This window comes from Rutidosis leptorrhynchoides, chromosome 3 (genome assembly GCF_046630445.1).
Source record: "Rutidosis leptorrhynchoides isolate AG116_Rl617_1_P2 chromosome 3, CSIRO_AGI_Rlap_v1, whole genome shotgun sequence".
NCBI classification, from domain to species: Eukaryota; Viridiplantae; Streptophyta; class Magnoliopsida; order Asterales; family Asteraceae; genus Rutidosis; species Rutidosis leptorrhynchoides.
In genome coordinates this window covers 426,395,747-426,467,835 of record NC_092335.1, presented here as the reverse complement: position 1 = coordinate 426,467,835, position 72,089 = coordinate 426,395,747, and the positions used below count along the sequence as shown (strand labels likewise).

The 72,089-nt window shown below is 32.7% G+C and overlaps 1 protein-coding gene across 1 annotated transcript; it reads left to right on the top strand.

Moving 5' to 3' along the window:
• Positions 1–45,093: 45,093 nt before the first annotated feature.
• On the top strand, positions 45,094–48,906 carry LOC139897845 (beta-glucuronosyltransferase GlcAT14A-like). Its single transcript, XM_071880563.1, has 5 exons — positions 45,094–45,199; positions 45,753–46,435; positions 46,903–46,978; positions 47,418–47,533; positions 48,229–48,906. Exons 2-5 carry the CDS (start codon positions 45,844–45,846, stop codon positions 48,723–48,725), a joined length of 1,281 nt encoding a protein of 426 aa, XP_071736664.1. The 5' UTR covers positions 45,094–45,199; positions 45,753–45,843; the 3' UTR covers positions 48,726–48,906.
• Positions 48,907–72,089: the final 23,183 nt, after the last annotated feature.

Here is a 72,089-nt window from a genome sequence, read left to right as displayed (position 1 = left end):
TGCACAGCTTGCTCAGATAATGCAACAGCGGAAGACTTTCTTAAGGACCTGAGAATAAACATGCGTAAACAGTCAACACAAAGGTTGGTGAGATATATAGGTTTATCATCGATATAAATATAGACCACAAGATTTCATAGTTATAAATATATGTACACTCGCAAGTGTATAAAAGTATTCTATAAGTTGTTGAGCGCTTCGGTAACCATACTTAACCATTAATGTGGCATATTCCCTTTATTATGAAATCTCCCTACACTGTACCAAGTGTAGTAAAAACGATGTACAATGCAACCATTTACGATACAAGAGCGACTTGCCAGGTTGGGGTTGTCAAACTCGATAGATCTATTAATAGGATTCGCGTATACATGTTCTTACAACATGTAAATATTAGTTACCAAGCTATTAGGGAAGATATGCAAAGTGGTACAACTCAACGTAGAATATATTTTAAGTACTTGTGTCTATGGCGTAAAACATAAAATGCTTCTCATCTCAAAATATTTGTAGAGTTTAAAAATGGGATTATATACTCATAGTAGTAAAAGTATATTAATAATAAGTTTTCAACTTATTAAAAATATGATCGTCGTCCTTGGATTCACGAACCTATAACAATAATAACGATTCAGATAATAATACGACATATGAATAAAATAAAGCAAGTTCATAGAATACTTATATAATAATTTTTAACATTTTATGTTAGTAGTCCATTGTTAGTAGTCCTTTATTAGTAGTCCAAAATAGTCTGAAAAGTCCAACAGTCCAATAATCGGTATATATATATATATATATATATATATATATATATATTATCTTAGAATTACCCCACGACGTATTGTATACGTATTGTATTTGCATCAACCCAGAGACGTATTGTGTACGTATTATCTTAGCATTTATCAAAACGTATTGTATACTTATTGTGTTAGGACGTACCAAGAATATTATTATACATATATACAATCACAGAATTAATCAAGATTATAATATTTTGTTATACTACTGATAATATGTCCAAATATATATAGGATATAGGAAAAGTTAACAAGGATATGGTTAATATAGTTTTTATAATATAAATTTCGTTCATACAACGTTAATTTTAGCAGATTTTGTTTTGCTCGCCAAATATTCATTACAACTCCGTTTAAAGTGAATAAAATTGCTATGGATTCATTAAGAAGTAAATTTTACAAAACCAATTCTAAAAGTTCATCCCAAGTAGTAATTTTTAGAGCTTTACCCTCTTTTTGTGTCGGTGAACAGATTTGGAAAAATCCCGGCATCCACCCAATATATGATTTTTGATAAAAATACCTCCACTTTGTCAAAAATCATGAAAAAAATACTGAAAGTCTTATTTATATATATTAACATATTTCCAAAGTCTTAGCCTCGAACTCAAAGTCTAATATAGGTTTTTAATTCCCAACCCAAAACAGCCCGCTTTTTACCGAATGGAGATTAAAGGATATATGTTAAGTTTCAAGGTGTTCTTCATATGTACAAGTTATAAGTTCTTATATTAACTTAATATAACATCATAATACATATAAATAATTGTTATTAGAGTTAAGTTAGAAAGATTAGATTATTTTTTCAAACAAGCTTGGTATTCACTAAAACAAGTTCTAGTTTTTACAAGTTTTATAAGTATAATAAGATAGCAACTATACAAGGAATTGAACAAGGATTTTGAGAAGTATTTTACCTTGATTATGAAGAGAAAAATTTCTGAGATTAAAGTATGATATGAGAGCATTCAAGTGTATGTTTTTAGTTTAAGAAAATGTGTAGTAAAAATGAGTTAAAATGGTCCTTATTTATAAGCTTATAATTTGACTTTTAGTGAAAATATCTAAGATAAGTTAAATTGTATTAAGTCATGCATGACATATTAAATTGATTAGGTCATGGATGATATATTACACAAATAATTGCATATTTCTATTGGTATATACTAATAGTAAATACTTCTAGAAGCTGTATATAATACGGGTAAAAATACCGTATAAATGCGAGTAGAATTCTTTGAGGAAATTGAATGAAAATACGAGTATAGATATCCTTTATATGTATTGGTATATTATAAAGTGTATTCAATACTTGTAAGGATGTATTTACACTCGTAATACATTATATGTAAATACATTTTAACATAAGTTAATTACGTCGTTTAAATAGTAATATATATATATTGTTTGAGAACTTTTTAAATTAGTAGTATGAAAATATATATATAATACTTTGTTAATATACTTAATGAGATATTTAATTATCATATTTTCAAGTTAAATATATATAAATCCATATATATACACAATAATTAAACAATTAAACAATTAAATCAAGTTATGACGTTCGTGAATCGTCGGAATAAAAGGGTGACCAAAAGCTTGTGTAAAACTCTTTTTGGAGGTTCAAGATTTATTAAAATTCATTGCTTATCAAGTCGGAATTATATAAAGATTAAATTTAAATTTGGTTGAAAATTTTCGGGTCGTCACATTACCTACCCGTTAAAGAAATTTCGTCCCGAAATTTGATCGAGGTCATCATGGATAACAATAAGAATGTTATTATGGCGAATATAAGTTGATACATAGGGTTTTATCATGATTGAGAAATATAGATAAAATAATTCAATTACTCAAAACGTATGAGTGAAGCTATCGTAAAAGAGTGAAATGAGAAAATAGGGATTCGTCTTATCTTTTGATGTCATCACGGTTGATCTTCGGATTAAAGAAAATCTTTGTAATCTATATAAGATTTGACTCTTCGGCGATTAAGGAAATTATGATCCTCTTCGATTTAATGCAATAATCTGTCTCGATTTCTCTGTCGGATATTTTACTATAAATCAACCTCCTACGTTTCCTTATTTCCACATCTCCCATCTTTTATACTTTCTTCCTTTTTTCGTACTTCCAAAACATTCATCAATATGCTCCATCCAGTTTTAATTCTTGATATATTCTTGACTATCATATCTGTCATTCTTCTTTTTCATCTTTCATCGGAGGAATCCGTTAATTTCTACTATGCTCTTGGGTTTATAGTGTTCTTAGTTTTCCCGTGTCTTTATATTGCGATACGCATCGATATACACGATTTGTAATTTCTGCGTTGTCTTCGTGCTTATATTTTTCCTTATATTTTGGAGTTTCATGCGTCCGTCTTCTTTTCCCGACTTCAAGTCAAGCGAGTAATGGTTTAGAATTCATAGATATGAAATTCGGAATGAACATAGCTAATTCTCTAAGAGAGAAATTGTAATAGCACAATTTGACTTGTGAAATTACCAGAATCCAAAGGAAAAGATAGAACTGTCAATAGAATATGTTCTTGATATGTTTAGAGATTAGATTGAATGTAAGAGTCATGTAACATGGCACATAATGATGTTATGGTCAGTGAATCATTACGTTCCATTTAGAAACTCAGCTTGACTTACTGTAATATAATCACATTGATCAAGTGTCATTATATTATACTAACTCATGCTTCAGTTCCCAACATTACTTCAAAAACATTCATACTTTACACTCAGAGGTTTCAGATATTTAGAAACTAAAACAGTTTTCTTTATGATGTGATATAGATAACGCGAAGGAATAAATGATTTCAGATAAGAATGGTTATGAAAATATCTTCAGAAATATGAAGGATATTTATAATGGAAGATACGATGATATCTTAGAATATTTAAGAGAAGAGGATGATGAAGAATATTGTCCGCAAGGGTTTTAGAGTAAGGAGCAAGGTATTTGCGAAGGATTTTAGCAGACACCGAATCATTTGGATTCTTTGAAGGTAGATTTCGTCCTTATGATTTGTCCACAGCCTCCTTCAGGGTTTACTCAATCTGTTTTCTAGTTCTAAACCTTCTCTTTTTCTGTGCTTTGCTAACACAATATACTTTATCATCAACTTTTGACTGTTACGGTTGTCTACAGTTTCTGCTACTTCATTCAGCTTTTTCAAAACTTCATAGTACTGATTCGTAGGCTGAAGTGCTATTCTGGATTTCAGAATTATAATTCCAGGAAATAACGTTATATGTATATGCAGAAATGATGTGAGATTCAAGAATAATTATTGATGCTTCCTGGGGTTTAGTATGACAATTATTGTTACAAGATGTAGATGGGTACATGACAAGGTTTTATAGTGATCTTTCAGAGAGATTTAAGACAAAGAGCAATAAAGTTGATGGTAAGCTTACTACTAATGTGGTGGAATATAAAAGGTTCCCCAGTAACGATGGCGAAAATACAACGTATATATCAAGGTTATAATAAGGCTACTCCGGATGAAAAGTCGAAGTTGTCTTTTTGGAGCTGTGATAAAATTCGCTATTTTGAAAAGGGATTGTAAAGTTATTTTGGGTAATAATAATGCTAAAGGATCTGACACGGATACGTGTTGAACCTTTGCTTAGGTTCAAGTGTCCTCCGAATGCATATCTATATGCATATATTCTTCGTATGTATCGTGTGATTGGTTCATTCTCTCGATTGTTCCTTAGTTGAGATGTTTTCAAGAATTTTGAAGGGTTTAGACGCAGGTTGTCATCGTCAATATCCGTATAATGAATTCGTCGTGAATCTTGAATGATACGAATATCTTTATGAGTTCTGTGAATGAAAGTGATGTTCTAGTATAGTTTGAATTTAAAGTATGATTTTGAAGGATGTAGGAATTTAAGATTGATGGCACTTCTTAAATCTTGACTTGGATTTTGATCTGTCAAAATCAGAATATGTAATTGAATTGGTATGGAAAATGGTTGTCGTGAATTTTGTGAAATGATGTATATTGCTATGAAAGGAGAGAGTATAATTAACGATTGTCAAAACATCATTGAAAATGTACAGTATAACATATTAATGTGAACTTAAGTATTTCTCGGGTATTACCTTCCCGTTAAAATAAAATTTCACAAGTAATATTTTGTACAAAAGAATTTTTATTACAGTCTTTATGAAAATATATGTATGTATATTTTCTTCAGATGTAATATGGATTTAATGAGTTAATATTATATTAATCTCATTTGGTTTACGGTTGGAACTAGAAATGAATAATCTCTAAAACTTTAGAGATTACATAATCGTCGCAGAATATTTCTTCAACGTAAATGAAATAATGAATTAATACTTCATCACTCATTATTGTTGGTATCCCTCAGTGCCTGCGATGCGCATGATGTTGATGCTCGTAATGCGGCTTGCGATGTTGAGGCTTGTGATGTTGTTGGTAATGCTGCTGCTGGTGCTGGTAGTGGTTTGATGTGAGTATAGATGATGAGAATTTGTTTTGTTTTGTTTTGTATTGTGAAAGAAGATGTTTAAAGTTTCTTGAATAAAAAGAGAGGTCAAGAGCTTTATAAAGGGAATGAAATGATGTAGGATGCACTTGCTAATGAAGTTTTGCTTTTCATGATAGTAATTTTTTTTTACTAAATAATTCACCATGTAAGATACGGAGTAAAGGTCGGATAACCTCAATAATATTAGTAATATTATACTCGTTGCGGCATATCCTGAAAATGAGAGAGAAAATGGTGTTACGAACGGGTTCGCCGGTAAGTGCCTCATGTTCTTCACCAAGAGGGAAATGTGGTGGATGGAAGGGATCACCTTCTTCTAGTCTCCAATTATTAAGTAGACTACGAACTCATCCCCAATTCATCCAAAATAGATGATGGCTAATTGGTTGATCCATTCCGGTCACACTGCTTTCGGAGCTTGAGTGAAATTCCATATCGGAATTCGAGGGACTTGAACTAGTGGAGAGTTCTATTTCATACGATTGAATAAAGGATTTTTTGATATGAAATGATTTTCGGCTATCGGATGGTATTCTAATCACATAGAATATCTATATATATAGAGCAAAAGATTTCATAGATTACGGAGGAATTTACGGAATATGTTAGGCAAAGTTTACAGTAACAGATACGCTAAGATATGAATTAGCATATACGCTAAAATATGAACTTTGTCTATACACTATTTATGCAATCAATGCAGTAAGATGTGTCTAGACTAAGAATGATAAGCATGTAATTTTTTAAGGGTGATAAGCAGATGATTTCTGACTAGAAATGTTAAGCAAAACTTTTGACATGCAGTTATGGTCGAAGTCCAGACTCACTAATGCATCTTAATAACTATTCGTTAGACACACTAATGCAAGACATGGTTCGCTAAGACTCTGATACCAACTGAAACGACCCGTCCATATTACTATAAACGCAGTACGTTCTCATTGGTCCCATAGCAAGGTATTTGACCTCTATATGATACGTTTTAGAAAATATTGCATTCGTTTCATAAAAAGTGCATCATTATTATACAGAATGCATGTTTTAAACAAGTGGGCGATTATTTAAGAAATAATCCCCAAAATACATCGGTTTCTAAATACTACACACGTGACGTAACAGTCGAATATAATACATGACAAAGGTTTTATTGAATGCAACACTTTATTTAAATAAAAGTATGAGACTCCATGCACAGCTTGCTCAGATAATGCAACAGCGGAAGACTTTCTTAAGGACCTGAGAATAAACATGCGTAAACAGTCAACACAAAGGTTGGTGAGATATATAGGTTTATCATCGATATAAATATTGACCACAAGATTTCATAGTTATAAATATATGTACAATCGCAAGTGTATAAAAGTATTCTATAAGTTGTTGAGCGCTTCGGTAACCATACTTAACCATTAATGTGGCATATTCCCTTTATTATGAAATCTCCCTACATTGTACCAAGTGTAGTAAAAACGAAGTACTATGCAACCGTTTACGATACTAGAACGACTAGCCTGGTTGGGGTTGTCAAACCCGATAGATCTATCAATAGGATTCGCGTATACATGTTCTTACAACATGTAAATATTAGTTACCAAGCTATTAGGGAAGATATGCAAAGTGGTACAACTCATCGTAGAATATATTTTAAGTACTTGTGTCTATGGCGTAAAACATAAAATGCATGTATTCTCATCCCAAAATATTTGTAGAGTTTAAAAATGGGACTATATACTCACAGTAGTAAAAGTATATTAATAATAAGTTTTCAACTTATTAAAAATATGATCGTCGTCCTTGGATTCACGAACCTATAACAATAATAACAATTCAGATAATAATACGACATATGAATAAAATAAAGCAAGTTCATAGAATAATTGTATAATAATTTTTAACATTTTATGTTAGTATTCCATTGTTAGTAGTCCTTTGTTAGTTGTCCAAAATAGTCCGAAAAGTCCAACAGTCCAATAATCGGTATATATATATAATCTTAGAATTACCCCCACGATGTATTGTATACGTATTGTCTTTGCATCAACCCAGAGACGTATTGTATATGTATTATCTTAGAATTAACTAAGACATATTGTGTACGTATTGTCTTAGGATTTATCAAAACGTATTGTATACTTATTGTGTTAGGACATACCAAGAATATTATTATACATATATACAATCACAGAATTAACCAAGATATAATATTTTGTTATACTACTGATAACATGTCCAAATATATATAGGATATAGGAAAAGTTAACAAGGATATGGTTAATATAGTTTTTATAATATAAATTTCGTCCATACAACGTTAATTTTAGCATATTTTGTTTTGCTCGCCAAATATTCACTACAACTCCGTTTAAAGTGAATCAAATTGCTATGGATTCATTAAAAAGTAAAGTTTACAAAACCAGTTTGAAAAGTTCATCCCAAGTAGTAATATTTAGAGCTTTACCCTCTTTTTGTGTCGGTGGACAGATTTGGAAAAATCCCAGCATCCACCCAATATATGATTTTTGATAAAATACCTCCACTTTGTCTAAAATCATGAAAAAAATACTGGAAGTCTTATTTACATATATTAACGTATTTCCAAAGTCTTAGCCTCGAACTCAAAGTCTAAGATAGGTTTTTAATTCCCAACCCAAAACAGCCCGCTTTTTACCGAATGGAGATTAAAGGATATATGTTAAGTTTCAAGGTGTTCTTATGTACAAGTTATAAGTTCTTATATCAAATTAATATAAAATCATAATACATATAAATAAGTGTTATTAGAGTTAAGTTAGAAAGAATAGATTATTTGAAAAAAAGCTTGGTGTTCACCAAAACAAGTTCTAGTTTTTACAAGTTTTATAAGTATAATAAGATAGCAATTATACAAGGAATTGAACAAGGATTTTGAGAAGTATTTTACCTTGATTATGAAGAGGAAAGTTGCTGAGATTATAGTATGATATGAGAGCATTCAAGTATGTATTTTTAGTTTAAGAAAATGTGGAGTAAAAATGAGTAAAAATGGTCCTTATTTATAAGCTTATAATTTGGCTTTTAGTGAAAATATCTAAGATAAGTTAAATTGTATTAAGTCATGCATGACATATTAAATTGATTAGGTCATGGATGACATATTACATAAATAATTGCAGATTTCTATTGGTATATACCAATAGTAAATACTTCTAGAAGCTGTGTATAATACGGGTAAAAATACCGTATGAATGCGAGTAGAATTCTTTGAGGAAATTGAACGGAAATATGAGTATAGCTATCCTTTATATGTATTGGTATATTATAAAGTGTATTCAATACTTGTAAGGATGTATTTACACTCGTAATACATTATATGTAAATATATTTTAACATAAGTTAATTACGTCGTTTAAATAGTTATATATATATTGTTTGAAAACTCTTTAAATTAGTAGTATGAAAATATATATATATATATATATATATAATACTTTGTTAATATACTTAATGAGATATTTAATTATCATATTTTCAAGTTAAATATATATAAATCCATATATATACACAATAATTAAACAATTAAACAATTAAACAATTAAATCAAGTTATGACGTTCGTGAATCGTCGGAATAAAAGGGTGACCAAAAGCTTGTGTAAAACTCTTTTCGGAGGTTCAAGATTTATTAAAATTCATTGCTTATCAAGTCAGAATTATATAAAGATTAAGTTTAAATTTGGTCGGAAATTTCTGGGTCGTCACGTATGCACCATAATTAGTTATGTCGACAACCCTGTAAGGTCCCACCCATCTTGGGCCCAGTTTTCTAGCATCTTACTATTGGCTGACCTCGTTGCTATGTAACACCAAGTTGTTTAACTGAAAGTCCAGTGTCTTGACTTTTTGTCATAGTGGTTTGCAATTTTTTGCTTCTTTTCGGCTTGTCGGATATGTGCTATCGTCTGTCGTTCTTCTAGAGCATCCAAGTTTTCTTGTAATGCTTCATCGTTTTGTTGTTCATCGAATGTTGTTATTTGGTTGGTTGGGACAATCACTTCAGCCGGGATAACCGCTTCGGTGCCGTACACCAAGCTGAAAGGTGTTTCGTTCATACTGTCTTTTGGTGTTGTCTGGTGTGCCCATAGTACATGTTGGAGCTCGTCCACCCATCCTTGTCGGTGTTTACCTAGTCTTGCTTTTATCCCGGCAACGATGTCTCTGTTAGTGACCTCGACTTGTCCGTTAGCCTGTGGGTAGGCCACAGAAGTAAATGATTATTGAATGTCCATGTCTATACACCAGTCCTTAAATGGATTGTGTGCAAACTGTGTGCCATTGTCGCTGACTATCTCCCGTGGTAAACCAAAACGACAGACAATATCCTCCCATACAAAGGTTAATATTTTTCTTCCCGTGATCATGCTTAACGGTTTTGCCTCAACCCATTTTGTAAAGTAGTCGATTGCGACTACTAGGAATTTGACATTTTCGATACCTCTTGGGATTAGGCCGACAAAGTCGATCCCCATTCATAGAACGGCCAAGCGGCGTGTATAGGAATTATGTTACGGCGAGGGGAATCGTTGACGGGAGCGTGTATTTGACATGCCTCATAGTTTACAATCAGGTCATATGTGTCCCGGTACATGTGTGGCCAGAAATAACCCATTCTCTTGATCCTGCTAACTATCGTTCGGTAGCCGGAATGAGTGGAGCAGGCTCCTTCATGCATTTCTTGTGTGATCTCTTTGGCCTGCGTTGGGCCAACGCATCTTAAGTAAGGCTCTGTGAATGATTTCCTATGCAGGATGCCATTTTTAAAGTTGTACATTGGTGCCCGCATTCGTATCCTGCGGGCTTGTAGTTTATCCTCCGGGAGGGTACCATCAGCAAGGTATTTTATGAAAGGTGTCATCCAACACTCTTCCTCTATCGTGATTGTTGCCATGAGAGTATCCTCTTCGGTTGACTTTCTTTCCAGTACTTCAACAATAACCTTTTTGGTGAAGTGGTCGTAGAGCAGAGAGGCAAGCTTGCTCAAAGCATCTGCTTTCTTATTATGGTTACGGGGTATTTGCTTTATTTCAAATACTGCGAAGGTGTTGGTTAGTGCTTTCGTAAGCTCTAGGTATTTTTGCATCGATGTATCTCTTGCTTTAAAGCTGCCGTTTAACTGGCTTGCTACTAGTTGTGAGTCGACATAAGCTGTAAGTTGTCGTACATCAATACTTTTTGCCAAGCGTAATCCGGCTATTAGTGCTTCATACTCGGCCTCGTTGTTTGAGGCAGCGAACTTCAACCAGATAGAGTAGGTTATTTCTTCCCCGTTTGGGGAAACGAGGAGTAGGCCTATGTGTGACGACCCGGAAAATTTCGACTAATTTTAAATCAAACTCTCGATACGATTTAGTATTTTTGACACGATAATAAAAGTCTGCTAGGTTGAGTCTCAAAAATTTTGAACTATTTTCATGTATGCAATTACCCTTCGATTGTTGTCGACGATTCATGAACAACTATTTGTAAATAGATACATATATATTTAAAAATATAAATATATATATTAATTCGAAAAATAATTTGAAATATTATATTATTTAGTTATTAGAATTAATTTTATAAAATAAAATAATATAAGATATAATAAAATATATTATTTAAATGAATCTATATATAGATATAAAAGTTTATTGAATACATTTATTAATCAATTGTAATACTCGGTTGGCATTTCGCTAGTATTCATATAGATTTAATACGAGTTTATGAATATTTAAAATAAAAGTTGAAATGTAAATCGATTAAAAGATTTTAGGTTCGATAAAAATATTTTTAACCTTTTTAGTTTAAATATTAGTACTCCGTACATATTAATTGGAACAGAAAATAAATAATTATCGAATATTATTGATCAGGTTTCAAACAGTTAACGACTGAAATAATTAAATGAATTTAATATAAAAGTTTGGGATTTTTAAGATGACTTTTATCTATAAACTGTTTAGCAAGGAGCACGAGATCCAGTCCGTGAAAACACAAAGTGTAAATAATTAAAATATGTATGTCGACATTTAAATAGTAAATGATGGCTTCACTATACTTGATCTTTTCAAATATATCTGCATGTGATAAAGATTATTATTATTATATTATTAATATTATTATATTTATTATTATATTATGTATCATTATATATCTATATCTATAAATCAATATGCTTATATGTATGTGTTAGAGAGACTGGCTTCTTGTAACGGTGAGCAACAAGCACCAACCTTAGTGAGCAACCATGGCCACCAACGGCTACTACCATCACCACAAAAATCGTCATTACCAAACCCACCTTGTCTAGTTGATAATAATCTTTGAGCCAAGATAAACGACACCACCTTCATCATATAAACCACTATTATTACATCACCATCATCAACTATTTAAACAAACTACCATCTTCAATCACCACCATTATCATGTTGTTACTCGAACCACACCATCATTTATGTTTTCGGTTCCAAGATCGAAACCCATTTAAATCTTCTACTACAACGTTATTTCTATTTAGTTCATTTCAAACTCCACAAAACTCACTCGTAAGTATTACTGTACTCAACTCGTCTTCTTGTTCTTTTTATTTTCTAACACAACCGTCATCTTAAACCCATCAACGTCACAATGTTTCTGTTTTCTTGTCACAATGTTTCTGTTTTCTTGTCCAATGTCACAGACCCATTTAACGACAACACCACACAAACCAGCGTAATTCATCATCAACCGCCAAGAAACAATGATGCTATTGTCGTTTGTGTTTTCTGTTTCTATTTTGAGTCGACACATACCACCATCGCCACCTTACACCATTCCATACAACCACCCTACAACACCACTTACTCAATTACTTTCTGTTTTTATAACAATCGACAACCACCACAAAATCATATGAACTGCTATGTTTGTATTCATGTTTTAAACCGAAAACGCCACCTATTACTCGATCACTTTTGTTACTACAACAGGCTGCTGTAACTGCATCTAATGCATCTGCTTTTGTCGAATATCAAACCAAGTAAACCAACCCAATAAAACTAATATAAACCCTACGAATACTTTTCAATTCCTATTTCTTTTATTTCTGATCGATTCAAACACGATGATATGAAGTTATTATTAAGAATGATAATGAATATGAAATAATAGAAGATGATGAGGAAACAATGAAGATGAATCGAAATTGTTTTCTTTTTGGTCACTGTTACGAACCAAACCTGCAACCCACTTCTGTTGCTACTGCTGTACGATCTCAGACCAACATACAAACCATAGCTATACCGTCGCTACTGTTCTATAATTGTTTCTATTGGAGATTAAAAGCACGAAGAAGCTCACCCTAACCCTACAAATTACCAACATTTTTTATTTATTTATTTTATTTGCTACTGGACTGGACTGGACTGCTTGCTTCATTTCCTCCCTGGGCTTATTGAATCACTTGTTGGGCCGATACCTTGCTTCTCCTCAGTGGGCCGTAAACTGATAGGCTGTTATGATAATTGGGCAGTGTTCTATTTTGTTGGGCTGTTGCACAAGATTTCTGTTTCTTTCCTTTTTCGAAGCCCAATTATGCTTGTGCTTTCAATCGATTAGTTCTAGAAGAAAAAGGAAATGAAAACAGTTTAATATTTCGGGTTAAAAGGAATCAGTCGAAGAATTATAACAGAAAAACAAGACAGCCTAGTTGGTTTGGGTGTGTGGTTGTTAAACGAGAGGTCTCGAGTTCGAGCCCGGTATTGAGCAATTCTTTTTAGAGAAGCTTTTAAATGGTATACTCTTTTATTTTTTATTTCTATTATTAGTATTATTATTATTATTATTGTCATTATTATTATTATTAAGTATTAGTAAGTATTATTATTATTGTTATCATTAATATATGTATTAACATACAACATTTTTATTTATTAGTATTATCATGATTATTAGTATTACAATTATTTTAATTTTTAATAATATTATTATTTCTAATATTATTAATAAGACTATCATTAGGATTATTATTATTACTATCATTCTTATCATTATCAGTATTATTTCATAAAGATATTTTTTTATATAAAAATACAATACAATAATATTAATACTATATCTCACTATATTTGTATTATTAAAAAGATATTAATTAAACTATGTATATATATAAGATATCAATTAATATATAAATATATATTTTATATTATTTATATAACTTTAATATGAATTCTTATTATTAATGAGAAATATTAGTATATGTAAAACATATAAATTAAATATATTAAATTTACCTAAATAACATAAATAGTATTAATAATAATATATAAACGTGCTTCGATTATCATTACATGTATTAATATACATAAATGATATAGGTTCGTGAATCTGAGGCCAACCCTGCATTGTTCAGTATCGTCGTATGAATATTTTTACTACAAAATATCGTATTGTGAGTTTCATTTGCTCCCTTTTTAAATGCTTTTACAATATATATTTTTGGGACTGAGAATACATGCGCTTTTATAAATATTTTACGAAATAGACACAAGTAATCGAAACTACATTATATGGTTGAATGATCGAAGCCGAATATGCCCCTTTTGCTTGGTAACCTAAGAATTAGTAAACCGATCTACTAATTGACGCGAATTCTAAAGATAGATCTATTGGGCCTAACGAACCCTATCCAAAGTACCGGATGCTTTAGTACTTCGAATTCATTTTTTATCATGTCCGAAGGATTTCCCGGAATGATAGGGGATATTCTTATATGCATCTTGTTAATGTCGGTTACCAAATGTTCAATGAATGATTTTTGTCTCTATGCATGGGACGTATATTTATGAGAAATGGAAATGAAATTCTTGTGGTCTATTAAAATGATGAAAATGATCGATTATGATAAACTAATGAACTCACCAACCTTTTGGTTGACACTTTAAAGCATGTTTATTCTCAGGTATTAAAGAAATCTTTCGCTGTGCATTTGCTCATTTTAGAGATATTACTGGGAGTCATTTGATGTTTGAGCAGAGTGGTATAAAATACTATTAATTTTAGCAGGAAAATACTATTAAATACGATACAATTTTACACAAGATATTTATTTATTTAGAGAATGGATATACTTAAACCTTGCTACAACACTTATAGGCAGTGTACCTAATCGTACAGTAGTGTAGTTTTTAGTAAGTCCGGTTCGTTCCACAGGGAAAATCTTTAAATAAAGCTTAACGCTATATTAGTTTACTTTTATAAAAATACAAATATATATATAAGTAATATTATTATTATAAAGGGGGGTTTTTACCGTTTAATGACCGGTTTGTCAATTTTAAAACTTTAGTCGCAGTTAAAACCAAATGTAAAATATTAAAAATAAATACAAGACTTAAATTAAAGCGTAACGTAAATAACGATAATGAAATTGCGAATAATAAAAGTGCGATAAAATAAACTTGCGATAATTAAAAAGTACGATAATTAAAAGTGCAATTAAATACAATAACAATAAAAATGCGATAATTAGAAGTGCAATTAAATATAAAATAAAGGAAATTAAATATGAAATAAAAGAATTATGCTTATTTAAACTTCCGTAATCATGATGTTTGACGTGTTGATTTTTAGTTTATTCCCATGGGTTAATTGTCCTTTGTCCTAGATTATTTAATATGTCCGTCTGGTTTTTGTCCATAACAGTCCATCAGTCATAAATATAAAGTGCGAGTGTCCTCATCAAATTATTCTTATACCCGAAGTTAAATATTCCAACTAATTGGGGACTTAAACTGTAACAAGATTTTAATACTTTGTTTAATAATTACACCAGGATGTCGACTGAGTGTAACCCAAGGTTTTAATATTTTGTTATCAATTATACCAAGTGTCCTTGTACATAATTTCACCCCTGTTTTAATTATTCTAGTGGCTATTAATCCATTCCCGTGTCCGGTTAAATGAACGATTATTCGTACATATAAATACCCCGCCCATCGTGTCCGATCGAGTGTATATGGTAATTTATAGGGACGCCCAATTGTAAATCTTTATATTAACATTAACAAACTATCATTTAGTTAAACAAGTATAAAGCCCATTAATAGCCCATAGTCTAATTTCCACAAGTGTCGTTCTTTTGTCCAAACCTCAATTATGGTACAAAGCCCAATTACCCAATTTTAGTAATTAGCCCAACATCATGATTACTTCGTTTTAAATAAGCATAATAATAACTTAGCTACGAGACATTAAATTAAAAAGGTTGAACATAACTTACAATGATTAAAAATAGCGTAGCGTTACACGGACAGAATTTCGACTTACACCCTTACAACATTCGCAAACATACCCTTATTATTAGAATTATAATTAAAATTAAAATTAAAATATAAATTATAAATATAAATATTACGTATAGATATAGAGAGGATGGATATATGGATTAAAAATTGATCAGAATTCGTTGGGCTTTATAGGGAGTTTCAGATTTTGGGACTCCGCGACTCGCCGTACATTTGGCCTTCGAACTCCGCAAGTCGCGGAGTTCGTTTTTACAGCTCATTCATCCTTGGCTCTTTGTTTGCCGATGATTTTAAATATTAATATAATATACATATAATTTATAAGAATTATTTATATATTATATTATATTCATGTGCATAGTTGACTTGTAATTTTTAGTCCGTTGCGTCGAGCGTTGAGAGTTGACTCTGGTCCCGGTTTCAGATTTTCGAACGTCCTTGCGTACAATTTAATATCTTGTACTTTGCGTTTTGAATCTTGTACTCTTGTAATTTCGAGACGTTTCTTATCAATAATTGGAACCTCTTTGATTGTATTTTGTACTTTTGAGCTTTTTGGTTGTTTGCGTCTTCAATTCGTCGAATCTGTCTTTTGTCTTCACCTTTTATTATTTAAACGAATATCACTTGTAAATAGGACAATTGCAACTAAAAGCTTGTCTTTCTTGAGGAATAATGCTATGAAATATATGTTCGTTTTTAGCATTATCAAATATTCCCACACTTGAGCGTTGCTTGTCCTCAAGCAATATCGTCTTGAAATACTAGAATCACTTCTTTATTCTTCACACTTTGTACATCAGTGATTTCTATACGGCGGTATAAATAATGGTAGTAACGATATGGTTTACAGTCCCACATGACTATAAAAATTTAGATCCATTAAGGAAATTGGATCTTTATGAAAACATTTGATCTTTTGAAAATTAAATCTAGTTTTTACCCTAGATAAGTTTTCCGGAATAACCCTTCACCGGTGTTTGCAAAATATTTTTGTGGGCTTGGTGGGTTTCAGATTTGAAAATTTTAGCTCAAAACTTATGGTTTTGTGTCACCCACTTGCTAACCTTGTATTAGGAAAGCAACACGTCCAGTTTACTTGTCCCGTATATTACCTTTCGGCAAACTACCGTCCGGTTGTAAAGGAAAGCGTTGAACAAGCAACTGTTAAGGCAATGTCTAATGACATGCTTTTGATTATGGTCTATAAACGTGTCGGATGCTATTACTATCCTTTGTAGGAGCAATAGTAAAGCTCACCATATAGTTTTTCAGTCTGGCACAAGGTCCTGTCTTTGACCATGCTATGCAACCACCGTTCTTACGGTTGACACCCGATTTGGTTCAGATGACCTAATGAATTCCAGGTGAATTCCTAGGATTTTACGTTCAATGGTAATGAACGCATTGAAAATGGGTTTTTAGAAAACAAATCGGTTTGTAATTTTGATCAAAATATTTTCTCGTTCAGGCTCGAGTTTAGATATCATTAAATTCCATGAGTTTGAATTCTCAATCTTTAAAGTCAATCTCTAGGATTGAGTAATATCAGGCTTAAAAGCTGATTTTTGATCTTTTAAGGAGATTATCCTTTCTGGGGATCTGATTCATTAGTCTTATCCAGCTAATTTGCATGGTGCCCCCCATTTTACGAGATAAATCCTTCTCATGGTTAGGATAAATCTGACCACTTGGCGACCCTGTTTAATGCTGAGGTCCGTGGATTTCCTGCTAATTTTAGTGATGACTTTTCTAGATTTTTCGTCAACCTACAGCTGGTCTGGACGACAACTTCTTGACCTAATTCAAGAAGCGCGTGTCTTTTTCGGAAGACTTTACTTCCTTTTAATGATGGAATTGATTCATCGTGTAGATCCATCTTTCTTACAGTAAATCAGGTAAAATTTTTTTGTTTAGTCCAAAGCAAAAGTATTTTCAGTTATTTGTACAAAAATATGTGACATATGTTTTGAATAACTTGGAGAATTTTCCCACACTTGGCTTTTATTTTCCTTTTTATTGTCCTCTATTCCATTTTAAATGAATTTTAACATTTTGGTTTGTTTCTCAATTTATGTCCTTTCTGAGGTAACAATAATTTCGGTGTTAACTCCTAGTTTTATCGTTCATAAATATGTATAAACATGATTTTGAGTTCATTTAATTGAAAATTTTGAAAATTTTTTACTAGAATTGGGTAGTCAGTATATAAGACTAGGGCTGTTCTTTATTATCAGAGAGCACTAGATTCTAATACAACTACTACTTTACTAGTATTTTTAATGGAACCCAGTGTTTAAGATAAAAATTTTAAAATCCGAAAGAATTTAACCCCTTCCCACACTTAAGATCTTGCAATGCCCTCATTTGCAAGAAATCAGTAACAATTTAAATTATTGAGGGTGATTTGTGTGAAAATGATTAAATTTTACCAAAGTTTCCAAACATATTTGTGTTTGTGTTGAATGATAAATGGTGCACATCATTTGTTCATTCCGTCTTGTTGTTATTTCACATATATTTTGCATCTTGTCGTCAAAATTAGTTGCTTTTGCTGAACTTAATGCCAGACTTTGAAAATGCGTTGTTTTACCCTGTTGTGTACATAAGATAAACTGCAAACATATATACATATTTTTTGAAGTTTGGTATATTACCCCACATTCAAAAATTATTAAAATCTAAGAATAAAAGTTAGAAAATTATAAAAACTATTACAATATTAACATAAGTATTAAACGTATCAACATTACAAATTACAAAATAAATAAAACTAAGTAGACTAGGGATGATACTGATACCAGTAGGGGTTCCATGCATAACCATAGGTGCTATAGAATGCTTCGGCTGGGTTATACGTAGGATACGGTGGTTGCATCTCTATAGACCAGGGAGGGAATATGGGTTTTGGAGTAGGAATATAGTTTCTACCTATATGTTGGCAATGAGCTATGATTTGGTTTTGATGAACTTGCCAATCTTCAAATGCTCTCTGTCTAGCATTTTCGTACTCCTGTGAAGCTATAAACCTTTGCATTTCTTGCATTTCATTTCCCCCTCCTACATTACCTTGCTGTTGGTTTCTCTCAACCTGTGGATGTCTACCATGGTATTGTACTGTGGCGTTATTTCGCCTCTTCAAAACTTTCGCACCATGGTATACATTTAAACCTATTGTATCGCGGGGTTCTGGTTCTTCTACTAATAATCCCCCCGACTTATATCCACACCGAGATATTCAGCAATCAAAGTAATAAAAATACCACCTCCTATTATGCTATGCGGTCTCATCCCCCTAACCATAGCTGATAAATAATAACCCACACAATAAGGTATACTTACAGCGCTTTGTGGGTCTCGAATACACATATGGTAAAATAAATCCTGTTCATTTACCTTTTCCTTATTCTTACCTCTTTGTGTAATCGAATTAGCTAAAAACCTATGAATTACTCTTAATTCAGCTCTATCTATATCCAAATAAGAGTAATTTCCCCCTTTGAATCGGTGATGGCTTGTCATTTGACTCCATACACCATGTGTATCAAAATTTTCATCTATCTTTCTACCATTTAGTATCAACCCTCTACAATCGGCAGATGCTAACTCCTCAGGCGTATATATACGTAAAGCCTGAGCCATGTCTAGTAAAGACATGTGGCGCATCAAACCTCCTAACAAAAATCTAATAAAAGATCGATCGGTTAAACTAGCTACCCGATCATTTAATTCTATACTACACAACAATTCTTCACACCATACTTTATATACAGGTCTACGCATGGTGAATAAACGTACCCAGTCGTTAAAAGTAGAATTACCATACCTCTGTGCAAGTAATTCCCTAATTGGCCCGGCCAATTCTACAGCTTCTAATGGTCCCCATTCTATGACCCTAGGTACCTCAACAACTTTAGAATGAAGAGTATGCAAACCCCTTTGGTATTTTGGATAATCTATCCAAAGTCTGTCAAATCTCAGGTTCGGGTGCAAATCTTCCAAGTGCATATCAGAAAATGTCATGACTGGATGAGGTATATCTTGTTTGTAGTAGTTATCCACCTCCTGTTGTTCCGCATTCTCAGCAGGAGCATTGCGAGCTTGGGATGAAGATTCACCCCTTTCAGTCATTTTTCTTGAGTAATTCCTTGATAGCATCCTTCTCAACATGATTTTAGTAAAAGATTTGATGATTAACGGTGAAAAATTGTGATTTTGGGAGGTCTTTTTCGGGTTTTTGCGCAGTATTTTCGGGTTTATTTCGCAGGTTTTGTGGGTGTTGGGTTAGGGACTGATCAGTTCGATCAGTATATATTTTTTCTGGATTTTTCATCCTCCGCGAGTCGCGGTGGATTTCCCTTTCAAACTCCGCGAGTCGCGGAGTTTGTATTTTTTTTTTTTTTATATATATCTTATACTAATTAAAACAATAAAGTAATTAATTTTAAAATTTTGTTTCCCTTGTTATTTAGGACGAGGTCGTTTCGGATCGATGTCCTAGTTCGTCCTTTGACAAAATTTTAAAATTTGTCTTTTTGTAGCGATTGTTTTAAAAGCTAAGATTTTTGGGTTTTTTTTAATGTTTTTGGCATACTTTAATTCAATAAGATTAAAAATAATGATAATAAAAGTTCTCGTCCCTCCCTTGGGTAAAGCAATTTCGGTTCAAAGACCTAGTCTTCAACTTACGACGAATTTTAAAAATCATATTTTTAACTTAATGAGATAAAGTAAATTTTTGTTTTTAAATTCACACAATTTAAATATAAAATTCAAAATTAATATTAAAAATTCACACCAAACTTACAATTTAAAATGCATAAAAATAAAATTCATATTTTAAAAATTAAAAATTCACACCAAACTTAATTTAAAAATTCATATTATAAATTCACACCAAACTTATATTAATTTTTCAAATATTTATAATTTTAAATATATTGTTTTTACAAAGTTTACAATATTAATTTAAGATTTATATATTAATTTTAAAAACATGGTAAAAATAAAATTAAAAATCTTTTTGGCTTTTTATCCCACTTTAATCAATCAAATATTATCAAAAATATGCGCCCCTCTTTTCGGTAAAGTAATTTCGGTTCCAAGACCTAATTTAACTCATGACGAATTTTTGAAATATTTTGGGTTGATTGATTAAAGATATTTATACCTTAAGAATAAACGTTAAATTTCGCAGTGATGTAATAAATTTTTGAATGATATCAATAATTTCGGTCGCCAAACCTAATTTTATTCAATATCAATTTAATACTTTATAGCGAACAAATTAGCGTTTATTATCAAAAGGTTAAAAATAAAAATAAAAATAAAGACTGTACAGACTTACCTGTGAAATAGATTTCTTAGTTATATGATCTATCTCATTCATAAGATAGTCGGTTTAATTGGTTTTCCATGGCTACATAGGCGTAACCTCGAGCATTCAGTGTTTTTTCTTCTAAATATACGAACGGTCCGTCTCTGCATAAAGTAACAAATTCGGTATTTGAATAAGTTTGATTATTTGAACATTTACCTCCATGTGACCATTTTCCGCATTTGTGACATCTTTCTAGGTGTCGTGCTCTTCTTTTCGCTGCGGATTTTGATTTTCCTTTACCAAATTGTAACTTATTATCTTCGCATCTGGATCCTTTTCTAACTCCGTCCAATCTTTCTCTGATTACTGATACTATTTCACTCGGAAGTGTGTCATTATTACGTTTAGTGATCAAAGCGTGTAGCATTAGACCATGGTTTAGTTCACAGGCAGTCTTCATTTTGTAAAAACCTAAAAAAAATAAAATTTCAGAATGGGGGGAGAAGACTAGTTCTTTAGGGTCTGCTAGGGAAAGATCATTCGGGTTCCATTTTCGAGAACTACACGAAAACAGACAATCTAACTCTAACAGAAATACATATTATCCTTTAAAGACTTGATTCTCCCCACACTTAGTTAGCTGTGGTGTCGAAATTTTGATTAACTTCGTTGTCAACTTCCATCGGACCATGTATGTAATGTTTAACTCTGTGACCATTAACTTTAAATTCAATCCCATTTGAATTTATTAATTCTATCGTTCTGTATGGGAAAACTCTTTTGACTATGAATGGTCCAGACCATCTTGATTTCAATTTTCCAGGAAATAGCTTGAATCGTGAATTGAAAAGAAGAACTCTGTCTCCTTCTTTAAATTCTTTTAAACTTCTGATTCTTTTATCATGCCATTTCTTCGTTCTTTCTTTATAGATTAACGAATTTTCGTATGCTTCACGTCTTAATTCTTCTAATTCATTTAATTGACTTAATCGTAGACGTCCGGCTTCATGTAAATCAAGATTACATGTCTTCAAAGCCCAAAATGCTTTGTGTTCAATTTCTACTGGAAGATGACATGCTTTTCCATAAACAAGTCTAAAAGGTGTGGTTCCAATTGGAGTTTTGTAGGCTGTTCTAAAAGCCCAGAGTGCATCCTCCAATTTAATGGACCATTCCTTCGGATTTGATCCTACGGTTTTCTCTAGAATACGCTTTAAAGATCGGTTGGTATTTTCAACTTGTCCACTTGTTTGTGGATGATATGCGGTGGAGATTTTATGAGTTACTCCATATCTTTTAAGAACTTTCTCAAGTTGATTATTACAGAAATGAGTACCCCGATCACTTATTAAAGCTTTCGGTGTTCCAAACCTTGCAAAAAGACGTTTTAAAAAGTTGACTACAACTCGTGCATCGCTAGTTGGGAGAGCTTGTGCTTCCGCCCATTTAGATACATAATCAATGGCTACGAGTATATATAGATTATTATGAGATTTTGGAAATGGACCCATAAAGTCAATACCCCAAATGTCAAATACTTCACATACTTGGATGACATTTTGTGGTATTTCATCACGTTGACTTATTTTTCCGGCCCTTTGACAAGCACCACAGGATTTGCAAAGAAGGTGTGCGTCTTTGTAAATTGTAGGCCAATAGAATCCAGCATCATAAACTTTTCTTGCTGTTAGTTGAGGCCCATAATGCCCTCCTGTTGGTCCTGTGTGACAATGGTTTAAAATTTTACTGGCTTCATCTTCGAATACACATCGGCGTATTATTCCATCTGGACAACTTTTAAACATATGTGGATCTTCCCAGAAATAGTGTTTTATATCACTGAAGAATTTCTTTCGTCTTTGGTACGATAATCCTTTTTCAAGGAATCCACAAACTAAGTAGTTTGCATAGTCTGCAAACCATGGAATTTCTTTATAATCTATCTTCAATAGATATTCATCAGGAAAGTTGTCTTGTATGGCCGATTCATTTAGAACTTCTAATTCGGGATTTTCAAGACGAGAAAGATGATCAGCGGCGAGATTTTCTGCTCCTCTTTTATCTCGGATTTCAATATCAAACTCTTGTAAGAGTAAGATCCAACGGATTAATCTTGGTTTAGCATCTTGTTTTGAAAATAGGTATCTAAGAGCAGAATGGTCGGTATAGACCACCGTTTTTGCTAGAACGAGATATGATCGAAATTTGTCAAAAGCAAAAACAATAGCAAGGAGTTCTTTTTCAGTAGTTGTATAGTTCTTTTGTGCTCCTTGTAATGTCTTACTAGCATAATATATAGGTTGAAATCGTTTTTCAATCCTTTGTCCTAAAACGGCTCCCATTGCAAAATCACTTGCATCGCACATTAGTTCAAATGGTAGATTCCAATTTGGTGTTATCATGATCGGCGCATTAGTGAGTTTCTCTTTAAGAATATTAAAAGATTTGATACACTCATCTGAAAAGATGAATGGAGCATCCTTTTCTAGGAGTTTATTCATAGGAGTGGCAATTTTAGAAAAATCTTTTATGAAACGTCGGTAAAAACCGGCATGCCCTAGAAAACTCCTAACTCCTCTAACATTGGTGGGATGTGGAAGTTTAGCAATTACATCTACTTTAGCTCTATCCACTTCAATTCCTTCTTTTGAAATTTTATGACCAAGAACGATGCCTTCTTTAACCATGAAATGGCATTTCTCCCAATTAAGTACTAGATTTGATTGTTCGCATCTAATAAGCATTCATTCCAGATTAACTAGACATGATTCAAATGTATCACCGAAGACTGAAAAGTCATCCATGAAAACTTCCATGCATTCTTCTATCATGTCGTGAAAAATCGCCATCATACACCTTTGAAAGGTTGCAGGGGCGTTACAAAGTCCAAATGGCATGCGTTTGTAAGCAAAAGTACCATAAGGGCACGTGAATGTGGTTTTCTCTTGATCTTCGGGTGCTATTGGAATTTGAAAATATCCGAAAAATCCATCTAGAAAACAATAGTAACTATTTCCGGCTAATCTTTCCAACATTTGATCAATGAAAGGTAAGGGAAAGTGATCTTTTCTGGTGGCGTCATTTAATTTTCTGTAATCAATACATACACGCCATCCTGTTATAGTCCTAGTAGGAATAAGCTCATTTTTCTCATTTGTAATGATAGTCATGCCACCCTTCTTAGGCACGCATTGAACTGGGCTTACCCATGGACTATCAGAGATTGGATAAATTAGACCTGCATCTAGCAGTTTAATAATCTCTTTCTTAACTACATCTTGCATATTAGGATTTAGTCTTCGTTGGCGTTGCACATACGTTTTATGACCTTCTTCCATAAGGATTTTATGTGTGCAATACGAAGGACTTATTCCTTTAATATCATGAATCTTCCATGCAATGGCTGGTTTATGAGCTTTCAACACAGAAATGAGTTGTGATTTCTCATTTTCAGTAAGAGAAGACGATATTATTACAGGTAATTCAGATTCACCATGTAAATAAGCGTATTCCAAATGGTTTGGAAGTGGCTTTAACTCTAATTTCGGAGGTTCTTCTATCGATGATTTGTATCGATATCTGTCTTCTTCTTTTAGCATTTGAATTTCTTCTGTTGTTGGTTCATATCCATTAGCTATAAGTGTAGCTAACATTTCAGCTTCATCAATTGGTTCATTACCTTCTCCTAAAGAACATTCTCCTGTTCCTTGTAATTCTGGAAATTCTTCTAATAATTCTGCATGTGCATCTATAGTTTGAATATAATAGCATGTATCATCTGTAGATTGTGGTTGTTGCATTGCTCTATCAACTGAAAAGGTAACACTCTCATCCTCTATACTTAGGGTCAATTTCTTACCGAACACGTCTATCATTGCTTTAGCCGTGTTTAAGAATGGTCTTCCTAATATGAGAGGAACTTGAGAATCTTCTTCCATGTCCAGAACAACAAAATCTACTGGAAATACTAAAGTACCAACTTTAACTAGCATGTTCTCCATTATCCCTCTAGGATATTTTATTGATCTATCGGCTAGTTGTATGCTTATTCTGGTTGGTTTCAATTCTCCAAGGTCTAGTTTAGCGTATAGTGAATATGGCATTAGATTTATACTAGCACCTAAGTCTGCCAATGCTTCTATTGAACTAAGACTACCCAGAAAACATGGAATTGTGAAACTTTCTGGATCAGATAATTTTTCTGGTATCTTATTCAACAGCACTGTTGAACAATTAGCATTCATGGTAACAGCCGAGAGTTCTTCCATTTTCTTTCTATTTGAGATTAGATCTTTCAAGAATTTAGCATATCTAGGCATTCCTGAAATCACATCAATGAAAGGAAGATTTACATTTATCTGTTTAAACATATCCAAGAATTTGGATTGCTCGGCTTCAAGTTTCTCTTTCTTCATTTTACTCGGGTAAGGAAGTGGTGGTTGGTATGGTTTAACATAAGGTTTAGCCTTAACTGTGTTATCTTCATTAACCTTTTCAACTACCGGTTCTTTTTCCTTATCTTGATCAGGTTGTGGTTCTTGTGGAGTAGGAATAGCTTCATCAGAAGTTACAGGTATTTCAGATGGTTTAAGTGTTGTACCACTTCTTGTGGTAATAGCTTTAGCTGTTTCATTTCGGGGGTTAGCATTTGTATCACTAGGTAAACTTCCCGGTTTTCTTTCACCTATTAACCTTGCTAGGTTACTTACTTCTTGTTCCAAATTTTGAATAGAAGCTTGTTGATTTCTAAATGCTTGAGCATTTTGTTCATTGGTTTATTTTTGAGATGTGAAAAACTGCGTTTGAGTTTCAACTAGCTTCGTCATCATATCTTCTAAATTCGGCTTTTTATCATCGGTTTGTTGTGGTGGTTTGTTTTGAAAATTAGGTCTTTGCTGATTGTAAGTATTATTGGATACTTGTTGATTGCTAGGACCTTGTTGGTTGTTGTATGGAATATTTCGGTTATAATTCTGGTTTTGATTGTAAATTGGTCTTGGCGGTTGATAATTATTTTGATAATTATTTCCAGGCCTTTGGTTTATGTATGAAATATTCTCTCTTTGTTCCATTGTTAATTCAATACTGAGACAATCTTTTGTCAAATGTGGTCCTCCACACTGCTCACAACTAATTCGTATTGAGTGAATATCTTTAGTCATCTTTTCCATTCGTCTCTCGACAGCATCTATCTTTGCGGAAATAGAATCTAAGTCATGGCTAGAATCGGCTCAAGCTGCTTTAGATGATCTAACGATATCTTTTTCTTGGTGCCACTCATGTGAGTGGGAAGCAGTGTTATCAATAATTTTGTAAGCATCAGTTTCGGTTTTCTTCATAATAGAACCACCAGCTGCTATATCTATGTCTTTCCTTGTAGTGATGTCGCATCCTTGGTAGAATATTTGTACTATTTGACAGGTGTCTAAACCATGTTGCGGACATCCTCTTAACAACTTTCCAAATCTAGTCCACGCCTCATATAGAGTTTCATTTGGCTTCTGTGTAAACGTAACAATTTCTGCTTGAAGTCTTACGGCTTTAGATGCCGGAAAGAATTGTTTAAGAAATTTTTCAACTAAAACGTCTCATGTATCAATCGCCCCTTCAGGTAACGATTCCAACCAATCTTTGGCTTCTCCCTTTAAAGTCCAGGGAAATAACATGAGATATATCTGTTCATCCTCCACTTCTCGGATTTTAAATAGTGTGCAGATCCTATTAAAGGTACGTAGATGTTCATTTGGATCTTCCTTCGGCGCACCACTAAATTGGCATTGATTAGTCACCATGTGTAGAATTTGTCCTTTGATTTCATAATCTGGCGCATTAATGTCTGGATGAGTAATTGCGTGACCTTGGCCAGTGCGTTTAGCTCTCATTCGGTCTTCCATACTTAAAGGTTCCAGATTCTCCATAATTGAATTTGTTGAATCCGAATCACTAGAGGATTCTGATTTAATGGTTCGTTCCTCAACAATCTCTGTTTGAATGATTGGTGGTTTCGGAGGAAAATTTAATGGTTCAGGATCTACGAATCGTTCCTGAATATTCTCCGGATTCTCAATTGTGAGGTCGGGTTCAAAAAATGGATTATCGGAAATTTGAACTGGAGTACTTGGTCGACTGGATGACGATTCTAAAGAAAAATCAACGGCAGTAATATTTGCTAAATGTCTTGATCTAGTTACAGGTGGTGAACGTACAAAAGGTGGTGAACGTCTTGCTCGGTGCATTCACTGAATATCCTATTAGTTTTTAAAAGGAAAGAAAAATTATAATAAGTTATCCAATCAATAGACTTTTCTGATTTTGCCCACGTTTCGAATAGCCAAAAGATGCAGCAGAGGGGCAGGATTCGTTTGGTCTCAATATAATTGAGGACTGTTTGGCTCCAATAACCCGGTCCACGTACAAATCCAACTATTACTACGAACCAGAAAATTTTGATGTCTATCAATTTAACCACTTAAAATAAATTTTCGTAATTTTAAGAAAATTAGATAAGAAGTAGAATAAAAATCTATGTCATAAAACTAGAATAGCGAGAAATAAGAAAGAAAAAGAGCGTGTCGGAAAAAGGTCGAAAAAGAAAAATGGTTGAAAAATAAAAGGTGACGGAAAAATAAAAGAAACTTATAACACTTAAAAACACTTGACTAACCTAACCTTATTACTACAACTAACTTAAAATTATAATCGCAAATTGAGATTACTAATTGGAATGATAATTGATACATAGGTAAAAGTCGTCTAAAAATATTAAAGCTTACAGGAAAAACTATATCCCAAATGGAAATAACTTAAAAAGAAACTAAAACTTAAAAAGGCGTCGCAAAATTCTAAAGTACCTAAATCTTAGTCTAAAGAAAAAGCACTTAAGGAATTCTACGGCAAAGCCTAAAAATCTAGAAGTAAAAATAACTATGGCAAAAACTAAGTTTAAAACTAAATATGAGCTAAAAATACAAATATTACGCTAAAACGATTAAAAAGGGACAAAATATAAAAATATACAAAAAGTTGTAAAAAGTTACAAATTTTTATAAAAATATTATTTTTATATTATTTTATAAAAGCATTAATTTTTATATATTAAAACTAATTATAATTAATTATACTAATTATACTAATTAAATTAAAACTTAAACTAAATTATAATAATAATTAAACTAATTAAGGTTAAAATAATAATAATAATTAATTACTCCTAATTAAATGCAGATTAGGGTTTCTGTCGGTGTCAGAGTGGCTCCGCGAGTTACGGTAGTCGAGGCAGCAAACTCCGCGAGTCGCGGGGTTCCAGAATTCAACTCAGGTACAGTTTTTAATTCGACGTGTTTTTTTTGTTTTTTTTATGTTTTATGTTTTAAATAAAAACAAAATACTTAAATAAAACTTATATAAAAATAAAGAAACTTTATAAAACTTAAATATTTAACAAAATCTTAAAAATACTTATATTTTTGTTTTCTTTTTATATTTTCGAATATTTAAAACGTATTTTTATAAAAACGAATTTTAATAAAAGTAAACTAAAAATCTTTTTTTTTTTTTTATATTAGCGTTGCGCTTCCGGCTTTTAAGCGTTTCCCCGGCAGCGGCGCCAAAAATACTTGATGTTTGAGCAGAGTGGTATAAAATACTATTAATTTTAGCAGGAAAATACTATTAAATACGATACAATTTTACACAAGATATTTATTTATTTAGAGAATGGATATACTTAAACCTTGCTACAACACTTATAGGCAGTGTACCTAATCGTACAGTAGTGTAGTTTTTAGTAAGTCCGGTTCGTTCCACAGGGAAAATCTTTAAACAAAGCTTAACGCTATATTAGTTTACTTTTATAAAAATACAAATATATATATAAGTAATATTATTATTATAAAGGGGGTTTTTACCGTTTAATGACCGGTTTGTCGATTTTAAAACTTTAGTCGCAGTTAAAACCAAATGTAAAATATTAAAAATAAATACAAGACTTAAATTAAAGCGTAACGTAAATAACGATAATGAAATTGCGAATAATAAAAGTGCGATAAAATAAACTTGCGATAATTAAAAAGTACGATAATTAAAAGTGCAATTAAATACAATAACAATAAAAATGCAATAATTAGAAGTGCAATTAAATATAAAATAAAGGAAATTAAATATGAAATAAAAGAATTATGCTTATTTAAACTTCCGTAATCATGATGTTTGACGTGTTGATTTTTAGTTTATTCCCATGGGTTAATTGTCCTTTGTCCTGGATTATTTAATATGTCCGTCTGGTTTTTGTCCATAACAGTCCATCAGTCATAAATATAAAGTGCGAGTGTCCTCGTCAAATTATTCTTATACCCGAAGTTAAATATTCCAACTAATTGGGGACTTAAACTGTAACAAGATTTTAATACTTTGTTTAATAATTACACCAGGATGTCGACTGAGTGTAACCCAAGGTTTTAATATTTTATTATCAATTATACCAAGTGTCCTTGTACATAATTTCACCCCTGTTTTAATTATTCTAGTGGCTATTAATCCATTCCCGTGTCCGGTTAAATGAACGATTATTCGTACATATAAATACCCCGCCCATCGTGTCCGATCGAGTGTATATGGTAATTTATAGGGACGCCCAATTGTAAATCTTTATATTAACATTAACAAACTATCATTTAGTTAAACAAGTATAAAGCCCATTAATAGCCCATAGTCTAATTTCCACAAGTGTCGTTCTTTTGTCCAAACCTCAATTATGGTACAAAGCCCAATTACCCAATTTTAGTAATTAGCCCAACATCATGATTACTTCGTTTTAAATAAGCATAATAATAACTTAGCTACGAGACATTAAATTAAAAAGGTTGAACATAACTTACAATGATTAAAAATAGCGTAGCGTTACACGGACAGAATTTCGACTTACACCCTTACAACATTCGCTAATATACCCTTATTATTAGAATTATAATTAAAATTAAAATAAAAATATAAATTATAAATATAAATATTACGTATAGATATAGAGAGGATGGATATATGGATTAAAAATTGATCAGAATTCGTTGGGCTTTATAGGGAGTTTCAGTTTTTGGGACTCCGCGACTCGCGGTACATTTGGCCTTCGAACTCCGCAAGTCGCGGAGTTCGTTTTTACAGCTCATTCATCCTTGGCTCTTTGTTTGCCGATGATTTTAAATATTAATATAATATACATATAATTTTTAAGAATTATTTATATATTATATTATATTCATGTGCATAGTTGACTTGTAATTTTTAGTCCGTTGCGTCGAGCGTTGAGAGTTGACTCTGGTCCCGGTTTCGGATTTTCGAACGTCCTTGCGTACAATTTAATATCTTGTACTTTGCGTTTTGAATCTTGTACTCTTGTAATTTCGAGACGTTTCTTATCAATAATTGGAACCTCTTTGATTGTATTTTGTACTTTTGAGCTTTTTGGTCATTTGCGTCTTCAATTCGTCGAATCTATCTTTTGTCTTCACCTTTTATTATTTAAACGAATATCACTTGTAAATAGGACAATTGCAACTAAAATCTTGTCTTTCTTGAGGAATAATGCTATGAAATATATGTTCGTTTTTAGCATTATCATCATTCATGGCATATTTCAAAAGACGTTGCATTCAAGTCGTTGAGTTCAATAGAGATTATTATTAAGTAAATGACAGATCAGGTCATTTATAGTTGATATTATGAAATGGTATGCATGCCTGTCAACTTTCGTTGTAAATAAAGTTTGTCTTTTAAAAACGAATGCAATGTTTGTAAAATGTTTCATATAGAGGTCAAATACCTCGCGATGTAACCAACTATTGTGAATCGTTTATAATGTATATGAACAGGTCCTTTCAATTGGTATCAGAGCGGTGGTCTTAGCGAACCAGGTCTTGCATTAGTGTGTCTAACTGATAGTTGTTTAGATGCATTAGTGGGTCTGGACTTCGACCGTGTCTGCATGTCAAAAGTTTTGCTTATCATTTCGTGTCGAAAATTATTTGCTTATCATCCTTAAAGTCTAGACACATCTTACTACCTCTATTGCATAGACAGTGTATAGATAAATTCATATCTTAGCGTATCTGCTAATCCATATCTTAGCGTACCTGTTACTGTAAACTTTGCCTGTCGTATTCCGTAGATTCCTCCGTAACTTATGGGATTTGAGTATTATATATGCATATGTAAATTATGTATTGCAGGGTACTAATCCACATCCTATAATCTATTTCTTATCGAAAATCCTTCATCTGATCGTACGAGATAAATCCCTCAACCAGTTCGAGTCCCTCAAATTTCGATAGCTATTCCGATAGTTATTCCGACAGCTATTCCGACATGGATATTCACCTAAGCTCCGAAAGCGGTGTCACCAGAATGAATCAATCAATCAGCCATCTCCAATTCAGCTGATGGGTTCGTAGTCGACTTAACCAATGGAGACGAGAAGAAGGTGATCCTTTCCACCCACCAACCTGCACTCTTGTCAAAGAACCTGAAGTACTTACTGGCGAACCCATTCGAAACACCATTTTCACACTCATTTTCCGAATATCGCCATGATTATATTCTATCCACAATTTTAAATCTCATTCATCCGCTCGTTCCGACCGACAATCATCCCGAAATAATAGAAGAAGTCAACGAACTTCGTGCTCGAGTAATAGCTTGGGAAAATATGGTGCAAAACATACCAGCTTCAGCAACATCACCGGCACTAACAGTACCATCAGTAACAGCACCCGTACCATCAACAACACATGCCTCAACATCTCATTATGTACCTCGATTATAATCATCATACTACATATCGTTCTACATCAATTATCTTCATTCGACATGGAAATTATGTAATCTCTAATGTTTTAGAGATTATATATCCTTGTTCTAACAGTAAATCAAATGAGTCTAATATCATATTGACTCATTAAATCCATAATTACATCTGAAGAAAATATATATGTATATATATTTTCATAAAAATTGTAATTAAAAGTTCTTTTGTACAAACTGTTAATGGTGAAAATATTTTAACGGGTAGGTAATACGCTAGAAATTTTTGAATTTCACATTAATAAGTTACATTGTACATTCTTCAAATCTGATTCAACAGTCATTTACTATCCTACTTACATCCACATATATATGTATCCGTTCACCACAGAATAACCAATTTTATTCAATTTCATATTTGGATTTTGACCTATCAGAATCTAACAAGTGGCATAATGAAGAAAACATTGGACAAAATAAAATTTGTTAGAAACAAACAAATTAACTATGAGAAATTTTGTTAAGAATTCACGCTAACAGAATCCACGCTAACAGAATCCTAGCTAACTGTTCCTAGCTAACTGTTAATACCTTGTTACATTTTAATTATCGCAATTTATTTATCGCAATTTATTATCGCAATTTTTATTCTCGCAATTTTATTTATCGTCATTTAATTTCTGTTATTTATTTTACGCACTTTAAATATCGGGAAACGTATACAAGGTTTTGACATATCATATCGATGCATCTATATATATTATTTGGAATAACCATAGACACTCTATATGCAGTAATGCGAGAGTTAGCTATACAGGGTTGAGGTTGATTCTATAATAATATATATACTTTGAGTTGTGATCGAGTCTGAGACATGTACACGGGTCACGATACGTATTAATTAATTCGAATATTATATATTAAACTATATATGAATTATTAGACTGTTAACTGTGGACTATCGACTGTGAACTAATAACATTGGACAATTAAAATGAATTAAAATATTGATTATAACATATGAAACTAAATATTTCTTCAAGTTTGCCACTTGATTTCATCTTAACCCTCATTTGTATCTTGACGATTACAATCTTGGTTCAAACCTTTCATGATTCTTGAAAACACCTCAATCGAGAGGATGAACCAACCGCACTTTATCTACGAGAAGAAAAGATTGATGCATATAGTTATGCACCTGGAAACACTCGGAACCTGAATCATTTAAACACATATCTATGCTAGCTCCTTTGGCATGGTTATTACCAAAAATAACCTTACAATTCCTTTCCAAATTAGCCAATTTTGTCATAGCTTCAACAAATCAATTTTGACATTTCATTCGAATAAACTCTACTTTGATATGTAAGTTTGCCTTTTGTCATCATTACCGGGGAACCTTCTTATATCTCGCTACATTAGCAGTAAACTTACCAGCAACTTCATTACTCATTGACTTAATTATCTCCGGAGAACCATTATATTTATTCATTAAAGCCCTATCATATACTCATCCGCACCTTGTAACGAGAATTGCCATACCAATTACTAGAAAGCAGCAATCAGTATTTTGAATCTCGCTGTGTTTCTACATCAACAGTTATATGTATAACATTTATCTCTTAGAATTATGATCTTTCATTCTTAAATTCTGAAAAGCACCCAGTCTGCAAATCAATACTCTGAACTATGAAAAAGCTGAATGAAGCAGCAGAAATTGTAGACAATCTTAACAATCAAAAGTTTGATGATAAAGAATGATGTGTTGAAAAAGCTCAAAGATTTGGATACTGAAAAATGAATTGAGCAAACCATGAAGGAGACTCTGAACAAATCACAAGGACTAAACTTGTACATAAAGAATCCTGATGATTCTGTATCTGATGAAATCTTTAGCGAACACCTTGCTTCTGAATCTAAACCCTTACGGATAAATCTTCTTCATCATCCTTCGATATTAGAAATTCCAAGATATCATCGTATCTTTCATTATAAATATCCTCGATATTTCTGAATATATTTTCATAACTAATCTTATCAGAAATCATTTATCTTTTTGCGCTATCAGTGTTACATCATATAAGAAACTATTAGTTTCTATATTCTGTAAACTTTCGAGTTTAAACTATGAATGTTTTTTTGAAGTAGTGTTGGGAACTGATGCATGAGTTAGTATAATATAATGACACTTGATCAACGTGATTATATTACAGTAGGTCATGCTAAGTTTCTAATGGAACGTGATGATTCACAGATCATAACGTCATCATGTGCCATGTTACATAACTCTTTCATTCTGCTTAACTTCTGAACATATCAAGAAAGTATATTCTTGATAGTTCTATTCTCAGTGATTCTGGTAATTTGACAAATCAAACTTATTTAGAACATGATGTTTATCCGAAATTCCATACTTACGAATTCTGGACCGTTACTCGCTTTACTAGAGGTCGGGAGGATAATAAAAAGGCAAAGAGCTCTAAAATATAAGAGAAAATATGAAGCCCAATAACAACACGGAAGTTACAAACCGTGGATATTAATATGAATAGCAATATAAAGATACGGTATAATTAAGAATTGTATCACCCCAAGGTAATAGTAGAAGTAAACAGATTTTTCTGGTGGAAGATTGAAAAGAAGGATGACAGAAATGATAATTAGAAAAATATCAAGGATTAGAACGGGATTAAGCATTTTTCACAATCTTTTGGATGTATGAACTAAGAAAGAAAGTATAGGAATGGTGAGAATAATGGAACGAAAGAGCTTAATTTATAATGGCAATATCAGACAGAGTAATTGAGGCAGATCACCGTACTTAATTATAAAGATCTTAATTTCCTTATTCGCCGAAAAAGCCAAATCTTTTAGATTTCGAAAATTTTCTTTAAATCCCTTAAATTCCGGAAAATCAACCATGACTACGCCACTGGTTAAGACAAACTTGCATCTACTCATTTCACTCTTTTCTGATAGCTTCATTCGTACTCTTCGAATAATCGAATTATTTTATCCTTATTACTCAATGGTAATAAAACTCTAATTATCAGCTCGTATGAGTCATGAAAACATACTTATTGTCAGCCATGACGATTCCAATCAAATTTCGGGACAAAATTTCTTTAACGGGTAAGTACTGTGATGACTCGGAAAATTTCGACTAATTTTAAATCAAACTCTCGATACGATTTAGTATTTTTGACACGATAAGAAAAGTCTGCTAGGTTGAGTCTCAAAAATTTTGAACTATTTTCATGTATGCAATTACCCTTCGATTGTTCTCGACGATTCACGAACAACTATTTGTAAATAGATACATATATATTTAAAAATATAAATATATATATTAATTCAAAAAATAATTTGAAATATTATACTATTTAGTTATTAGAATTAATTTTGTAAAATAAATAATATAAGATATAATAAAATATATTATTTAAATGAATCTATATATAGATATAAAAGTTTATTGAATACATTTATTAATCAATTGTAATACTCGGTGGGCATTTCGCTAGTATTCATATAGATTTAATTCGAGTTTATGAATATTTAAAATAAAAGTTGAAATGTAAATCGATTAAAAGATTTTAGGTTTGATAAAAATATTTTTAACCTTTTTAGTTTAAATATTAGTACTCCGTACATATTAATTGGAACAGAAAATAAATAATTATCGAATATTATTGATCAGGTTTCAAACAGTTAATGACTGAAATAATTAAATGAATTTAATATAAAAGTTTAGGATTTTTAAGATGACTTTTATCTATAAACTGTTTAGCAAGGAGCACGAGATCCAGTCCGTGAAAACACAAAGTGTAAATAATTAAAATATGTATGTCGACATTTAAATAGTAAATGATGGCTTCACTATACTTGATCTTTTCAAATATATCTGCATGTGATAAAGATTAATATTATTATATTATTAATATTATTATATTTTTTATTATATTATGCATCATTATATATCTATATCTATAAATCATATGCTTATATGTATGTGTTAGAGAGACTGGCTTCTTGTAACGGTGAACAACAAGCACCAACCATGGTGAGCAACCATGGCCACCAACGGCTACTACAATCACCACAAAAACCGTCACTACCAAACCCACCTTGTCTAGTTGATAATAATCTTTGAGCCAAGATAAACGACACCACCTTCATCATATAAACCACTATTATTACATCACCACCATCAACTATTTAAACAAACTACCATCTTCAATCACCACCATTATCATGTTATTACTCGAACCACACCATCGTTTATATTTTCGTTTCCAAGATCGAAACCCATTTAAATCTTCTACTACAACGTTATTTCTATTTAGTTCATTTCAAACTCCACAAAACTCACTCGTAAGTATTACTGTACTCAACTCGTCTTCTTGTTCTTTCTATTTTCTAACACAACCGTCATCTTAAACCCATCAACCATCGAGGACCACCTTCTTTTTCCCTCCCTTCCTTCTAGTCACGTTCGTTCACCATCACCAGCACAAAACCAAACCCAAAACCGTTTTGTTGTTCAAACAACCCACAACAACACCCACTAATATATATATATATATATATATATATATATATATATATATATATATATATATATATGTATATATATATACGGAATCTTCTTCTGTATTATGTTTTGACCAAAACGAACACCATCAAAACCTCCCATCATCCTTCGAGACAATACTATTGGTCTTCTATTTTTTGCTTCAAATGTAAACCGTTCACCACCATTAAAACCATCGTGAAAGATCACTGTTTGTGACTCCTACTGCAGCGTTTTCTGTTTCTTCTATTAAAATAAAACGAATATAGGTGAATGATGAGTGATGTTGGCTGCTTCTTTATGTTTTTGATTGGAGATAAACCCCACAAAGAATTTTATAACCTTCCAGCTTTTGTAATCGACTTTTGGGCTGTAAAGTGGGACAACACTTTTTTTTCCTTTCTTTTATTATTTTTTTACGACACATTACAGATGCAAATTATGATTACTGCAGTTTGTTTGGACTGCTTTTGGGCCGAGAACTTAGTTTACTTATTGGGCCGTGAGATTGTTTTGGGTCACAATGTTTCTGTTTTCTTGTCCAAGGTCACAGACCCATTTAACGACAACACCACACAAACCAGCGTAATTCATCATCAACCGCCAACAAACAATGTTGCTATTGCCGTTTGTGTTTTCTGTTTCTATTTTGAGTCGACACATACCACCATCGCCACCTTACACCATTCCATACAACCACCCTACAACACCACTTACTCAATTACTTTCTATTTTTATAACAATCGACAACCACCACAAAATCATATGAACTGCTATGTTTGTATTCATGTTTTAAACCGAAAACGCCACCTATTACTCGATCACTTTTGTTACTACAACAGGCTGCTGTAACTGCATCTAATGCATCTGATTTTGTCGAATATCAAACCAAGTAAACCAACCCAATAAAACTAATATAAACCCTACGAATACTTTTCAATTCCTATTTCTTTTATTTCTGATCGATTCAAACACGATGATATGATGTTATTATTAAGAATGATAATGAATAGGAAATAATAGAAGATGATGAGGAAACGATGAAGATGAATCGAAATTGTTTTGCTGTTGGTCACAGTTACGAACCAAACCTGCAACCCACTTCTGTTGCTACTGCTGTACGATCTCAGACCAACATACAAACCACAGCTATACCGTCGCTATTGTTCTATAATTGTTTCTATTGGAGATTAAAAGCACGAAGAAGCTCACCCTAACCCTACAAATTACCAACGTTTTTTTTATTTATTTTATTTGCTACTGGACTGGACTGGACTGCTTGCTTCATTTCCTCCTTGGGCTTATTGAATCACTTGTTGGGCCGATACCTTGCTTTTCCTCAGTGGGCCGTAAACTGATAGGCTGTTATGATAATTGGGCAGTGTTCTATTTTGTTGGGCTGTTGCATAAGATTTCTGTTTCTTTCCTTTTTTGAAGCCCAATTATGCTTGTGCTTTCAATCGATTAGTTCTAGAAGAAAAAGGAAATGAAAACAGTTTAATATTTCGGGTTAAAAGGAATCAGTCGAAGAATTATAACAGAAAAACAAGACAGCCTAGTTGGTTTGGGTGTGTGGTTGTTAAACGAGAGGTCTCGAGTTCGAGCCCGGTATTGAGCAATTCTTTTTAGAGAAGCTTTTAAATGGTATACTCTTTTATTTTTTATTTCTATTTCTATTATTAGTATTTTTATTATTATTGTCATTATTATTATTATTAAGTATTAGCAAGTATTATTATTATTGTTATCATTAATATATGTATTAACATACAACATTTTTATTTATTAGTATTATCATGATTATTAGTATTACAATTATTTTCATTTTTAATAATATTATTATTTCTAATATTATTAATAAGACTATCATTAGGATTATTATTATTATTATTACTATCATTCTTATCATTATCAGTATTATTTCATAAATATATTTTTTTGATATAAAAATACAATACAATAATATTAATGCTATATCTCACTATATTTGTATTATTAAAAAGATATTAATTAAACTATGTATATATATATATATATTTATATATATATATATATATATATATATATATATATATATATATATATATATATATATATATATATATATATATATATATATATATATATATATATATATATATAAGATATCAATTAATATATAAATATATATTTTATATTATTATATATAAACTTTAATATGAATTCTTATTATTAATGAGAAATATTAGTATATGTAAAACATATAAATTAAATATATTAAATTTACCTAAATAACATAAATAGTATTAATAATAATATATAAACTAGCTTCTATTATCATTACATGTATTAATATACATAAATGATATAGGTTCGTGAATCCGAGGCCAACCCTGCATTGTTCAGTATCGTCATATGAATATTTTTACTACAAAATATCGTATTGTGAGTTTCATTTGCTCCCTTTTTAAATGATTTTGCAATATATATTTTTGGGACTGAGAATACATGCGCTTTTATAAATATTTTACGAAATAGACACAAGTAATCGAAACTACATTATATGGTTGAATGATCGAAGCCGAATATGCCCCTTTTGCTTGGTAACCTAAGAATTAGTAAACCGATCTACTAATTAACGCGAATCCTAAAGATAGATCTATTGGGCCTAACGAACCCCATCCAAAGTACCGGATGCTTTAGTACTTCGAATTCATTTTTTATCATGTCCGAAGGATTTCCCGAAATGATAGGGGATATTCTTATATGCATCTTGTTAATGTCGGGTACCAGGTGTTCAATCCATATGAATGATTTTTGTCTCTATGCATGGGACGTATATTTATGAGAAATGGAAATGAAATTCTTGTGGTCTATTATAATGATGAAAATGATCGATTATGATAAACTAATGAACTCACCAACCTTTTGGTTGACATTTTAAAGCATGTTTATTCTCAGGTATTAAAAAAATCTTCCGTTGTGCATTTGCTCATTTTAGAGATATTACTGGGAGTCATTCATGGCATATTTCAAAAGACGTTGCATTCAAGTCGTTGAGTTCAATAGAGATTATTATTAAGTAAATGACAGATTATGTCATTTATAGTTGATATTATGAAATGGTATGCATGCCTGTCAACTTTCGTTGTAAATAAAGTTTGTCTTTTAAAAACGAATGCAATGTTTGTAAAATGTATCATATAGAGGTCAAATACCTCGCGATGTAATCAACTATTGTGAATCATTTATAATGTATATGAACGGGTCCTTTCACTATGCCGGCTCCCTCCTCACTTGATACTCCATCCGTATATAGTTCCCAGAATTCGTCCGTTTCCCTTCTTGTAACAGTGGTTTCTCCTTGTTCGATCATGTCGGACGAGAGCTCTACCAAGAAGTCGGCTATGACTTGGCCCTTTACTGAATGTCTCGGGAGGAAGGTGATTTCGTGCTCGCCAAGTTCTATTGCCCATTTCGCCATTCTTCCATAAATTTCTGGTCTAGTCAGAACGTACTTGATCGGTTGGTCCGTGAAGACTTGTATCGGATGTGCTTGAAAATATCGTCGTAACCGTCTGGCTATGTGCACTAAGGCGTAAATTAGTTTTTCCATGGTCGGGTAGTTTACTTCTCCGTTTTGTAATACTTTGCTTACGAAGTACACCGGCGTTTGGATATTACCTCTGTCGGCAATTAGAACCGAGCTGATTGCTTCAGAGGAGGCGACAAGGTATACCGTGAGGGTTTCACCCGGTATAGGTGCCGTTAATGTTGGCAGCTGCTTTAAGAATGCCTTTACGTCCTGGAAGGCCTTCTCGGCCTCATCCGTCCAAATGAAATATTTTTTGCTCAGGCAGCCCTTTAACGTCTGGAAAAAGGGGAGAGCTCTGTCGGCGGCTCGTGACAGAAACCTTGTGAGTGCCGCTAGCTTCCCGTTTAAGCTTTGCACGTCTTTTTTATTCCTGGGTGACTGCATGTCTTCGATTGCTTGGATTTTCTTCGGGTTTTCCTTGATTCCTGTCGGAGTTATCGTGAAGCCTAAGAAACGACCTTCTTCCATTCCGAAAGAGCATTTTGACAGATTTAACTTCATATTGATTTTGCGTAGTGAATCAAACGTTTCAACGATGTCCAAAATCATTTGTTCCTCTGTTTTGCTCTTGATGACGATGTCGTCCACATATGCTTCGATATTTCGCCCAATTTGGTCCTGGAATGCTTTGTCGATTACCTGTTGGTATGTTGCTTCGGCATTCTTTAACCCAAATGGCATTTTTGTATAACAGAAAATGCCTTTGTTTGTGAAGAATGTAGTTTTTGCTTCGTCAACTTCTGCCATTGGGATTTGTTGGTAACCCCTGTATGCATCCAGGAAGCTTAGAAACTGGAAACCCGAGAGGGACTCCACCTTCCAAGCGATTTCCAGCAGAGGGCAATTGTCTTTTGAGCATGCTTTGTTAATGTCCTTGTAGTCGACACACATGCGCCAAGATCCGTATGCCTTTTTTACCATCACGGGGTTCGCCACCCATGTTTGGTATTTTACTTTTTTCATTATACCGGCATCGTCCAGTCGTTGTACCTCGTTGTCTAGGAATTCGCTCCGTTCTAGGGCCATTTCTCTTTTCTTCTGAATGACCGGTGTGATGTTCGGGTTTACGTTTAGCTGGTGCTGTGCTATCTCACGAGGGACTCCTGTCATATCGGATGGCTCCCAGGCGAAGACATCGATGTTTGCCGCTAGGAGTTTGCAAAGTGTATCCTTTGCGTCACCACTCAAAGTCGTCCCGATTTGGATCCTTTGCTTTGGGTATTTAGGGTTCGGTGATACATAGCCATCATCATGCACTGTGATGTGATCTGCCCCTTTAAATATTTGCAAGCACTCAACCGGCTCCATCTCCTGTGTCCGGATGGTTGCTATGCCGGCTGGGGTTGGAAATTTTAGCATGCCGTGTACTGTGGACGTGATTGCCCCAAATTTTTGCATGGCGTTACGCCCAAGGATGACGTTGTACCGGGAGTCTGTTTTGACGATAGAGAATTCTATGTCTGCAGTGCTTTGAATAGGTAATTTTCCTAGTACAACTTCCAGCGTGATGGAGCCTACTGGCCAGGTTGCGGCACTGTTGAACCCTGCTCTCTGGTAACTGCAAAAAACAGTGTTCAAACATGACCTCTGCTCCTGCACCTGTGTCGGTGTAAATTCGTCCAATTTGACAATTGGAGATATGTGCCCGAATGATGACAGGATCTGAAGACGAGTTAATATTAAACAACGACGGGAAGACGATTGGTTCATGCTTCCATTCATCAAACACTCCTGATTTGCGCCGTTTTCTGGCGACCCATGAGTGAATCATATACACATCAGCGTCGGCTGTGTTATTCAGGCTTGGTTCTTCGTCTTCTAGCTCGTTAGGGTAAGCAGTGATTATTTTCGTACCTTTAGATATCGCCATTTGATCAAACTAAAATCGTCTGGTTAGGGTAGATTTCGGGTTTGAGTGCTTGATTTGGGAAAAAGAGTAAGTCGAATGTTTTAACTCCAATAATTGTGCAAACCCCGATTTGAAATCTGGATTCCAAGGTCGTAAAACAATCGATTGAATTAACCTTATTCGATTGTTATCGAATAAGTTAATATCCAAGAGTGGGGATTAATTCCGATGATGATCGGAGCATTGATCGGAATAGAGTTAATGACTGGAGTAATGCTACCGTGGTTGATTTGGGCAGAGTAACATTAATGCATCCAGTGTTGTATGAATGAATGATCTTGTCATCATATTTATAGGTGTTGCGAGGGAATGATGACGTGGCGCATGTCCCTTTCATGGTTGTAACAAACTTTGCCAATCCCGAGGGGTGACGTGGCACCTGTCCTTTTCATGGGAATAATCGAGCAGATCCTAACAAACTTTCCTAGATTCGTGGGCTGACGTGGCATGCAACTTGTTTGTATGTTTGTTCCGGGATCGAGTATTCGTTCCGGGATGACGTGTCTACTCCGGGACAGTGCACTTTCTCCGGGACGGCGTGCTTGTCCCGAGAGGGTATCTTTATGCTGGGTTGAAATACCGAACCGAGAAGTGGTGATGGTACCAACAGCATGTCGGTTCCGTCTAAGGTGTCACGGAGCTCTCAGTCTAATCCGGGAAGGTTTTGCTTTCTACTTGTTCCAAGTGTTTCTTCACGGTTATAGTAATCATGACTGGCTACATGATGACGGATGATGTCGGGGAGTAGCCCTTCTTCCGGGATGGACCGTGCCTGGTAAGATCCTAGCTGGTCGCTACTTTGACAATGTCGTTTTGAGACGGATCATTATGCGTATCATTAGTTCTCAAGTTTCGGAACCTTATTTGAAGTTCCCGATTCACTCTCGGAAAGTAATATTTTCTGAAGTCCAAGAGTTATCACAAGGGCGGTGTATTCATTAGCCACATCTTGATTAGTGTCAGACATGTTGATTAATTAAGTTCAAATTAAATTTCAAGATCCTGTATTAAAAGTGTGTCGGCCGATGGTCAGTTACTGTCGGTCGACGGTCTATGACTGTCGGACGATGGTCTGTGTCTTACGTCCGATGGTATAAATTGTTAAGCAGTTTGTGAGTTATTATTCCTTCGGTCGATGGTTGTTACTATCGGTCGATGGTAAGAGTCAATCGGTCGATGGTCTAAGGACAAACGGCCGATGGTAAAGACAAACTGCTTAAAGGTATGACAAACTCTCCTCCGGTTCTAAATGAGACGATCGGGTGTAAGTGAGGTGACGAACGGACGATGGTGAATGAAAAATGGTCGATGGTCGAAGACGATCGGTCGAGGGTTGTTCTTAAACGATCTGGGCAGAAAAACCTAGGGTTTTCAAGTAAACTTCGATTTCAACAAGATTTTGGCGTTCAAAACACCAAAACTCCCAATCTAAACTTTGAACACAAGCATAGAAGCCTAAAGTGACTCAAAAACACGCAAGTAACACGTAAAAATTCAATCTTTGATCAATAAACCCGTTTTGACCAAAAATCCTAACAACAAAAACACGAATTCGACTCAAAAAATGTTTTGATCACAAGCCACGGCTCTGATACCACTTTGTAGACGTTCTAAGGATCTTAGATAAAACGTTTAACTATGATTAGAGGCGGAAAACACTAATCTAGGTCGAGACGAATACGTATGCGCTTCGGGATCAGTGAAACCAACGAATTGTTGATGAAATCGACGCCTTAGGGTGTGTATTCGGTTGGGGTGTGTGTAGGGACGCTAGCAGAATCGAAATAGGTCGGCCACAGGGTGTAGGGTTTGTAACATAACAAAGGAACCCAACACCCGTATATATATATATATATATATATATATATATATATATATATATATATATATATATATATATGTCTGCAGTGACCATCGGTCGTAGGTCTCTGACCTTGGCCGATGGTCTTTGTCCCTCGACCGATGGTCCCTACCATCGGTCGATGGTCTGAGCTGCCAACCAAACAGCTCTAAACCATTTCTCGGCATTGGTTAAACATATCAAACGAAATATATTAACCAATATTGTCCATAATGTAAACCACAAAGTAATAGAATTTATTACAATATAGAACTTGAGATTAATGCACCAACACTGCGCTACATAAAGTCATATATGCATCTTTATATCCAAATGTTCGATCCTCATTCATTTGTTCTGTCACACTTGGTTTTACCTAAACGTTTGATTTAGAATCAAATTTTCCATCTTTATTTAATAGTTTAAAACATGAAGAACATAATATTGAATGGTGGGACAATGTATGCAACACGTGCGGCTTTTGCCACCTAGTCTAATATACTCTCTCCGTCTTATATTAATAGTCTACAGATAAAAAATACACAGTTTAAGAAAATTTCATAAAAGTACTGTATTTTCTGTTTAATTTTCAGTTTTACCCTTACCTTTTTTTTCTCCTTTAATCATATCCACATACATTAAGAACATAATAGAACTTAAGTTTTTTATTTTTTTATATTATGAAAATGAACTATTAATTTGTGACATCACAAAATGAAATATTAGACTATTAATATATTAATATGGGATGGAAGGAGTTATTACTTTGTAGATCTTTTTGTTAATTTTAATTTTTATTATTGGAAAATAAGTCATTCAGACGTACATACGAGTTTATTTTACATGGCTCTCAATTAAAGAATTGGTATAAGTCAAATCGTGCAAATGTGCAATTCGTCAAAATCAACGATTTAGTCCATGCTGTCAAATTGTCAAAATAAAATTTCGTAAATAAATAATTCTCGTTTTAAGTAGAAGAAAAACAAGAATATAAAATACAATTTTAATTTTATTATTTCGTAGATATTTATATTTGTATTTAAGAGTGTTTTCTAATGATATAGCTATAAGAGCTATCTTTAAAAAAGAAAAAAAATTGTGCACCAAAATTTTTGTGAAAAAAATTATGAGTAATAAATTGGTTTATTTGTAACGATAGTCTTAGGCTATGTTTAGAAATTTTTTTATATATATTATATTCTTTTTCTTTATAGAATCTACTACAAAAATAAACCGTTTGATATCTTGATGCCGTGTCGATTCAAGCAGCACTTTCCATAACACTGGTCTCGTAAGAAAAACAAGAATTTTTTATGACAAAAATAAAAGGGTTTAATAATCAAAAAAGTAATCTTCCTCACCAGAAACAGTGACATGAAGATTCAAACAAAATACTCCTAAATAAATCTAAAATCTCTTTAATTAAATATACAATCAAATCGATAAACGCTTTGTTCTACACTCTCCCCCTCTCTCTAGTAACTGTTATTCTCTTTTCTATAGTCTATTCAACGTGGACGCTTGCAACATATCAACATATTCGAACAAGGTGATTAATTTATTGTAAATTTGTATTGGGTTTTTATTTGTTGTTAATGGGTATGTGTTAATTTTTCTTAATTTGTTTTGAATTAATTTTTTTTTTTTTTTTTTTTTATATCTATTTCTGGGTATGTCTGTTCTTGAGCTCTGATTTTTAAGATGCGATCATTCTATTGCAGTTTTAAAATCTTTTTTTCTACATTAGTGATGTGAATATTTACATTAATTTTGGATCTGTATGCTGATGGTATTTATATTTAGGATAATTTTAATTTTAAGTTAACACACATATGTGTGTTTTTATGGTGGTTGCAAACTAGGAATTGAAAATTAACATGTGATATAGCTTAATCTTTTTAGTCTAATCTTATAATCTTATATGTTTTGTTTAATCTAGTGAGGATTAAGAGGATTAATTATGTTCACCACTTGCATCATTAAACAAATCATACTAGGGATGGTCTACAGTAATTAATTCTTCTTTTTTCTTTTTTACTATAAATATAAATAAATAAATATGTATCAAGTTAGTTAATTTCTCGTTTTTGTTTTTCGTTCAGCGGTCTTCGGTTCGTAATCAATACATGAAGAAGAGCTTGTGAGACTTGTTGGCTATTAAATTGTTATAAAACTAAGGTGGTTTTGTAGATCATGATAAAACTAAAAGAAATCAAAAAATTTCATTCAGAAAAAAAATGGACATTTTCTCTTGCGATAACCTCAATTGTATGTTTATTCCTTTTAGCCACTTGTTTCAATATGGGCTTTCTTCCTCCTTTGTACAAAATAAATTCTTTTCTCCCAGTATTTAACACTCATTTTTCATCAAATCAAACAATCCCACAATTCGCCGAAGATAAGATCAAGTCCCAGAAATTACAATCTTCTCGTTCTTCGATCCCTCATTTTGCGTATTTAATATCCGGATCGAAAGGAGATATAAATAAACTTTGGAGGACACTTAGAGCATTATATCATCCTTGGAATTATTATGTTCTTCATCTTGATCTTGAATCCGAACCCGATGAGCGAATGGAGCTTGCAGCACGTGTTGAAAAGGATCCCGTGTTTGCTAAAGTTGGGAATGTTTACATGATTACGAAAGCAAATATGGTAACGTATAGAGGGCCCACTATGGTGTCGAATACACTTCATGCATGTGCCATTCTTTTAAAGAGGAATAAAGATTGGGATTGGTTTATTAATCTCAGTGCGTCGGACTATCCTCTAGTCACTCAAGATGGTAAGCGTTCTTAACTCTCTTTAAACTATATTTTCGTTGAACAATTCTTGAAAAATGTTGTGTTTAGATTATCTGAAATTATTTAAATCTTTTAAATTATTCGAAATTGCTCATTTATTGATAGCGTAGAGTTGTTTTTCCTATTACTTTTTTCCTTTGGTTTTTTGCTAGAGTGCTAGTTTGTTTGCAGCAAAAGGTTAGGGATAACATTAGTTAATATTAGGTTTTTTTAACAGCTTCTTAATATTAGTTAACAACGGGTATTATGTTTTATCTGTAATGGGTCCAACGGGTAAAATCAAAATTATAGCGTAAAGGGGAACAGGTTGATTGATGCCTAAAATGTGTTTTTAATGCACTTTTGCAAAAACAATTGTCTAAATGAAATCTATCATATCTATCATTAACAATTAATGCCAAGTCAGCTACATGAACAAAACTAATTGATTTCTTAAATTTATCTGCAGATCTTCTTTCTACATTTCGTAATATAAATCGAGACTGGAATTTCGTTGAACACACAAGTCAATTGGGTTGGAAGGAGTAGGTTCCCTCACTTACAGATACCAGGGTCGCAATTCCAATCCGTTTACGTGAAAATAAGCTTATTTGGGCTTAAATTTCATGCAAACGGGTCAGTCGGGCGGGATTATGAAAATATCAACTAAAATGGCAACAGTTTTAGTTGGAAAACCCATGACTAAGAAATATATATAAATTTTTAAACCTTTTTGTTAAAAATTATAAAAATCACTATTGTGATCGTGATGATTATGATACTATATTCAATATAGTAGCTAATTATATATTAGAAATAGACAATGATGTTAGTGGGTCAAAACAATTTGAACCAAGGTACTTTGAACCATTTTAAAAATGTTGTCTACTATCCAACCCGCCCGTTTTGCCACCTATAGTAGAGACACACATACATGTGTGCAGTGATTTTATTCTGAACCGCGTTGGCCTTGTACATATGCAGGGATCAAAGAGCTATGCCGTTGATGATTGATCCTGGACTATATCAAAACAAGAAGTCTGATATCTTTTGGGTAAAACCAAACAGGCCTCTGCCAACAGCATTTAAGTTGTTTACAGGTATGGTTTATATATATAAAAATTTAATTACTTTCACATTTTTTTTTCCTTACAAATGCATATCCATAAAGAGTATCATTTTCGTATACTTGCCTCTTTGTTGGATAAAAAATATTATTCATAAAGAACATTAGATTTTTATAAAAATAGATCTTTCACAAATTTATGGAAATTTAAATGTCAAGCATCATATATGGCAGTTTTTGTTTTCATAGTTTCATCTTTGAAAGTTTTTACATTGCAATAATCAGTTGATTGTTTGGATTGGGCAATATCCTTTTATCATTTTGTGTGCGCGTGCGTGCGTATGCGTGTATTTTTACTAAAAACATTTTGCTGAGTAGCTTATTCAAAACTGATCATCTGACTATTCTACAACATATAATCTGTTTCAAATTACAATCTCGACCTCCTCCTAAGATAATTATTCCCCCCGTCTTAGAATAACTGTCCCATATTGACTTTCGAAAGCCTTTCTTTTTCAACTTTGACTTTTTATGTTATACAATACTTGTAATCAAAACATGATTAAAACCCAGTCTATTTATATAAATTTCATCAAATATTATATAACACAAATACAAATGTTTAAAGACAAAGTTGAGAATGAAAGACTTTCAGAAGTCAAAACGGAAAATTACTTCGGGACAAAGGGAGTAGTTAATTTTGCTTGAAATCGTTGCCGGTACTTACAGGATCCGCTTGGATGGTTTTATCACGAGCATTCGTAGAATACTGCATATGGGGTTGGGATAATCTACCACGAACTCTACTCATGTACTACACCAATTTCGTCTCGTCACCCGAAGGTTACTTTCAAACCGTTATCTGCAACGTTCCACAATTCATACCAACCGTCGTTAACCACGACATGCACTTTATTTCATGGGACAACCCTCCAAAACAGCATCCACACGTTCTCAACATAACCGACACTGCAAAAATGATAAAAAGTGGGGCCGCATTTGCACGTAAATTTAACCAAGATACGTCGGTATTGGATAGAATTGATAATGAACTACTAAAACGACCCAATGGGAGTTTCACTCCAGGTGGATGGTGCAAAGGTGGGTCCGCTTGTAATAAGGTCGGGAAAGCGACAAGGCTTAAACCGGGCCCAGGAGCTAAAAGGCTTCGAAAACTTATAAACAAGTTGATCGAATCAGCTAAAGATGGAAATCAATGTCAATAGTTTTTTTTATCTTTTTAGTTATTTTGAGATAGAAGGAAGATTTGAATGAGATAGAGATGTAATTTGATCATACATTATGGCATTTTTGCTTGTGGAGTATTTGAAATATATATATATATATATATATATATATACACAACCTGCAATCCCAATATTGATTCGCTGGGGCTGCATTGTTTTACCGTGCTCGTCATGCGTTGTTGGTCTAATGATTACCATAAGCATAGACCACCGCTTTAAGTCTCTTTCCGTGCAGTAAATGATGAATCTGTATGAAACTTTCATATTGTAGTTTTCTTTGCTTAAGCTGAAGTTTGATCCATGGAGTTGATGTGGATTTTATGAAGTAAAACTGTGCATTTGATACTGGATAATTAAGGTATTACTGGGCAGTTATGTTTAGGATTTTGAAGGTAAGTAAACAAATTTGATCACAGAATGATACGACACCTGATTTTTTCTTCTTCTCCAAAGTACACTATGTAGATTATTGAATCTTAAGGGAGTTCAAACTTATTTTTCTTAAGCTAGAACTATTAGGATTGTTTAAATGATAGTTTTTTTTAGCGCCTAAGAAAAAAGTAAGCTATGCAAAGAAAGCTACTAAATGTTTGTCACCAGTAGTACACAAATACATCACTAAATGTGCATTGAAATGTTTTACAATACAATATTTTAATGCATATTTGGTGTTGTATGGTATCATCAACTTTTAAAATAAGTTTCTAGCTTTTAGAATGATTAATTACATAAGTACTCTTCATATAATTGTTTGTCATACGACTTCCAAAAAAAATAATTGTTTGTCATATTTAGTCAAAATCACAACTATAATCTTTCAACTATATTTGATTTGCTTGTTTTGAATGCATTCACAATAATAAGAGATTAATTCTTTTTGGAAACGCATTCAATGATAATTCAGGAAGAGTCATCTTAGACGACTTGATCTTCCTTTCTGTTGGTTTGTTAGAAGGGCCAACACAATGAGTTTAGGTCTGGGGTTTAGCTTGTAGTGGTACCAGTATGTCTGGGGTTTAGCTTGTGGCGGTACCAGGATTCTAAATCACTGGGGACAAAATAATTTCAACAAAAGCTAAAAAAAAAAAAAAAAAAATTCATCAATTGCAACAAAAAACGGTACGAAATGTACCAAAAACTAGTATTTTCCTCTACAAAAACGCATATGATGGGTAGGTACTGTGACAATCCGGAAATTTCGACCAAATTTAAACTTAATCTCTATATGATTTCGACATGATAAGCAAAGTTTGTAATGTTGAGTCTCAAAAATTTTGAACTGTTTCATATATTCAATTGACCTTCGGCTGTTCTCGACGATTCACGAACAACTATTTGTAAATAGATACATGTGTATATATATAAATAATAATTAGAAGTATAAATTGAAATATTAAATGTTGTTGTTATGAAATATATAATAATTATTATTTATAAACATATCTCTATATAATTAAAGTATATTAAAAATAAATATTAAATAATTGTAATACTCGTTTGATGTTTCGATCGATATTAAACAAGTTAAAAATGAACTTATATGATTTTAAAATAAACGGTGATCCGAAAATGAGTTCTATAAATTTTAGGCTTACTAAAAATGTATTTAGGATCTAGTTATTAAAATTTAACACTTTTTATATTTTACCCAGAATTGAGTGGGACAGTTGATGTAATTTATATTTAATAAATTAATGATCGAATTTTATATAAAAATGACCGAAATAAATAAAGATAATTACTGTGAAAGTTTGAGATTTTTTCAAAGATTTTTATCCGCCACTGCTTAACAACGGAACGCGAAATCAAGTTAAAATAATAATTGGTGGTGGCTAAGGAATTGTGCACGTTTATATTTTTTTATGATTATTAAATTATTAGTAATATGAATATGATATGATATTTATATTATGCTTTTGTTTTTAATGATAACAATTAACACGCTGTTAACTGTCTACCTTTCTCCTTTTTGATTCTCACAGATACCACACAAACAATTGTCTATTGGGTACAGCGAATGATATTCTAACTTTATATATACATATTCATATAGGGATATATTACACATGAGTATGTATCCATAACTATTCTCATCAAATGGTTAGTAAATCATCTTCACACATCATCATCAAACCATCATCACTTGTTCTGCTACTTCTGTTATATTTTACTTCAATTCGGTTCAATCACAAAACCATAACCATCTTCTAACCGTAAACCATACAATCACCCAAACCCACTTTGATCACACACGCCACACCATCGAGCATGAATACACCATCAATCACCACCAACACAATCATTTTTATCAAACCCATAAACTAAACATTTTTGTTGGATGTCGATCAACCACACAACCATCGTCACCCGTCAATCCCTGCTTCTGTTGCCAACATCAAAAACAAGCCACCACCTTGATTACAAATCAAACCACCTAACTATTATTCGTTGCTGTCACTGCAATTTGTTCCTGTTTTTGCAGCCGGGATCGCCAACAAAAAGCCACCACCTTTATTAAACCGTCACTCTACGCTACCACTAATCTATTTATTATTCACGAAGACCGAGCCAAAACATCACCTATTGACTGTTTTGTGTCCACCTGTACCCAGCTGCTTCGGTTATTATTCAAACAACAATTTGTTGTTACTTCCAGTTCTGTATGATTAGAACCAAACCATCATCAACCTTTTGCTTAATTTTTCTGTTTTAATTGTAAAACAACAAGCGTTACCATCGAAACTAATCATCTCTACCTCCTGTTTTGGTTTACTTTGAATAACACACCACCATCGTATTCTTTATGACCCACCTGCTACTGTTTTTGTCCTTTATCTGTCCATTGCAAAACCGCTGCAGATTGCAGCTTATTCCGTCTGTTCCCATTGAATTTGATTGATATTAGCTTTTCTAATTTATATGGCATGTTTCCTTTTCTTTTCCTTCTTGACCGACATATACTAAACAAATAACCCCACCTCACCCACTTGTTGAATTATGATTAAAGTTTAAAAAAAAATGAGGAATGAAATAATGCTGTCTGCATACTCGAGTTCTAAATATCCTTTTGGTTCCCTTCGGTTGTGGTGTGATACAAATTGGGCCAACCGCCCAATAAATTTGCTAAGTGAGCTTCTAAATCAAATGGGTCTTAAACTACAAATTTAATTAGTGACCATGAGGAAATAATGATGGTGGACGATGATGATAATGACAAGTGACGATTTTAGTGATGATAATACATGTAAAATGGTAGTGATGATTATTAGATGATGCAAAGATAATGATGTGATGATGAAGAGGTTATGGAAAAATAATGATAGTTATGATTTTATTTGAATATGATTATGTTTATGGTTATAATTATGATTATGATATTACTCATGATTATAATTATGATGATGATTGGCTGTGTTGATGATAATTATTATGTTGATGATGATGGTAGTGTCACGGTTATAATTATGGAGATAAGGCGTGGATGATCCGGATAATATGACGAACGAGATTAAGACGATGATGTTGTGTAACCGAATGATGTGTTAGTGATTAAGAGTATGGTGATGATGATGATCACATAAAATGATACAAGAGGGTATAATTCTTATTATTACTATTATTAATATCCTTATTATAAATACTAGTAAAATTATAATTATAGTTATTATCATGATTATTATTATTATTATTATTATTATTACTAATATTACTATTATTACAAAGTATCATAAATAGGTATTATTAAGACTTAAGAATTACCATAAAAATTATTGTTTTTATTATAAAAATAAAATAAAATCACTTTTATATTTATTATTATTATTATCATTAACATTAATATTATTATTATCATTATTACTATTACTACTATAAAAATAATATAACTCTTAAATTTATCATCATTATTATAATTACTTTTCATAATAACAATATTATTATAACAAATAAATATTATCTATATAAGAATATATCTACTACAAATACCATAATATTACATATAATTATATATGAAGATGTTAATCTTAATACGTTATAATATATTTATAAACTTAGTTGATTAAATGTGATATGTGATAATATATATATATATATATATATATATATAGATATATATATATATATATATATATATATATATATATATATATATATATATATATATATATATATATAGGTTGGTGAATCCGAGGTCAACCTTGCATTGTTCAGTTCCGTCGTATACATATTGTTACTACAAAATATCGTATTGTGAGTTTCATTTGCTCCCTTTTTAAATGCTTTTACAATATATATTTTTGGGACTGAGAATACATGCGTTGCTTTTATAAATGTTTTACGAAATAGACACAAGTAATCGAAACTACATTCTATGGTTGGATTATCGAATCGAATATCACCCCTTTAGCTTGGTAACCTAAGAATTAGGGAACAGACACTCTAATTGACGTGAATCCTAAAGGTAGATCTACGGGCACTAACTCCCCCATACTGGAAAATGGTATGCTTTAGTACTTCGAGTTAGTAATATACAGATGAATTTCTGTTTTGGGGATATTCTATATGCATTATGTTAATGTCGGTTACCATGTGTTCAATCCATATGAATGATTTTTAAACACTCGTGAGTGTATGATTATTGAATAACGGAAATCTTGTGGTCTATTATATTATTGGAAATGATTGTTTATGATAAACTAATGAACTCACCAACCTTTTGGTTGACACTTTAAAGCATGTTTATTCTCAGGTATGAAAGAAATCTTCCGCTGTACATTTGCTCATATTAGAGATGTTACTTGGAGTCATTCATGACATATTTCAAAAGACGTTGCATTCGAGTCGTCGAGTTCATCAAGATTAATATTAAGTCAATTATAGTTGGATATATTATGAAATGGTATGCATGCCGTCAACTTTTGATGTAATGAATGTTTGTCTTTTAAAAACGAATGCAATGTTTGTAAAATGTATCATATAGAGGTCAAGTACCTCGCGATGTAACCAAATGTAATGTATTCGTCCAGATGGAATAGGACGGGTCACTACAGAAAAAGGATTTTGGGTTTGGGGCAAAATAAAAAAAAAAGTCCAAATTTTTTCAACTATAATTTCAAAATCGACTAGGTCGACTGCCCCCGTCCCCAATAAAAATCGCCCCTGAGTTTAGTAATAGATGGATAAACCAGACTATCAATGGATTATTTTAGACAAGAATGTGCCTTATGATGTCTGTTACCATAAGTATAGCACCTTAGCTTTTGTATGGTTGTTTGTGCTGGTTAGAAGTAGACGAGTTGGAAGTCTGATTCTGTTGTTGGTTGTTAATAACAGCCAACAATAGTATTTTTAACTTTTCAGCCAGGATCTGAGTCATAGAGGACGCAACATCAGATTCCTTACCTGTTTGAATCTTACTCTTATGAGCATCCTTCCTTTTACACACAACTTCAACATTAGCTGTTGTCTTGTCTTTATCTTTTGGTTTACCGGTATTTAAAATTTTAGTAGACCCAACGGATGAACGAACAACTGTTTGGTCTTGGTTTACTGGCAGACCAGTGAAACATACATAAATAGACATACCAGACACATCAAGAGTACTTAAAGAAATTTAGGGAGTCAACTTTGGTTTAGACTTTCTCTTGTTTTTGATTATATTCCTTTTAATTTCTCGTTCTTTAAGAGTTACGTAGAAGTCATCTGAAATTCAGTATCCTCATTAACCAAGGTACTGGTTTCCCAGACTTAGCTTCATCCTCCATAATCTCTTTCATGGACGGCAGTGGGTCTCAGTAGATCTAACAAATTTTTATGTCTGGACGTTTTTACACTTAACCACCTCGACAAAAGTATTTGACAAGATGGGTTCAGGATCAATTTCAAGAGTAGGGTCCATGAATGCTTGCAAGGGCAGCAACAGCAGCATAATCACCAGCAAAGAATGCTTTAACTTGAGCTAGAAATTTCTTATTAACACACTTAGCTATGCGTTGAGAAGAGGTACATCAAGAAGCGATAATCTTTTTCAGGTTTGTGGCTGGTTATTAACATCTGTTGCTTCTACATGTAAGGCTTGGATAGCAAAATAATGATTTTTAAGACTTGAAATTTCTTCATATAAGATTTTAATTTTCAAAGATTTACCTTTTAGTTTTTCATTCAAACTCAATTTTAGTTTTAACTGTTTCTTCTTTTTTGTTGCTTCTGCAGAGATCAATTCGTAAATAGTTAAACATTTCAGCTTTTTGATCATCAGTATAAGTTCAAAAATTTCCTACCTTATACAGAATTTTAGATTTCCATTGAGGGGAGTCCATTTTGTAGTTTGCTTCCCTTATACCATTATCTTCATCATCAAACACATCCTTCGGTTAGATGAACCACCTGTGCAATTCTTATCACTATTAATATCTGAAGATGAAGATGATGAACTGGTTCCATCCCAATCATGATGTTCTGTCACTAGAACATTTTCTGGTTTCTTTCCCTTCTTCTGTGTCTTTGTGTTTTCCTTCAGCCGGGCCTTCATAGCTTTGTACTTGTTTTTGTACTTTCCAGTCTTAAAGAATGAATTAGCTTCAGTGGATTGCTTCCTGGACATGTATTCAGATGCAAAGTGTTCTAACTTTCAGTTGTAACATTCAGACTTAGGACCATCAACATATTTGTTAGAAAAACTCGAACTTAACTTGGCCTTTTGCTGACTTTGTATGGTTTGCTGAGCCTCTTATAATTGAACTTTTTAAAACGCATAGCCAGCAGTACCATACCCTTAGCAAATCCATCCATATCATCGTTGTCACTGTTATCTTCTGGCTCATTCATACTCATTTCACTTCCTTCTGCTGACTCTTCTTCATCAAACAAATTTTGAACCAGTAAAGCTTTCCGGGCTTTCTTCTTAGAAGCAGCAAGGAGTAGCTTCATCAGTCTTGGAAGATTTTGTTGAAATACCTGGAGCAGACTTAAAATTCTCTTTCGAATGAGCAAGTCTTTGATTATCCATATATGCCGAGGTATAGGCAATTTTAATCAAGAACCTATTCCCGAAGCAATCATCATTTTCTCCGAAATATGCTTATCGAACTATTTGGAATTATCCTCCAAACCACCGTATTCGATATAATCTAACAATAAGACCTTTTAACATTCCAGAGCATATCAATGATGAAGATGTGGAAGAATAAGAGGATGAAGAAGAGGATGACGAAGATGATGAAGAAGAAGACGACAAATAGTAGTTTTTATATTTAAAAATGTTATTGTATTTTTATTTTAGTCGTATTGTTTTTAAGTTTAATTTAATGTCATTTTAAATTAAGTAATGAAATATTTTAATGTTTAATATTATAATGAATATTATAATTTGTTACAATATATTATAATTTATTTATTATATATAACTTATAAATAATACTCTCTCTGCCCCATATAAATAGTCCTATTTTGACTTTAGATATCTTTTTTTTTTCCAACTTTGACTTTAAATTATTATTTTTATGTTATATAATACTTGATGAACGTTATACCGGTAAAAATATATTCAAAAACTAATTTATTGATATAACTTTTATCGAATAATATTTAACACAACAAAAATATTTAAAGTTAAAGCTAAAAAGAAAAGACATGCAAAGTCAAAACATGACTATGAATATGGGACAGAGGGAGTAATACTAAAAAATTATTTATACCTAATATAGATAAATAATATTTTATATCATAAGTATAATAAATAAAATAATATAAGTGGGGCCAATGTGATTGTGAAGACATATGTCATGGATGCTAGTGTAGTGTGATGGGTAGGTGATATGAAGGATGTGCTGATGTGACGCTGATGTAGCACAATGTGATTGTGAAGACATATGTTATGAATAAAAGTAATCTAATCCTTTTGTATTGCAATGATCTCACTTCAGGTTTTTTCATTTCTCTTGGTTTCTTTTCTTTTCTTTTATAACAAAGTTAATTATTATTTCTAGTTTTTTCGTTTCTCTTAGTTACTTTTCTTGTCTGTTATATAAAGCTAATGAAAAGAGCCTAAGACTATTCATAACCCTGCATGTGACGTCACATGCAGCTTTGCACTTTTTGGCCAAAAAGTGAAATTTGTATGTGACGTGACAATGTCAGATTTTGACTCTCATTAACTTAAAATGTCAAATTTTGGTGTTAGATTTGGTAGGATCTACAGTTTTTTATTTTCTTTTTTTTCTTTGGAATTAATTTAGTAAATAAACTCATTAAATAAAATAAAGTACATATTAAATATAAAAAAGACATAAATTAAGATTTCATTAAAAAATTCAAAATTCAGCAATGCATAATTTAACATTTAAATAAAATTCAACAATACCATCGACAATGTAATATTCGTTGGTGTACTGATAACAATCTACCTCAAATGGCGCAGATTAAACCGTTCCATTCTTAAGTTTATCAAATATAGGGGATTTATTCAAAACATTTAATCATTGTTGGTCCCCGCCATCTTAAAAAAAAACATGTCAAACCACAAGTCATATGGAGCAACTTCCTCAAGCATAATGGTCGATTTCTTGTGGTCACCCCAAGTGTATTTTTCTTTTAAAGCAACGGGACAATTCATCCACTCTCAATGCATACAATCGATACTCCCAAGCATACCCTTGAAACCATGTCTCTCCTCGTGAGCACTATACAATCGTGCAAGATCATGTGTATTGGAGATCTCATGGATTTACTTTTGTGTAAAGTGATGACACACTTATAAAAGTAATCTAGATATAGTATTGATGATGAGTCGTTCATTTGCAAATATTTGTCCCACATATCGGGAGTGGTTCCATACGCCAATTGGCGTATAGCTGAAGTAATTTTTTTAATGAAGTAAAAGTTAGCATACCGATAGCATCATGACGTTCCGTAAAATAACTAAAATATTCGGGAATACCATTATAGAGAAATTAGTTATACATTGCGCTATTCGGAGGAATAATTGTATTCGTATGAGGAAACGCCTTATAAATTTCTTGGGCGGATATTTTGGCGTCTCACAAGAATAATCGTTCCACAATCGTTGCGCTGCCTCCTCACGATCTCTAGCAATGTAACCTCGAATTCTTGGAATACGAGACGCGGACTCGACTTCGGACTCATAGTTTTCTAATTGTTAAATAAGTTGAACAGTTTGCATATCCTCCGAATCGAAATTGGTACCACGTAAATGCGAACTCAAATATAAAAATGTAGGATTTTATAAAATATAATAAAAAGTAGAGAGAAATGAGTAGTTTGGTGTGTAAAAATTGATAAATGAGTTTATACATATATAATTAAGAGGTTTAAAAAAAAAAAAAAGGATATATATCAGTTGCCAACGACATTTTACGTAGGAATCTTCCTACTTTCGAGTATACGTATGACATTTTACCTTTATCTCTCTAGATGAAATGGGTAATAATGTTGTATATTTTTCAGTATTTATATTGGGTCATGTTTTTTTTTTTTTTACAAAAAAAATGTATATTAATATTAATAATAATAATAATATTACAATGGAGCAAATCTCTTTTACTATTCCTCAACAGTAAGGGTATTTTCGTCATTTCATGCTAAGAGATATTGGTATTTTTGTAACTTCTCATGCCTTGAAAAGTTGAAAACCCTCTCCAGATCTAAAAAAAACTCCACCACCTGCTACATTCTCTGGAAGCTTCAGGCTTCTTCATCTTCACCACCTCTAATCCATCACACAAATTGTGATTCCGCCATCACAATCTCCATCTTCGGTCGGCGGTTCCGCCATCGCCGTCACCACCGTCTCCATCGTTTTTTCCTTACGGTTCTATTTTTCCAATTTCATAAAACCGTCGTTTGATTGCTACAATTTATTCCATGGAAAAAATCACACCCACCTCCGTTGATTATTTGCTCTGTTGTATCGATTGAAGAAGGGTTTGACGATTTAAATTGTTTGGTATGCCTCTTTTTTGAATTCTTTCTTCCTTTTCCTTCAATTAAAATTTATGTGTTAATTTTTTGGATTCATAATTGAATTTGATAAAAAAAAAAAAAAAAAATCTATGTGTTATGTCTGCTTCATGTCTAGGTTTCTTTCTTTTTTTTCTTTCCTCCTCCTTTTTTTTTTTTGATGTTGATTACGACATAGATGAATATTAGAAGTTTCGTTGGTATGTGAGCATGAATAGAGTATTTAAAAAAATTGTTCTAAATGTTATTTCAAGTTGTGTTGGTATCTTTGAATGATTGTAGCTGCAGTATGTTTATCAATGAATTTGATGTAAAAAGATTTATGTGTTTTGTGTATGCCCGATTTTATGTCTGCTTCTTTGATGTTCATAATAAAATAGGATGGCTATTAGAATCTTTTTTCCTATATGTTAGTGCCTACCATGAATGGAATATATACAGAAATTCATTCAAAAGTTTATTTTACTCTGACATGGTTTTATTAGTTTACACGGATTCCTTTATTATCGTTGGTCTTTTTGCAGAACCATAGTCCATATTCACGGCTGTGATGGCAAGCGCTTATAACTTCAGCCTCTTAAAGTGAAGAAATTGAATATATCTTGGCACGACAACATGAGTTGCAGCCATGGTGATTTGTTTTTACAGCTTAATTATTAGTATTATTATTCTACATATCATTACAATACAAGCATTTTACTGTTCATCAGCACCGAGGGTACATTTCTCATTTTACATCCGCAATGTGGGGTATTTTGTATACTCACTCCATGAGATATTTGTTACCGTCACAATGTTGGCTTGCGTTACGCAATTTGTATGATGCTGTCAACTTCTCTATTCTATACGGTTTAAAAAAATTAGGCTATGATGGTAAACATATTAGACATGGACTGAGCGACCCGCGTAAATGTTTTAGAGTCTTGGCATGGCAACCTCTGGAATGCAGCCATGGCGATATATTTCTGTTGCTAGGTTTATGCATATGCCTGAGCCACGGAAAGAGCCACAATGATTAGCACAAATATTGTTTTTTGAGTGGTATTCTTAAAGTCACCGCCTACATTCGTATTAATGTTTGTGTTTGCTTATACTTATAGTTCCAAATAAAAAAGATAATAACATCATAAAGAGAAGTTTAATATAACAGGCTATGATGATGAATTTGTAGGGGTTGTGTCAAGATATGAGAAAAAAGGTCTCACGTTATGGCAAAGCAACTTAAAGTTTGCAGCCACGTGCCTTCCTGTTCTCCTTCCTGATATTACCCAATTTTGCATGAGCCTATGTCCTCATATATGATCCCAATGCTCTCGTAATACTGCAGCGCTTTAGTATTTTACCCTGCATTGCGGTTTTCTTGGCTTTTTTGTATGCTGCAGGTCAGCTTCATATTTCTGTTGATTAACGTTTTGTAATGTAAGTATTTACTTTTAATTTGTTCACTCTACGTATCCTACATTGAGCACTGCCACCGGTAATGTTATATTTATTCACTTTTTGCATGTTGCAACTGTTATTGAATTTTTACACTTATCACCTCTATTGCATTATGTATACTTTTATTGAAGACATGGAAAGTTACTCTTTAACAGAAGCCGCTGACCTATTAACACGTATTTTCCTATATTTGTTTCATGGATAATAGTCGGTGCCCGTAGAGCCCTGCTGATAATGTGGATTTGGTCCTGCTAATGTGCGTCTCGACAACTTGGGTGAGCATTTGGTACGCTGTCATTATCGCCTACCCGCTTTGCCTATTGGTCTCTCGCATCATTTGCTTGAATTTTTCCCGACGTCTGCTGATGTTTCAATTCCAGAATCTGACCCAATCATCTCAGGTAGCATTATTGGTAGGTATTAGTTTGTATGTGTTTTAACTTATTTGTCGGGTTGTATAAATAAAGTTTTAAAAACTCAAAACTAAATTTAAATTTTTAGTCAAAATAAGTTCAGGTTATCATGGAAACTTTTAATTGAAAATAAATGTCTTTTACTTATTTTGCTGTAGCTATCTATATTCATGTATATTGATGATAATGACAATACTGATGATTATTGATAAAAAAAAGTATATTCTTTTAACATTTGTTTCGACGACTTTCAGTTTGTTTGTCGAAAGGAAAATAGTTGATTAAGATAACATTTTTCGATTACTATGTTCGTAGTGTTAGTAAGGTTAATGTTGTGTTGCTTAAATTATGGGATAAAAGGCGTTAGTACATGTATTAAAGATTGTGTTTGTATGCATAGTTATAAAGTGATTATTACTAGAATCGTTACAGCTGTAATTAAATAATTGATATGCAGATTAGTCTTGGTGTTCATCCTTTGCTTTTTGCTGCTGGAAACTCTCCAGCCGCTTCAATTCTATATGTCCCTACTGAAATACAAGTTGAAATACAAGTTGACTGCTCTTATGAGAGTGGTGCATCAAGCGGGTCAAATGGTCATCTAATTGTAATTTTATTTGTCCACTATTTTATTTGTTTATAAGCGTATTTTTTGCTCTGTATTTAATATCTTACAGTTTTATCCAGAATCAGCTTCTACTGTCGTTCGAACCTGGAAGGTATGTTGACTGTTTGACAAATGTGTCTTTTTTCCGAACATAAACCAATGGTCTCTCATTTAGTTCACTTATTTTTTTGCTATTATGATATGCTTTTTACAGGCGTATCATCTTCATTTCGGGTTGTAGGTGACTAGGTGATTGCAACAACGTTTGCGGTCATTTTGAAAGAGCGAGTATGTAATGAGCACTATGTACGACGAATTGTTGAACGAAGCCTGGCAATTAACTTTTGTTGTATAATACCAGGCACATGTGATAGCGTGTAATGAACACTATCCAACTCTCTCGAAGCGTCAAAAACAGAGGGCGGCCGCCGCAACGCGCAGCTGACATCTGCTTGTTTTATAACAAAATAAGAAGTTAAATAAAAAAATAAAACCCCTAAAACTTACAAACTCAAGATGACTACCGAACTAAACAAAACATACAACCAAAACACAAAGTCACGACAATAAACTCAATCGTTTAAATAACCTAACACGTCACAAACGAACGCGAAACTAATAGAAAGAGGGTTACTAATCTATCCATCGAACGAAAGATTAAAAGTCATCTAAAGCTAAACACCAAAGACCGAAAATATCTCGATGACACTTGTATAAAATGTCCTTGACAAATTTAGAGAACTGTTGCATTCGGCTCCCTGAACCGGTCTTCTCATCTTCTGTTTTTTAACTTTAATTGGGACTTTAGGCGGGCCACTAGAATTGATCATGATAGCCTCAACCTTTTCGCCCTCCATATTCTTCATCATCTCAAAGGAAGCCGCAATCTGAGAGGCCGACATACATGCGGAATGTTGTTGCAGGAGTATATTATTGCTATTGCAACTATAATTATAAATTTCATCGTATGAAACACGAAAGACCTCAAAAATCTAGATGTCACGGGTGGGGCTCTCGATGATTCCCAGTATTTTTGTGGATAAAAAAGTAATTATTCCATTCCATTTCCATTTACATTTCCATGAAACAATAAAAAAAGTCGGTGTATTAATTGCTTTTAGGAAATAAAAAGGGGAACTGTAATCTAATTTTAAAGTGAATGTTATCCCCCCCCCCCCCCCCCCCCCCCCCTTTATTCAAATTTAGCCCTTCATTATGTTAATAAATTTCATCGTATGAAACACGAAAGACTAGGAGTGTGCATGGTACGGGAAGAACCGAAGACTGTACCGGATCGAACCGATTTCGAACTGAACCGAACTTTTTCGGTCCGGTCCTTGGTCAATAATTTTACGGATTTTCGGTCTTTGGTCCGGACCGAACCGGACCAAAACCTAAAAAAACACTAAAAATACCCGAACCGAACCGATAATATTTGATCTGGTCCTCGGTCCATGTTTGTGCTTCGAATTGGGATTCGGGACGGAACAGAACCGAACAAGTTTGGTCCAGAACCGTACCACGCACACCCGTACGAAAGACCTCAAAAATCTAAATGTCACAAGTGCTATGATTCTCTACATTTTTGTAGATAAAAAAGTAATTATTCCATTCCATTTCCATGAAACTATAAAAAAAAAGTTGGTAGGTTAATTGCTTTAGGAAATAAAAAGGGGAATTATAATCTAATTTCAAAGTGAAATGTTATTCTCTCCTTTTTCTCTAAACAACAATTTTAACATCGAATACTCCCATTTGTCATCCACGCATACGTTCGAGCGGAAACCCAAACCGCTAACCAGGGAACATCGAACTACAATCCATACGGAGATGTGGTTGAGCCTTTAACCCATCGAGCGGACCGGTAAAACTTCCCTATAGGTCAATATATACCACCACTATTAGTGTCCAATTGGTTTAAAGAAATCTAGGACATCCCTAAGGTTCGAACCATGACCTCTCCCTATCACATGACTCAAGGAAATGAGGTGAACCGTTGGGCTATACTCGCAAATTCTGTTATTCTTTCCCTTAATTCAAATTCTAAATGTATTTAGACTTCAGAGTCCTTCATTCTTGTGTTAATTTAATAACAGATTTATCATAATATGATTATTGCTTGAAATAGAAATGATAGATTTATATTTGGAAAAGAGATCCAAAAGATTGTAAATGTTACAATTGATCTAGACCCTTTCCCTTGATATTATACTACTGACAATAAAACTTGCATACAATAAGTGAAACTATAGTACACAACATTTATCCATTACAAACCAACTATTGACGTCACAAACTTCAAGTCTTCTAAGCCGAGAAGAAAACACATGAGGGATGAAGCAAAACACACGTTAACCATTACCATGACCACTCAAACCAACCTAGCAACTCCCAACTTCAGCTACCAATCCCAATATATCACCTAAATATAAATATACGGTACAAAAGTATAACCCAATACTAATAGTCAACCAAACCCACATAACACTTCCACCAAAGGTTTCACCCGATACCCGCCAAACTCAATAACCCATCATAGGGGAACCTAAGAACACCCGACTCGAACCTAAAGCCAGGATTCACCAAACCCGCGACAACACCTCAAGATAGTAGCTAACCTCCTTGAATAAAAATCTAGTATATGGGGGCACAACAAAAGCCGACAGAAACACCGTTGGTCTCCATAAAAGGAAATCGAAGTTGATAAAGATAAAACAACCGGAATAAGGAGGATGCAAACCAGAAAAAAGTGAGGACGAGTAGGTACATGAAGATGCACATGCGGAAAATGAGAGAGAAGATGTAAGGAAGGAGAAAATTGAGGGTGGACAAGAGCACCAGTGAGAACATAACATCTCCAAAGGCAGGGGCGTTGCCAAGGGGTAGAGGGGGGGTGTCCGCTCTCAATGTATTTGTAATTTTCAGTAATTTTTTTTGGTTTTTTCATTTTACCCCGGTGGATTTTTTTTTCAAAAATCTCCATATTTTGCCCCTAAAGCTTCCATATTTTCCCAAAAAACCTCGATATTTTGCCAAAAATCTTCGTATTTTGCTCAATAACCTTCGTATTTTGTCCAAAAAACTCCACATTTTGACAAAAAATGTTGATACGCTTTCGAAAAAAAATTCACCCCCGGTGAAACAAATTTTTGGCTCCGCCCGTGTCCAAAGGCTACATTAGTTGGAAAATACCTCTAACCACGACAATCGAGCAAAAATCTAGATGACCACAGGTCGAACACCGATCAAGCCAACACGCTTGACAGAAAACGACGGAGACAAGATGTTATGAGACCCGAAAAAGCAGTGAAACCGAATTCGTACATCCGACCAAGAAACGACCACCAACCTTAACTCCCCACGAAGACAAACCATAAAGCACGATGGATGAGCATTGTACTCGCCGCCTGAAGCTCGCCAACGGAGAGAGGGGAACTTCAGAGGTAGTCCGTCGATCTAAAACGATAAACAAAACCATAAACGGTTGTGATAATCTTTTTTAAAAGGTAAAACAAAAAACGTTGTGAAAAATGGATTCACTCCATAATAAGTTATTATATAAATATACCAAAACCGAATAAAGAAGCTTGGTGATTCGCTGCTTTGAACGGTGTGAACAGGTGACGTGATATTTTTTTTGCTGCTAACGTCATAATGACATCATGCATATGTTGACTTCAACATGACGTCATGCATAGGTTTTTTTTACGTAAGCATGACTTTGATATTTATCTTTTGTATATTTTAAATACGACTTTCTCAATAAAACTTTGTAAATTTTTTAACCATTTTATATTATTTTATGGTTCACATGGCATCATTATAATAGATTTTTTAATTTTTATTTTTTAAATTTCTTATCATCGTAAATGATTTCTCGCATCGTACGTTATTGTTTCAAACTTTTGTGGAGTATATATATTTTTTTATCATTAGTTGAAAAATTGATTAATGAAAAACTTATAATTTTGTATCAGTCATCAATATATGTACTTTGATTATATATATAACTAGTGAAATGACCTGTGAAATCACGGGTTTGTTTAAACGAAACAATTTAATGACATGTTTTAGGTATTAAGTGAATGTAAATGCTAAAATCATTTATTTTAATGACCCATTTGACTAAGAAACTTGTCGTCGTTTTTACAAATATATAGAGACATGTATTTTCGCATACATATGTAACGTAATTAATTTCGTAAAAAGAATCTATATTTGAATATTAATAATATAATAATTTTAATTATAATTATTATATTAAAAGTAAATAATAATAATAAATTCGCTCAAAGTTGAGTATTTATATTTTTAATAATAATAATAATAATAATAATAATAATAATAATAATAATAATAATAATAATAATAAATGTCTTTTAAATTTTTTGAGAAAATTAAATTTACAATTAAGGAGAGATTATTATTTCCTTTTATAAAAGATTTTGTATTTATTTTTGACAAAATTTCATTCCTCGTCTCTGAACTTTACATCGATTTTGACTCCCTATCCTTTTTCTTTTTTTGTGCATTCCTCGTCCCTAAACTATGAAAAGAGTACATCCCTCGTCCCCCGTCTACTTTCTGTCAAAACCTGCCGTTACCCCTTATCACGTGCATGTCATGTGAGGGTATTTCTGTCATTGTTTTTTCTTCTTCTATCATAAAAACCCCCAATTCTTCACAATTCATTCTTGTATTCCTCGTCCCCAAATTAGGTCAAGTTCTTCTTTAAACGATCCTGAGGCTCGTATTCGATGGATTACACAATTCGAGCTAAAGATCCTGATTACGATCTTAGATTTATTTATGGTGAGTGTCTGTGTATCTTAATTGCATTTTTTGTTCTGTAATTTCACACTCGATATCCTTTTAAACCCTAATTTTTTATATTTTATTTTGTCTTTTATTTTTAACAGGATGTGATGATTTACTCTTTACACTAAAGATTCATCATGGTGGAGAGTTTAGTGATGCTCCAGGAAGGAAATATGTGAATGGGAAAGTAAGTTACATTGATTTTATTGACATGGATATGCTTTCAATACATGAACTTGACCATCTCATTCAGGACCTGGGATATGATGGTTTTAAGGTGATAGTATATCAATTTCTTAGGCCTGATAGTGACCTTGATTTTAGTTTAGAACCATTAGGTTCAGATGATGATGTTAGAAATATGCTTAAATATGTCAAAGAAAGTAGGAAGAAGAATAGGATTGTGGAAATGTCTATTTACACAGAACATGAACTCAACCCAAAGGTGATTGTGCCTGAGTTTGTTAGTCCAGCTGGTAGAAGTAATTTGTTTTAAAGGAGATAGATGAGGAAGAGCAAATAACAGTTAAGAATAAACCAAAAGGTAAAGTTGCTAAGAAACTAGTTGTAGAAGGAGCTGAAGGGTTAAAAGGTAAAGTAATTGTTGAAGATGATGAACCATTGGTCCTATCTAGTGAAGCTCCAGTAGTTAGGAATTGTGGTAATAATGTTGAAGATGATGAACCATTGGTGCTATCTAGTGGGAGTGTGTGACGATCGCTCCAAATCCATTTGGCCGAATACGTCATTCATTGATTTCATTGCGAGGTATTTGACCTCTTTATGATACGTTTTATAAACATTGCATTCTTTTGAAAAGGCACACCATAAATGAATATTAAATCAAAGGTTTTCGACATCTGATGATTTCTACATATAAACAATCACCTTATATAATAGTTTACAACAGTACTTCCGTTGACAATGCAGTCTAAATAAGGTACATGGTGATGAATTGGTGAATGCAACGTTTTCTTGAAAAATATGCCATGTAAGACTCCATGCACATAGCTTGTCTATCATATAAGCAAACAGCGGAAGACTTCTAGGGAACCTGAGAATAAACATGCTAACAAGTGTCAACACAAAGGTTGGTGAGTTCATAGTTTTAGTGTTTCGCATAATCTGCATATAAAAGTGGATAACAAGATTTCAGTTGTTTCATCCAGAAATGTTTATCAATCAGTTCTACAAAGTTGAGCACCCTGGTAACCAAGCCTTAACGTTTATAATAAGTACCCCTCGTTTAACATGCAACCAACATGTACAATACACGCAATCCAACGTGTACTAACTTCAAATAGCATACGTCTGTTTTATAGTTCAGGCTAGAGTTTCTTTCTATACCTGGAACAGACGGGGATGTCAAGCCCTATGGATCCATATATCTCTATTCGCGCTCATCGGTTCTTATAACCGACAGTTACTAGTTACCAAAGCTAAGGGATTTTCGGTTCAAACTCGGTGTAGAATTTAGTATGTACTTGTATCCATTGCGTTTAAAATAAATTGCATGTATTCTCAGCCCAAAAATATATATTGCAAAAGCAATTAAAAAGGGATCAATGAAACTCACACATATAAATATTGTATATCGGTTAATAAAGCATTTGCATGTATTCTCAGCCCAAAAATGTAGAGAGTAAAAGGGATTTTATGAAACTCACGCATATAAATATTGTATATCGGTTAATAAAGCATTTGCATGTATTCTCAGGACAAAAATGTAGAGAGTAAAAGGGATCTTATGAAACTCACACATATAAATATTGTATATCGGTTAATAAAGCATTTGCATGTATTCTCAGCCCAAAAATGTAGAGAGTAAAAGGGATTTTATGAAACTCACTGTTTAATATTGATATACAATATTGTAGGAAAGCACGTAGACGCATCGGAGATGATAAACACGAGGTTTGATTCACAAAAATACCCCCGAACATTACCCATAATTTCCTTAGCAATAACCCATAATTTCCTTAGCTCTAGCTCGCTTGGAAACCATTTTGAAAGTGACAATCTCATAACCTCGTCGTAGTATTTTATGTATAATACTAATAATAATAATAAGATTAATAATAATAATATTAATCTTAATAATAATAATAATAATAATAATAATAATAATAATAATAATAATAATAATAATAAATATTATACGGAGTAATATATGTGTTTTACAAAACAGATTTCGATCAAATTTATAGATGTGGTCAGGCCAGGTCTGCCATGCGATCGCATGGCTCCCAAGGCCTTTTCCCATGCGATCGCATGGGGATGTTTTACAGCTCACATTTGTTTAACTTCTTGTTTGTCGACATAATTTTATATTAATATAATATATATAATTTAAATAATTAATTATATATTATATTAAATTCACGTGCATAGTTGACTTGTAATTTTTGTTCCGATAAGTCGTACGTCATCACTCGACTTATGTCCCGGTTCCGTTTTTTCAAATGTCCTTTCGTACGCTGAGAAAACTTGCATTTTACATTTCGTGACTCGTACCTCTGTTAAAATATAGCCTTAAATTATCCATAAACTATGTCACTCAAAGTGTATCTTATACGTTTGAGTGTTTTGGTCATTTACTTCTATAAATCATCGTCTCACTATTTGTTAAAATACATTTTAAAATAGTGTTACTGTAGCAAAGTTACTGTAGAAAAGTCAATTTTTATTGTAGCAATTCACTGTAGCAAAGTCAATTTCACTGTAGCAAATAGTGATTTTCGAAAACATTGTAGCATTTTGAGTAATGTGGCAATTTGAAAACACTGTAGCAAATTAGTGTTTTACTGGTTCATCTTAAACGCTTTAGTTAACTTATCTAATTATCAATCGAATAAATAAACGAATGTTACTATCGTTTACTAAATAACTTGAAATCATATATATTCAAATAGATATATAAACCAATAAGTTTAATGTACGGTATCATGCAATTAAAACTTTGTTACGTTTTCAAGTTATAGTATATATATGTATCTATTTACATATAATGGTTTGCGAATCGTTGAGAACAACCGAAGGGTAATTGAATAGTTCAAAATTTTGAGATTCAACTTCATAGGCTTTGCTTATCGTGTCGGAAACGTTAAAGATTAATTTTAAATTTAGTCAAAATTTTTGGGTCATCACAGAGTGTGATATTAATGTTGAAGATGATGAACCATTGGTCCCTGCATGTGAAGTTCCAGTAGTTAGGGAAGAAGCTAATAATGTTGAAGATGATGAACCATTGGTCCTATCCAGTGAAGTTCCAGTAGTTAGGGAAGAAGGTGATGAAGATGATGAACCTGAGGCATTAAATAAAAGTGATAATGATGATGAAGATGATGTTGAGTTTATTGCAGATGAAGAGAATGATATATTTGATGAGTTTGTTGACATGAGAGAATTTGTTAACAATATTGATATTGATGTTGAATACATGGGAAATTCAAACAAACAACCAACTGAAGCACAAAAGGATGACTATGTTGATAATGAAGATTTTGGTATTGATCAATTTGATAGTGATATTGGTGATCAGGATGACCCTACTTTTATGAGGGAAAAAAAAAATAAAGAATTGAAGGCACAAGAGCAGGAAAGACCAGCTGGAGTTGGTACTATTAGGTTCATTCATGGTCAAGAGTTTGGAACTAAGGCAGAGGTTACCGAAGCAATAAATTTGCATGCAGTTGAGAGTAGAAGGAATCTGGTAATAGTGAAAAATGACAGGATTAGAGTAAGGGCAAGATGTGAGGGTGTTGTTTGGAAAGAGTCTGGTCAAACTTTAAAAGATGTAGAGTTAGGTGAGACTAGTGGGACCAAATTAAAGGTGGGAAATAAAGGCAAAAAGACAAATACATTCACTACACCCAAGGAAAAGAAAATAAAAAGCACTTCAACCAATAAAGTTAAGAATAAAAAATCATATCATAGGGCCAAGCACATTGAATGTGACTGGGTTTTACATGGACAAAATTTCATTCCTCGTCCCTGAACTTTACATCGATTTTGACTCCCTATCTTTTTTTTTTTTTTGTGCATTCCTCGTCCCTAAACTATGAGAAGAGTACATCCCTCGCCCCCCGTCTACTTTTTGTCAAAACCTGCCGTTACTCCTTATCACGTGCATGTCATGTGAGGGTATTTTTGTCATTGTTTTTTCTTCTTATATCATAAAACCCCCCAATTCTTCACAATTCATTCTTGTAACCCTTGTGTAACGACCCAACTTTTCCGTTATTTTTTACCGTTAATTATTTAACGACCGTTAACTGTTATTTGTGCCACGTCATTTCTATGACCTATATTATTATTTTTGTAATAATATATTAATTATTATGTGTTAAATAAATATTTGTATTCATATTTTAAATTGTACGTTTATACGAATCGCGAATTTCTATCCGGCGAATCTTTTCGGTTTTCAAACCAACGGTCGAGCTTTTGGGATTTTTAAGTCCTAATTATTTTAAATATGATATTTTAATGTCATATGTTTATATATAGTATTTATATATATTTTTTGTCGCGTATTTGTTATCTCTCCGAATTTTCAATCGCGTAGTCGTGTTTTCGCGTTTCGGGTTTCGATCGGGCATTCGGGCCACAAGGAAAAAACATTTAAACAAATTGTGCTAGTGAAGCCCACCCCACTCACCCCTTCGGCCGAGACCAAGGGGAGGGGTATACCCCCTTTCTTTTTGGCATTTTTTTTTTTTTTTTTTTTATCATTTTCTCATTTCAATTCCAGTTTATCAAAACCTAAATATTAGTTGCTCTCTCCTTCCTCCCTTTCTTTTGGCCGATGCCACCAATAACCATCATCCTCATCACATCAATCAAAATAAAGCTTGGATCCTCTAATCGTTTACACAACCGCGTTCATCTCTTCGATCTCTACGCAACCATATCCTTCGATTCTTGATTAGGGTATAAACCCTAACCCTAGATTTTTAATTTTTCATTTATTTTTCTGATTTTATATATTATATTGATAGTATGATGATTATATGTTATTGTATGCGTAGAAATGCTCGTTAATTCATGTTTTCGGTTTGATTGTTTTGCGACAGCTATTTGATTGTTGTTTTCTGTATATATAACTGATATAAAAGTGAAATTAAAGTGTTTAGATGAGTTCCTCTCATCAATACATTAATTTTAGACTTCAGATTCATGTCATTTGGATTCCCGGAGCTCTAGATATGCTTAAAATGGTGTTTTGTTGAGATTAAAATGTAAAAACGAATTGAATTAGGTATGGTCCGACTTTGTAATCATTTTTGGAGTCTTTAGGTTGTACTAGTGTGTTAGTATTGATGATGGGATGAACTTTCATGTTCGGGTCATCGAAATCCGAGCCACGGATCACCCGGTATGACTAGAACATGTTTTTGAACGGATTAATGCTACAAGTTGTTTCATGGCTGTAAGTCACAACATGTTTGCTGTTATTGGGGTGTTCTTGAGCACACTAATGTGTCGGGTGGGTTGGTTAGGCGTATATAAGATTCGCCGAAAACTTATTCCCGGGGCTCAAGTTATGACCCGATGAACTTTTAATTAAAACTTATGGTTATTAATTATGACTTATGATAAAAATAATGATTTTCATTGTTAATAAATTACTTATGATATAAAAAGTAATTAATTTAATTTAAGACTTATGATATATATTTATTATATCATTTAATAATTAATTATGATTTAATTAAACATTTAATTAAACTTATGATTAATAATACTTGTATTATTAATGAAAAATACTTATGGTAAGTATTAAACTTATATTATGAGATTATTATAATAAGACTTATAATAAGGATTAATTAATCATTTAATTATTATAAGGCTTAGTTATTATTTAATTATAGTGTAATTATTAAATACTTATGATTTAATAATTATAATTAGAAACTTATGATATGATTAATAATTCATTATTGATTAATAATACTTATGATATGATTTAAAATCTATTATTAATTAATAATACTTATATTATGACTAATATTTAATTAATTAATTAAATACTTATGTTATATTAATTATATCATTTAAACTTATGTTAACTTTAATAATTCAATT

Excerpts from the sequence above, each read along its gene's own strand:
- LOC139897845 (XM_071880563.1), top strand. The coding sequence starts at position 45,844 with ATGATAAAACTAAAAGAAATCAAAAAATTTCATTCAGAAAAAAAATGG. Across the intron at positions 46,436-46,902 it reads TCCTCTAGTCACTCAAGATG|ATCTTCTTTCTACATTTCGT; the intron begins GTAAGCGTTCTT and ends ATTTATCTGCAG. Across the intron at positions 46,979-47,417 it reads AGTCAATTGGGTTGGAAGGA|GGATCAAAGAGCTATGCCGT; the intron begins GTAGGTTCCCTC and ends GTACATATGCAG.